General features: G+C 34.1%; 3 protein-coding genes across 4 annotated transcripts; 1 reads left to right on the top strand and 2 right to left on the bottom strand.

Moving 5' to 3' along the window:
• The first annotated feature begins 24717 nt into the window (after positions 1–24717).
• LOC142631057 (uncharacterized) lies at positions 24718–28435 on the top strand. Its single transcript, XM_075805132.1, has 7 exons — positions 24718–25176; positions 25255–25325; positions 26192–26254; positions 26365–26466; positions 26677–26742; positions 27399–27477; positions 27656–28435. Exons 1-7 carry the CDS (start codon positions 24798–24800, stop codon positions 28174–28176), a joined length of 1281 nt encoding a protein of 426 aa, XP_075661247.1. The 5' UTR covers positions 24718–24797; the 3' UTR covers positions 28177–28435.
• Positions 28436–30877: 2442 nt separating this feature from the next.
• Positions 30878–51950, bottom strand: LOC142631525 (translocon at the outer membrane of chloroplasts 64). The gene is made up of 13 exons (XM_075805690.1): positions 51527–51950; positions 47564–47716; positions 47305–47429; positions 43375–43500; positions 42281–42463; positions 41922–42063; positions 40230–40398; positions 38977–39111; positions 38623–38823; positions 37720–37847; positions 37586–37637; positions 31719–31788; positions 30878–31319 (listed from the first exon to the last, which is right to left on the bottom strand). Exons 1-13 carry the CDS (start codon positions 51727–51729, stop codon positions 31237–31239), a joined length of 1770 nt encoding a protein of 589 aa, XP_075661805.1. The 5' UTR covers positions 51730–51950; the 3' UTR covers positions 30878–31236.
• Positions 51951–61685: 9735 nt separating this feature from the next.
• LOC142631866 (uncharacterized) lies at positions 61686–68926 on the bottom strand. Of its 2 annotated transcripts, none has more exons than XM_075806190.1 (6): positions 68418–68926; positions 67630–67764; positions 67453–67540; positions 66659–66753; positions 64497–64664; positions 61686–62253 (listed from the first exon to the last, which is right to left on the bottom strand). In XM_075806190.1, the coding sequence occupies exons 1-6, from the start codon at positions 68752–68754 to the stop codon at positions 62093–62095; spliced, it is 984 nt and encodes a 327-aa protein (XP_075662305.1). In that variant the 5' UTR covers positions 68755–68926; the 3' UTR covers positions 61686–62092. The 2 variants fall into 2 exon arrangements, with proteins under 2 accessions (XP_075662305.1, XP_075662306.1); XM_075806191.1 differs by having other exon boundaries at positions 64497–64565; positions 68418–68912.
• Between the last annotated feature and the right edge of the window lie 3163 nt (positions 68927–72089).

Genomic DNA, 72089 nt, shown 5'->3' with positions numbered 1-72089 from the left:
AAAGGCATCTTCAAACTTCAATCCTCACCGTCTGAAAAAAGAAAAAAGAAAAAGAGAGAACAATCTAATATACTTTCATGTCTCTGCCTTAGTTTTTTACCTTCTCAATTCACGCCTCCAATAGTGTCACGCTCACGCCTCTACCTCAGAAACAATCTCCCCACCGGCTCACCGTGACACCGCTGTCTCCACCAGCTTGCTAAACTAGCCTTCATTGCCTCAACCTCAACTCAAGCCCTCACCTCAATTCCTCAAGGTATCTCACTCATTCATTCATTCTCATCTCAGTTCTTTAGTTGACTTTTTTCTCTTTTTCTCTACAACTAAACTAAATACTAATAGTAGAATAGAAATGTCAAATATGTGTATGTGATTTCCCTTTGCCAGCAAAGCAACTTGTACTTATTTGACTTTGTCTTTTGTTTTTTGTTTTGTTTTTTTGTTTATTGTTATTGTATTCTTTATTATTTGATCCATTGACTCCGCGACCAGCCTTTTGGCTTTTATGTTGTTTGTCCCTTAAGTGGGGGCCGGGTGGGGCTTGCATTGTGTAGTTAGGTAGTAAAGTAAGTAAATTATATATGAAAAAAATTAATCTATGGAAGGAAATTGGGGTGAGGGCCGTGAGTCTGTGTATTTGGTTTTCAGTCATTACATTATACATGGTAGTGGAGTGTTGTAAATTTATTTGGTTTATGTTGATTGTTTATACTTATGATTGATTTGTTTATTTAGTTTTTTTTTTATCCTAAAAGGTCATTACTTAACTACAAGTGTATTTATATTATAATTCATGTAAGAATGAATTTTATATGATAATTTATTATCTCTCTCTCCCAAGTTAGTTTATCATTTGTTAAATTGATTTTTTTTTTTTTTTTTGGGATTGAAATTAGGTGTCAAATGATGAGCAAACAACAAACAATTGATGCATTCTTTATGAAAAAAGATATTAGTCATTCAGAACTTAGAACTTCTGTAGAAACAAATGTTGTTACTTCAATGCCTAATGAGCGTTCCTCTAAATGTTCAAAAATTGAATATAAATGGATAGACTGTGATCCAGGATCACGTAAACAAATATATGAATTCTCTATCAGTGAACAAGATGAAATTTGACGTGCTTATCTCATAGTCGGTCCATATCAACCTAGAGACATAAAGTATCCATAAAAAGGACCAAAAAATCATCTCCATAGTTTTCAATCTTCGTGGTTTGAATCACATTCAAATTAGTTGGAATATTCACATTTTTTGTATGTCTACATTGAACTAGACAATTTTTCATATTTATTAATAATCAAGTATATGATGATATATGAAAGTTAATAATTTTGTATCCAATAGACTTATAAATTATATTTACTATATCTCTATTACAACCCGGCCCCCCCAAGTAATTATTCCTAGGTGCGCCCCTGGACTCTATGACTAGTGGCCCAATTCGGTCATGACAAGATATGCTAAAAAATAGTATTTTCTTTTTCTTTTTCTTATCCAAATTCAGCTATTTAATTGAATGAATAAAAAAATTACAAATTAGGTAATGTGCTTGAGACCGCTTCCATGAAGTTCAAGATTGGTAAGGTGTGAACTCTAAACTTGCATTCTACGTTAAATACAAGTCCTAGGAATTCAAATAACAAACTGATAACAATAGATAATCCTATGAATGTTCAAATACTAACAGATAATCCTAAAGGGACTCAACTTCTTAGAAACTCAAATACAAATACCAATTCAAATATAACTTTATCTAGATAACCATAATTCAAATACGAATGCAGCAGCAACTCCATAGTAATCCAAATATGAATTTCAAATGCAATAACTATCCTCCCACGGCAATAGCTATCCACGAATGTCACTCCTTTCTTCAGACATAACAGAATGGTTTTTGCTTTATTTTCTATTTGGATCTCAATGAATTCAAATCCTAAATTCTAGCCACCGGATTGTGATATTAATAGTTCTATACATGCATAAATACATCCATAAATCCATGTATGTATGTGAAGAAGGTCTGTTATTTTATTTTATTTTATTTTATCAATTCCCCCAAAGTCTTCTTGAACCAAACTTTTCATCACCTAAAATCACTATAATCATTGTCCTTAATTCGATTTAAATTTTGTTTGTAATCAGAGGAGTGTGAAATTTAAGCTAAGCATTTGTACCAAATTAACATCTTGGGCAGTGTTTCATGAAGTTGCTGAAAATATGAGTTATCTTTGCAATCCAATTTTGTTATCTGAGAAACCAACTGAAACTCTGATAAAATATCCAGAGTTAACGACCATCCTCTAGCGTGCTTGATTGAAACTCAAGGTCTTGGATAAAACATTCAGAGGCTTTAGTATGCTAATCAAAACAGTATTTTGCCCAACAGATTCCCCAGTTTCTCACTTTCTCTCTTTTTAATTTTCTCTCTCATTTTTTGTTGGGGTAATGTTTGAAAGAACGAAAAAAATTGGTATCTTTTGTGAACATAGGCCAACCCTATTGACATTGCCTGCAAGGTCTGTCTTTCTCCATGTATATGAGTATGTATGTGTGTAAGTTTTGTCTTCTCTATGTATATGTATAAAGTTTGTGTGTTTTCAAGGCTTTTCAAAGGGTGCTATTTTCATTTTGGTTGGGATTTCTTAGGCATTTCAAGTTAGAGTGAATTTTGAAAGGATGTGCAAAAGCAACCGAGACATGGTTGAAAGACAACATGAACTTGCGGCTGAGACTTTTGGGGTAAGAAATTCTTCCAATATTTCTTATTCTTCTTCTTCTTCTTCTTTCAAGTTTTATTTGTTGAATTCAAAATTAGGGTTTTTGGGAATTTTGGGGTTTTGAAGAGGCCATTGCTGATTTCTTTTAGTTTTAATTTCGTATATATAGAACTATTAGCATTTAAATGTATTTGTGTGTGGTTGTCTTTAGAATAAATAGATTATGACTTTGGGAATTTACTTTCTGACTTAAGTGGTTTATAAATATTAGGGCCTTGAAGCTTATTTCATCATAATTTACCACAAATCAATTGATCTTGTATGACCTATTATCTATGCCTTTAACAGAAAAGGTTTGTGTAAGGATTCTTTTTTTGCCCTGTTTGAAGCTTCTCTATTCCTAGGACTTAGTAAGAAAACCACAAATATGATAAACCATATGTAAATTTACTTCAAATTTTGATTCACAATTTACACTATCGTCTCCATTACATTCCTATATTTAATTCTATAGACTCTTGCATTTATCAATTTCATTATGTTATGATGTTTAAAAACCATTTATTTTTAGGAGTGACCTTCCTGCTTCAATTTATAGTGGTAGACGATGAATTTTGATACATGTTATTTTTTAGGTAGTATACTGTTTCTGGGGTTTGAGATTCATATTTACAACTGTTTTAAGCATGCTCCATGTACTCTTCTTTTTCTTCTATTGTAGAAGATGCAGATATTGAGTTGGCAGATTTTAAAGCATGGTTTGACTATGTTTATCATAAAACTTCATACCCAAAAGTATGTTCCACCACAATTTTGATGGAATATGTTTTTGTATTTTCTATTTAATGTTGTTGAAAACTTCCAAATTTCATAGGATCTTTCACTAAGAAATGGTACTGATGAGTGAAAAGATTTTAGAACCCAATGGCAGTGGCTTATTTTGTTGTTGAGGACTTTAGAACCCAAAAATATAACCCTAATGCCATTTCCTATGAACTTATTTTTTTTATTCTTTGGTTTAATGACTGATTATTATTTTCTTTGATTTCTTAATAATTCTTTTTTTCTCAATTCCCTTCAAAGTGTTTGAAGAAATACTTGAACCGAATACGTTTGATTGAGTTTACTGATTTTTGCAACTTGATTGGTAAGTGTGTGTGTGTGTATTCGTGTGAATTTTGTCAACAAATTCTGCAGGATGGTATTACTAAGAAGAATATCCTCCTAACATGTAGTTGAATCTAAATAAAAATTGGGGCTTTCTTTTTCCTTTCATTAAAATACCCTAAAACTTTTGGTCATGCAGGGGTTTTCTAAAAAGAGAAATTGCAATTTTGCTTATATGAAAAAAGCAATCAATTTGGCTCTTTAATCTTTTTGATGCTTTGCATGTGATGATTGATGCTTAATTTAATTTTAAGTCTGTTTACAGTTTTAGGCATTGATTTTGTTTTTGTTTTGTTTGGTTATAAGTTTGAGCTTTTAGATTAAGTTTGCTGTAATTGATTATAATTTACATCATTGTGGTGCCCTCCAATTCTTTTTCACATTGCTTTGTTGAATTAAAATCTCATGGTAATGGTGGTTAATGATGTGCAATGCTATAAAATGCTGAAATCCAAAAAAGTCTAGACTCTTTCTTTCTTTCTTCTTCTTTGTATTATGCATTCTTGCTTAACTATTGGATGAAGGGTGAGTTAAGTTGTGATTTTGAGCAAATGTTTTTTTTACTCGAAAACACTTTCTGAAACTTTCTAATTTAAATTTTTAACGTGCAAATTCATAAAAAAAAGTTTAAAAAAAAAAAAGAAAGAAAAAAAAAGAAATGAGGTTCTAGAAGGAGGATGCTGAGGTCAAGACTATCAAGTGGAATGCTCTCAAAGCATTGAGCAACTTTGATAGCTCATGTGGTTGCATTTGGATTTTATGCAAATTACATGCCTAGAGAATTAGAGATAGATGTGGCAATAGTGTTTGCTTGTAATTATTGAGATAATGGATGCAATAATGTTTGAAAAGCAAGGTGAATTATTTGAATAATACATTGGAGTGGGAGTGGATTTGTGTAGTGAGGTTGATTCACAATTAAATTGAACTTGTATGTTTTTGTTCAATCACTTATTTACTTGTTGCTTTTTTTTGACGTCTAGGTTTTAAAAGAATAGATAAGATTCTAGAAAGATGTTTGGATTAGATTTTGAAAATCCTTTCATTTTGGGGTCTCTTCAACTTTTGGTCCATTTTTCTTATAGCCTTTTTATGCATTTAGATCCTCTTATACAAATGTTATCTTTCATTTATTAAATAAATTACTTTTTAGATTAATACACGGTTGATTAATTATCATTCCCTAATTGTATTTCATGCTTGACTATATATCATGAGCATTGGACCTTTAAGAAAAATAAATATGTAATTTTTATCCAACTATTCCATGCATATTGCGGGTTAGCACTAGTCTATATATATATAACCGAAACCTTTGACTTTGGGTTAACCTCTCCACAATTCCACATCAACATTTTTTATTTTTTTTTTTTTAATTTGATTTATTTCAATTTAATTCTTTCGATTTTATAACACCAAATTGCAGAAAATTTATTAAATTTCTTTTTAAAAAATTAAATTTAGTTGTTTGGTGTCATACAACCACTACACTCAAAGGATAACTAAATTATCACCTAATCAACGAATTTTTAGATAATCCTAACAAACTATATAATAACTCCATGAATATAAATTTATCCCAAAAAACGGAATATATCTCCATTAATCTGATAATTTCTTCGTTAATGACATTTTTAAAAAAATCTATCATATTTCCTTATATCAATCATGTTTTCTTTCTCTTCTTTTTTCATTTTTTTTATATTAACGTTGATTAGAAATTATAATTTCAATAGGATTTAAACTCTATAATTATATCAAATAAGACTCAACAAATACATACATATATATATATATATATATATATATCATTTTTAATTTCAATAGGATTTAAATTTTATATCAAATGGACTCTACCAACATATTCATCCTTTAAAAAAAATTATATAACCAAATTTGATTAGGAATTCATAACCCTATATTAAATTATAAATAGTTTTTTTTTAGGAATTATTTGTTACAATTTCAACTCGGCTTTTCATTCCTATATTATATTTTAAAGAGTTTTTTTTTTTTTTGGGATTATTCTTCTAACACGACTCTGCTGTATAGTTTCTTGCATTGATTTTGGTTCTTGGAGCGTCTTCAAAACAAAAGGTGTGTAAAGTTTTCTTATCAGGTTTAATGTTAACATATATGAGAGATATTTTGGTCAATTAGAAAAAATTTGATGAAACATAAAAGGAAAAAGAACTAAAGAACGCACAATTTGAATTAAAAAAAAAAAATAGTGACTGTATTAGGCAAAGGCTTTTGGAGATTGTTGTTTTTATTTTTGGAATTCTTTATGTTCATGTATATGTATGTATTGGATTTAATTGAATTGGAATTATCTTCGAAACTTTGGTTTTGATTGAATAATGAAAATGGCAGAAGACATATGTTCCAATATTTGGAGTCTTCTGTATATGCGTTGTTGTAGTTTAAACTTGGTATTTGAATTGTTAAATTGTTAATTCATAGTTTCATTGTTCATCTATTAATCATGAATAATAATATTGTTATTTGCAATCATCATGATATGGTATCAGTAATGTGATCATTCCAAATGCTTTCCTTTAGAGTTTAGATAGAATCTATTTTATGATTAAAAAAATTTACAATTAAAATAATTTTGAAATTACATTTTTTTTTTTAAACAATTTCTTGGATACTTTGAATCTTAAATGACTTTTATTAAACTCCATCCTTTATGGCATCATTAAAAAGAAAACTCATATAGATAGGTATTAGGATATTTCGAACTATTATAATGGACTAACGTATTACACATGGTACAGATTAAACTGTAATATCTATGCTACAAAATAAAATTTGGGCCTGTGGTAATCTTTTCTTTGCAAAAAATGATTAAATTCTCATTAATTGTAATATTTCACTTTTAGGTAAAATATAAACTCTATTAACTAAGTTTTAAGAAATTTAAAATTCTATTTCAAAAAATTTCCAGAACATTAGATTTTATTTTAATTGTTTTAATAATTATTTTATATTGTAAAAAAATAAAATGTATACATTACGTACAATCATTACTTCAATTACCTTCTAAATGATGGAGGATATGAGAATGTAATTTGTAGATCTACTATGAAGATAACATAGATTAAATTGATGGTGGATAGTAGATTTAATTGCAGTTGAGTATTGTGTGAAGTCATTACCATAGCATAACCTTTGTCAGGATGTGTTATGTGGAACCAATGATATGAAAGAAAAAAAAAATTCTAAGCCATTATATTGAACAAAAAATTACTTATTTTCATTCATTTTCAAGTTATACATTTTTTTAAGTTAAGTCATAAACCTTTAAGCAAAAGAAATACTTTTAATTTTTATTTAACTATCTTGTGCATCGCACGAATTAGCGACTAATATAATGTAAAACCGAAGCACCTGACTCTTACTTTTCCTCATGAAATTTTGACACCTAATATTTTGACGCCACACAATTTTACACCTTACCAATTTTTTTATTAATTAAAATTTTAGTTTGATACCCTTTTCTCTCCAGATTAGCCATTCACCTTTCTCCCTCAACTGTCTATGTATCTTACAAACCAAATTGAACCAGGTATTTGTATCAATGGTCAATAAGCACCCACCATCTCCCCCACACTCTCTCTTTATTCAGATGTTATGGTGTTTCTTTCAATCCCATGTGCTTGTAACTTCTCTCTCTCTCTCTCTCTCTCTCTCTCTCTCTCTCTCTCACACACACACACACACACACACAAACGCTAGGCCCTAAAGCTGCAAGGAAGGTCAGATGGAAAGCATAAGCTAAGTTTGGGTTGGCCACAACACCTGTCCTAGTTGGAGGATTTGGCTACATGTGATTCCTCAGAGTCTTCTACAACTAAATTAGAAAGGGTAGATAATGTGTTTGCAGGGGATACAACAATCAGACTTAAACATTATATAAATTTAATGCTCCAATTGTCAGATAGGATTGAACAAAAAGCTCAATACTGGATGATAATAAAAAAAAAAAATAGGGTTAGGAGAGTTTCTTTTTGCAACTTGGATCTGGATATTGTCTAATTTAGGGTTTGTACAGTAAAAGGATTTTTGTTTCAAAACATTATGAAAACAATTTTCAAAATATTGAAATTGAAACAAGTTTTTTAGATAATGATTTTTATACTTAAGTGTTTGGCTCCCACTTTTAAGAATAAATTTCAAAATATTGAAAAAAAAAAAAAAAAAAAAAAAGATGTTTGGGTCTATTTTTGATCATTTTTTTTAATATAACGATCCGTTTCAAACTTGAAGTGTAAGAATTTTTTTATGATAAAGATAAACTCCTTAATTTAAGAGATAGGAGAAATTTGAAAAATCTAAGGGGTCCAATGTTTTAAATTTATTTACAATTATTCAATTAAAATATTTTCTATATCTTGAAAACGTCCTCTCAGTTGTTTTCTAAATCTTGTTCTAAACAAGGAAAATATGATACACTTTCTAAAAACTGTATTTAGAGAACATCAACCAAACAATATATTCAAGTGTGGGACCCACCATTTTATGGTTTGCAAAACAAAAAATATAATTTAAATTCTCTTACCAAACAAGCTCTTAATTATTTAAAAAAGTAATTTAGGTCTAATATAAAATTTATTACAATTTAATTAGAGGCTAATGATTAAGGCTGATTTTATCATGCAACATAAAATTTACAAATATTTTGGTATATTTGGAGGATGGAAAGATGTTCTACAGGAAAAGGAAAATGTATTTTATATAAATTGGAGATGATCTAGGGACACAATTTTTTTGGCACAATTTTTATTACAACTCAGAATTTGTGGCAAGTCGTGATTAGTAAAACATAAAGTAGAATACAAAAAAGTGGGACAAGAGATTTGTATTTCAATTTGTATTCCAATTCCAAGGTGGTTGATTGTCAGTGGCGGAGAACGTGTGCCATTATACAAATTTAAATACCAAATGTGGAAGGATTAGGTCTGAGCAGGTAAGAAAACTATATGAAAGCTCGAATTTGTATTAAAAATACAAAAGCTGTTTAGACCCCAAAAAAAAATTACGGCTCAGTTGATTTTACTCTAACTTATCTAAGTGCGGAATAAGAGTAAATGAAGCGCAATCAACCGATACTACTATAGTGCATAAACATGAACAACAAGCAATAAAAATAAAGCACAAGAGTAAGAGAAGAGAGATGCAAACACAAGATAACACGAAGATGTGTTATCGAAGAGGAAACCGAAAAACTTGACGAAAACCCTCTACGCCACCTTCCAAGCAGTAAATCGATCCACTAGACAATAAGTTGAGATACACAAATAGAAAGAGATCCTCCAAGCCTAATCTACCCAATGTACCTAAGCCCTCTAAGCTCCTACGCCAAAAAGGCTTCTCGGAACCGTGTCTTGTCTAGCTTTCCAGATCCCGCAATACGCCAGATTGCATCTGCCAATCCCCACCAGCTTCTTTTAGCAAATCCCCAAAGCTTCCCAAACTCCAAAACACTCACTACACTCTGAAAATGTGTGGGTTGTGTTTGGGTACAAATCTCCTCTCAAGGTATGACAATGGGAGAGGGAATGAGAAGATGCTACAATGATTTCTCACTAAGGATGGGTAGCTTTCTCTCTAAAAGATGGGTGTTTGTGTTGTTGAAAACCTATCTAGGGTTTTTCTCTCTGAATGACCTCTCATACTTTTGTGAGGAAATGAGGGTATATATAGTATGGGTGAAGGGTAAGAAAGTCACACTTAAAAATCCTCTAGGTAGAGAGTTTCGCGGGTATCTCGCGAGAAGGCCTTACCCGTAAAATACTCGCGAAATTGACAGCCTGGCATGACTCTTCAGTTTCCAGTCATGTGCTTCTCACATGCTCTTTTCGCGAGAACCCTTTTCGCGAACTTCCCGCGAGCTAGTCTTGAAATGCACTAAACTTCAATTAAGCTTGAGTTTCCACCAACTTAATAATAAACCCAATACAATAAAATCCCACAAAAATACAAGGAAACAAATTTATGCAATTACAACACTTTTTGTCATGGAATAAAGCCAACATAAAACATAATTGTAAATCACAACTTTACAATCTCCCCCTTTAGCTATTCCGTAACAAAACATCCTATAATAGACTCTAGACTTAAACGTGAGTTTGGAAACAATGGCAAGACTCACTCACACCTAAATCTAGTAGCTGTGAAGCACTTGGAACATATGTACTTGTAACCTGAAACACTTGCACAAAACACATTAGACCCTCAAGATAAAGCAAGTAATAAAAGAACAAGTATAATGTAACAAGTAAAATACAATAAAGTAAACATGATGTGAAACATATGAGCAACTTGATCATACACATGACAGTCATATGGAAATGACTACAATGATCATATAGCAAAGTAAATGATCATCCTAGCATGCAATCATTAAAGCACAAAGACATAAGGATATATGCATGTCCAACACAAAACCAATGCAAAACACAAAAGGTATTTGCATCAAGAATACAAGATCTAACAAGGGCACAAGTGTGTTCTAATACATAAACATGATGCAATGAGAGCAACAAAGCATAAATACTAAAACTAAAAGTAACTCAAAGCACCATAAAACAACGAGAAAACAAGCATAATGTAAAACAAAGTAAAACAAGGTTTTCTCATAAAAGTTGTCTTCTCCCCCTTAGCATATGCATCTCCCCTATGGCTTTCTCCCCCTACGAATGTGCACGAGGTAGACTTTCTCCCCCTAAGAATGTGCACATGAGTCATATAGAAATGATGAAACACATCGGTATACTCTTTAGTATACTCTCCCCCTTTTTGTCACGAATAGACAAGTGAAGCAAGAGGAAGGAGGGAAAGAAAAGAAGATATGAACAAGGGTATGATGCATGAAGGGTGCAAGATGAATGAGAAAATGAAGTTCAAACAAAAGATAAAAATATCAAAAAAATGCTACAAAGTATAAAGTAAACATGACATGCTAAGGATGATGAAACATGATATAAACCTAGGCATGACATAGACACAAGAACATGTTATATGTGCTAAAAGGTCTAAAAAGATTTAACTAGCATGAGTGAATGCAAAACATGTCAAGTGTTAAAGTATGTGCAGCAAAGGTGCGTCTGATATGCATCTAATGTGCATGTGAGATGCATGACCAATGCATGAATAAGCACTCACGGGGCAAAGTGTATAAAAATCACCACCAATGATAAAAACATGATAAACATGAATAATTATGGTGATCCCCAAAAATTGGTACTCATCGGAGTCCAAAACAGTGAGAAAATGGCATTTGGGTATTTTATCAAACACTTAGAGTGCACACACTACACATGTATGTTAAACAATGCAAGAACATATGAAAATCTTGCCTAAATACATGTTATTTTTGCCACAAGGGGCCAACATCCAAAGCAAAACATCATTTAAAACAAAGCCCAATCAAAAAGATTAACAAAAATTAAGTTTTCCTACTCTCATTTGAAAAAATCTCAACTATAAACATAAAACCCCTAAAAACATAATCTAAGGATCAAAAGAACAAAGTTTCTCTCCAAACTAGTTTGAAGAGAAACCCTTCAAACTTATCATATATCTTTTTTTTAAGTGTGAATTTTGAAAATCTAACCGTTGAATCTCATGTTCCTTATGTTCTTAATATGCATATCAAATTTCGTTTAAATCGGATTTTATTTACTATTTGATCAATGAACTTATTTTTTATACACAATTTTATATTACAAAAACTTGAAATTTTAATATTTGTTTGATGACATAGCAATTGATTTTTTATTTTCTTGAAATTTTGCAAGCATGAATAATATAATAAGAACATGTAATCCAACGGTTAGATTTTCAAATTTCACACTCAATATAAAAATATTTCATAAGTTTGAAGGGTTTCTCTCCAAACTAGTTTGGAGAGAAACTTTTTCCTTTTAATCAATGAAAATAGTTAAAGATTGCCTTAAAGATATTAATGGAATGAAAAACAATTGAATTTAGTTAGGTTTTGATGTAGAAACATTAAAATAGGGGTTTGGGAAAAGATGGGTGACGTTTAAAACAAATGACCCACGAAATGCCCTTTAAAAGCTGATCTGGAAATTTTTGTGGGAAGTTTCGCTGGTATTTCGCTAGTAAGCCTTACTCACGAAATAGTCGCGAAACTCTCTGTCCAAAGCTGAAAAACTTGAGAATTGGACATTTTAACTCATGACTGAGCTTACATCACGAAAACACCTAGAAAACATGTTTTTCACAAAAAATAACTTGAAAAACTTTGAAAAACATAAGTGATACAAATCACTTCCAAAAGTTAACAAAAAGAGCAAAAATCTTTTTGGTTTGTTCCACATATAGTTGAGCACACACACATCACATTTGAACATGTACAAACACACAAATGAAATAGGCATTCATTGAACATTAAACGTTTGTGTTGTGTGTGTGAAATAAGTGTGGAATAGTCATTAGTCTAGAGTGAAGCTTCAATGATCAATTCAATCAAATCATACACAACTACTAAGTTAAGTGAACTATCTCAATTATAAAAATGAACATATATGATCTCCCACAAGAAAATGATTACAAATCTTTGAAGCTTTTCACTTGGCTTCTTTGCAAATCATAACATTTGATCATTTTTGAACAATTACATCTCATTTTGAGATTGATACCTGAAATTTTTGATATTTCAACTTTGTGAGTGAGCCTTTGGCTTTTTAAGGCACCATACATTTCAATACAAGTTGCTTTCCATTTTTCCTAGTCAAATACTAATATGTGCGATAGCTTTTGCAATTCAATATCTCTTTTCGAGATTTGACATTTGTTGAGCTCTTTAAACAAAAACATACAAATGTGAGAAAAGATATAGGCACAAGTCTATGCATGTATCAAAACCAACAAGACTATTGACTAATCATTCATGACAAGCTTGAAGATCGATTTACAACAATCACATATAGATTTCAAGATTTTTCCCACAAAGATAGATATGCATACAAAACAAGCTAAGCTCGTAAATGCACTACGCCATTAGTACGAAGGTACTAGGCCAAACTCACATATGATATGTGCTCAAACATATACGATCAAACTTTTTGAATTTTTCATTTTTTATGTGATTTTGAAATTTTTACTCACACAAAAATAAAACATAAAAGTAAGATCAAAACAAAAACAACAAAAACAATGCATATAAAGAGATACATGATGCACAAATGCATAACAATGATGCATCTAATGCATGAAAGGTCCTACAAAGATCGAAAGAGTTAGAACAAGGACCAAATGAGCAAAAGCTCAACCATAGGAACCCTTCCTCATCCAAATGGAACGATTGTATGGAATGAATGCCTCATAAGAAGTGAGACGAGAGTTGGAAGAATGAGAACTAGAGATGCATATAGACAAGGAGGTAAGAATATCAAAAACTTTCTTCAACAACTTACCATTTTCTCCCAAAACTAGTTTAGTTTTCATAGCACAACTTCCAAAAAGCTCAAGTTTATCTTTTCTTTTGATTCTTTTAGAGCTTGAAACTTAGAGCAATAAGGTCTAAGATGATCAAAGGCACCACAATGGTGTCAAACACTGGGTTTAGGTCCACTAGGCTTTTTAGGGAGCGATATAATAACATGATTTTGTTCTTTCTTCAACATGGAACATTGAGATCTTATGTGATCAATCCCACCGCAATAGTGGCAAGTAGGAACAAACTTAGCTCCAATTAAAACCTTAGATTGAGACTTAAATGGAAGCTTTGGCTTAAGAGCCTTTCTCTCCATCTTTTGATTTCTTTTGTGTGAAGGAATGTACACCGATTTGTCTTTTGAGATAAAACACACAATAGGCACAAAATCAGGTACCACAACATGATCGCAACAAATATTTTCATCCTTTTTAGCAATAGGTTCGGCAATCAAACACTTGGCATGCATCTTAAGAGATTCATTTTCACATTTTAGCTCATCAACAAGTTTGTTAGACAAAACAAGTTTAGCATCCAAGTCTATATTCAAACGTTCAAACTCTTTCAGCTTTTCAAGAAAACTTTCAGCAAGCTTCGTATACTTTTCAACCAATTTATTGGATTCATTGAGCTTAGCAATCAAATCATCATTTTCACAATGAAACTTGCTCAAATTCTTATGAAATTTCTTAGCTTCTTTCTTCAAGAGTTTGATGTTTGGAATATCAACAACATCCAAAGATTCATGTAACATGGCATCACAATCATGTGGATAAACACTTATAGAGGCATTTTCACAAACACATGACATGTTACAATCAACGACATCCATAGAAGCATACAAAACACTATCCATGGCAAAACACACAAGGGGTCAAGGATCACACCTAGGTAATGAAATCAAAACAAGTGTACCCGCTCTGATACCAATTGAAAGTTTGGATTTGTGTTAAAAACACAAGAGCTGTTTAGACCCCAAAAAAAAATAAATTACAGCTCGATTGATTTTACTCTAACTTATCGAAGTGCGGAACAAGAGTAAATGAAGCGCAATCAACTGATACTACTCTAGTGCATAAACATGAACAACAAAAAATAAAAATAAAGCACAAGAGTAAGGGAAGAGAAATGCAAACACAAGATAATACGGCGTTGTGTTATCAACGAGGAAACCGAAGAACTCGGCGAAAAATCTCTCTGTTGCCCTCCAAGCGGTAAATCGATCCACTAGACAATAAGTTGGGATACACGAATAGTAAGAGACCCTCCAAGCCTAATCTACCCAATGTACCTAAGCCCTCCAAGCTCCTACTCCTACAAGGCTTCTCGAAACCGTGTCTTGTCTAGCTTTTCGGATCCCGCAATATGCCCTATTGCATCCGCCAAGCCTCACCGGCTTCTTTTGGCAAATCCCCAAAGCTTCCCAAGCTCCAAAACACTCACTACACTCTAAAAAGGTATGGATTGTGTTTGGGTACAAATCTTCTCTCAATGTATGACAATGAGAGAGGGAATGAGAAGAGGCTACAATGATTTCTCACTAAAGATGGGTAGCTCTCTTTCTAAAAGATGGGTGTGTGTGTGTGTTGTTGAAAACCTATCTAGGGTTTTTCTCTCTGAATGGCCTCTCGTACTTTTGTGGGTAATGAGGATATATATAGTATGTGTGAAGGGTAAGACAGTCATACTTAAAAATCTTCCAAGCAAAAAGTTTCTCAGGTATCTCGTGGGAAGGTCTTACTCGCAAAATACTCACGAAATTCACAGCCTGGCATGACTCTTCAGCTTCCAGTCATGTGTTTCTCACATGCTCTTTTCACAGAACCCTTCTCGCGAACTTCCCGCGAGCTAGCCGCGAAATGCACTGATCTTCAATTAAGCTTGAGTCTTCACCAACTTAATACTAAACCCAATACAATAAAATCCCACAAAAATACAAGGAAACAAATTTATGCAATTACAACACTTTTTGTCATGAATAAAGCCAATATAAAATATAGTTGTAAATCACAACTTTACACTATAGGTGTTATAAAATTATTGCAAATTTTTGTTATGACATACAATCACATAAATTGCCATGTATCAAGTACAAATATCAAACTCAGATTTAATAAATAAACAAATCAAAATATAGATTAAAACCTAATAAGATATGATTAAACATGGATTAACCCAAAAACAACAAGTTGAAGGGAGATTAAAAAAAAGGAAATGATTCTCAAAAAATTAAAAAAGAAAAACTATATCCCAAAAAAATGGCAAAAACTAAATAATAATATTTTATAAAAAAAAGAATGAATTTTAATATTAATTGAAGTACAATCCTTTGGACCTCAAATCTCTCTCTATATCATAACAAAGAGTGATTTTATATCCCAACTATACTCACTCTTTATAAATCAATCAACTCAACATAAACCACGATGTTTCTCATTTAAACAATCAAGTCTAGTCGCATAGAAGCACTAATATCAAAACGGCGTCACATTTAAATATAAGGGTGTTGAGGACTCTTTTTTCGCCCCACATGGCACTACTTCATTGGCAACCCACGCTACATGAACATATTATTGATCTTTTTGTGTAAATCTCTTTAAAGCCCAAAATAAGCTCATATCTTATTCAATTACATGGATTGGGCTCACATGGCTCACAAAATCCTTACTTCAAGAGGCGGATTCATGGTCCACATTTCCTCTTCATCAACTAGGACCATAACCCCACAACATCATCAACATCAATATATGGATCAGGCTCAAGCAATGAATCAAAGCTCACGGCCCATATTACCTCTCTTATATTCATGGAAAGCAGCTTCTCCAACAAAAACCCATATATACACAGAATGACAACAAAACCCAAGGTATGTCATCTCATATTTGACTTATGATCCAAGCTCATGAGTCTCTTTGGGGAAACATTGGGAGTCGTGGTTTGGAGGGCTAAGAGGTACGTCCAATAAGCTCCAGCGGTTTAAAGTTGATAAAAGAAACATATTACTTGGCATGTCTTCTCCAACTCCCTGAACCTTGATGAGTCCATGTGTAGTGGGTAACATATGGTAAGCATCTCTTATCACATTGCACTTAAAATGATAAAATTCCTTATTGCTCTTTTCCTAAAACTTAATATTCATCATATAACAAACACTCAAAAACTTCAGCTATCTAAATGTTGATAAAATAACTATTCATTCAATCCCCAGCTGTTCCTATACCAAATTTAGAAACTTAATTATATTATTCTACATAAACTATATTATTACTTTCAGCTAAAATCCAACTCAAACACATGGCCTAATCTGATTGTCTATCTTTAATCTCCAAATATATAGAATATTCATGATATCTCTAATATCCAGTTGCTATCTGCCACAATCAGACCAAATATTCCTCTACCAGCTGCTAGAGCAAAGCATTAAATGCTCTTCTTGCTTACCAAGATTAAGTCACAACACAATGAGATCTTGACTAGACCTCTAAAGCTTCATTAACTATCAATCAATCATTCTATTACTTGCTAAAAATGTGTTGTAATAAAATCTTGGACCAAAAATACAAACACCCAAAAAAGGAAATATTCCCAGCAGAACACCAGCAATGAGTTCAACACTTGACACCTGGCTGAAAGTGATATCACCAGCCATTTAATGCTAAAATCCCAGCAGCCAGCTGCTATTCCCAAAATAGCAAGATACCCTTAAAAGAGATCTTACCATTTTCAACCAAACCCATGAAATAAATGTTGAATATTCTCTCCAGTAACCTGACATCATCCAGCTGACCTCATCTGCTTCTTCCGCAAGGAACAGTTGTCTTATGACAGCTAGGATAGCGTTTGACAGCTAGGTTAGGTTTTTCTGAACAGTTGTAACAACAGACCCAGCAGCCTTGAAATTAAAAATTTTCCTTATTTGGCTAAAAATCAATACCAACTAAAGAAACTATCTTTTTCTTGCTGAAATACTTTCATTTTCTGCTACTCTTTCCTCTAGCAGCTATTACCTAAAACAGCAAGAACATCTTAAAGCTAAACATACTATTTTAGACCAAATCCTACGATGGATTTTCAGAAGATTTATTACTAATTGGGATAGATTTTGGCTGAGATTCTTTGCTAAATACCCCCTTAAACTCAACTATAAATAAAGCCCTTTATCAACACCTCAAGACACACCAACAGAGAAGAACAACTCTCTCATAAACTTTTCTATTTTCTCTCCCTCTAAATATCTTCTTAAGTTCTTAATGAAGTTCTGAGCTTCTTAGTTTTTAGTTTCTAAATTAGGAGTTAAACTCTTCAACCCTTAACTCATGACTACCCTTTATAAGCCCTTATCTATCCTCTAGCAGAAAATCCTAGTAGCATTTCTAAACACACTACAACACCATTACTCTCTTATGCCCATTCTCTCACTCTCTATATTCAGAAAATACATTTGTCTTGCTGCCTATATCTCTAAACATATCTTTCTCCATTTCTCTCACACAATCCTATACACGCTTACTACACCATTACGTATAATACACCACATCTCTTCTAAGCTCCACTCTCATACTTTCTCACTCTGAAATCCAACTGTTTTGCTGCCCATAAACACATCTCAATACTCTTCTCCACCTTTCTTATAAAATTCCTTCTCATGGAAGGCATAAGCTTCTAATATTAAAACCTTTCTCCTAAAAGGCACCAAGATCTCATATCAGAGCCCTTCTCATGGAAGACACAAATCCATCTTACGCAAAGCCCTTCTCTTAGAAAGCACAAATACTCCATACAAAAGCCCTTCTCATGAAAGGCAACACTATTCATAACTTCACAATAACTAAAAGAGCATTGTCAAGGAGGAAACTCATTTAAGTGCATAATAAGAGGAACAAGCTTAACCAACCTCTACAAATAGCTAGACATACTCTCTCTCCCTCAAGTTGCACCTTTATTTCCCTTTCAATATTGAAGTTATCATGGCAAACTGCCTCTCTACCGCTGGAGTCATTCTGCTGGAATGCTGTCAACTCATTGATGCTATACAACTGGAGCTACAAACCATCAAAGATAAGTGACTCTGCTTCCATATCTTTAAATTTACATCATTGAATACATGATTACTTCATCTTTAAATACATATTACTTTATTTCAAATACTATTATGACTATTAATCAAAACTATTATATCAAACACATATTATATATTTATTCAACCATTATCATGATTTTTAGATTTTGGCTTTAATGGTTTTGTAAGCTTAAAAGAACGCCAGTAGCCATTGGACCACGTAGCCCAATGTTGAGTTCTGGATGCAACTCCCCAAACATAACTCGGGCCTAGCAAAGTCACCCCTCCAGCAAAGAACACGTGGCCGAGCAACCGAAAAAAGGCTCCCGAACAAAGGGTAAAGCGTGGGTCAAGTGTCCAGCTGCATTAGACCCTTTGAGATGGTGACATATGCCTACTTTTAGTTACATGTCATCATCTCAACAAGTCCAGTGTACTAGACCTAACCCAAATCCCAAATTATAAACCCTATAGGAACACCACTAATTTGATGATGATGTAATTATCATCCTTATTTGACAATTGTTTTGTTTAATTAACCCATGTGTTAATTCTCTATTTGGAATCATACTGTTTTATAAACGGTTCTTAAGTAGGGATGGCAAAAAAACCCCGACCCGCGAGTACTCGACCTGGTCCGACCCTAATGGGTCGAGTTTTACCCAACCCACAAAGTAAATGGGGCGGATTTGATTTTATAAACTTAACTCGTAGTGGGTTCGGGTCGAGTTAGGGCATTATGCATACCCGGCCCAAACCCGACCCGTATATATAATATTATTAAAAAAATTAAAAACCTAGGTATAAATACTATTTTATCACTTCAAAAAACACCTAACCCTAATTTTTCTCACCTCTCAGCCACCTCTCTCTCCTTCACTCTCAGCCACCCCTCCCTCTCCTTCACTCTCTCTCTCACTTGCTGCTACCAGTCCCTCTTCCACCTCACCGATCTCGTCGGTCCTTGCCTCCCTCACCAAGTTGCTCACTCATCCACCTAGCCACTCACTCATCCCTCACCTTGCCGCAGAGATTGCTAGCTCCTCCTTCACCACGCCGCTCACTCCTCCATCTCGCTGCAAATGCCACTCACTCCTCCACCTCGCTGCAGACACCACTCCTTTCTCCCTTCCTCTCTCACCTCGCCTTGATTGGAAAAAGGAGGGATTTTTTTTTTTTTTTTTTGGTTCTGTTTTTAAAGTTTTGGAGGAGTTGAAATAGTGGTAGGCTTAGACTGATCTGATCTTTTTTTTTTTTTTTTTAATGAAAGTTCTGATCTATATTTAAGGTCTTAAACTTTGATCTGTTGGGGGGTTTTTCATGGTTCTATTTTTGGAGTTTTGGAGGGGTTGAAATAGAGGTAGGCATAGACTCTGATTTGATTTGTATTTTTTGTTTTTTTTTTTTATGAAGAATCTGATCTGTATTTATGGTCTTAGACTCTGATCAGTAGTATTGAGCAGAATTTTTGTGCTTTTACTTTGTTTTGCATTGTTCTTGTGATGGTTTATGTTTCAAACAATTTTTTTTTTTTTGATTGGGCTTGAGGTGGCGTGGCCCATGGGACCCGTGGAGCCCGACGGGGCTAGTTTGGAGTTAGAAAAAAAAAACCCGTTTAATAAACAGGGCGGGTTCAGGTTTCGGAGTCAATCCCGCGGGTCGGGTTCGAGCATAAAGAAACCTGCCCCGAACCCGACCCGTTGTCATTCCTATTCTTAAGAGCCAAAAGCGATAACGAAAATGTCAACGTTTCTCACTCAAACAATCATTGAACTAATTGTTTTCCTTTTTTTTTCAGTAACACACAAGAAAATTTCTTCTCATTTTTTCTCTCTCAAAGAATTTTCCGCAGCTAGCTAAAGGAGGAGGAAACAAAAGCTAGGCCATGGAGCACATTTCAAACAATTGGACTGTAGAAGAGAAAAATATTCTTGATGGGTCACTAGCTGAGTAAGTAAATAACTAAAGATAACTTCTTCTTCTTCTTCTTCTTCTTTTATTTTTTAATATGATTAGATACTGTATGTGCAGTCACTATTGCCCTTTTGAGGTTTTTGCTCTTATTAAACACTTATTTGATAGTGTCACTTGTCATTACAAGGTTCAATGTTAAAACAATTATTTAGTTATTATTTTTCATTTACTCTTTTGGATATTGGTCTATATTGTAAATATCATTATGTGCTTAATAATATATAATAAAAAACATAAATAAAATATATTTAATAAGTAATTAAATGCATATAAGTTTTTCAAGAAATGTTGTATCATACCCATATCCATACCGGCATCTTAGGAAGCACAGGTGCAGCCTTGACACAGCTGCAGGTGCATCCCATATGAAATTTTTTTTATAATTAAATGCAGCCTGTAAAAAAATCAGATTTTAACCGGAAAGTGAAAATCGGGTGAAATAAAGAATATACAAAAAAAAAAAAAAACTAAGTAAACCGTAAAAGATGTAGCATGTGTTACCATCGCCACTATCCTGACAATTTTTGTTTGTGGCAGTGTGCCCTGACAAGTCAACCCGTGAATTTAATTATGACAATTCAAATTTCAAACTTTTTGATAAGTATGAAAAGAGAAATATATTTATTTGTAAAACTGTCATGTTTACCCTTTAAAAAATTTATTATAATTTTTTAAGTACATTAATTATAATACTAAATTATTAGATTAATTACTAAATAATAATAGTATAATACTAATATGTATTCACTTTATTTTACTCTTAAATTGATATATATATATATATATAACATTAAATGAAAAAAAATGCTTAACAATATTTAGAAAATTTAAATAAAAATATTTTTAATAATTAATTAATAAACGTATTCCCAGATTAGGCTATATAGTTTGTTTCTCAGCTCTCAAAGCTAATACTCTTAGAATTGTGCAACTTTTATTTTCCACTAAATTTGGGTTATGTTGTTTGTAGCTATTGGGGGACTTCAGAAATGATTTTTGAGCAAATTATCCATATACATAACCTGTAAAATTTACAAAACCTGCAGGATTGTAAGTACAATCATCTTTAAGAATTGTACCCAAATTCTTTTTAATTGATATATATTTTGATATGTTTCCGTGTGGAGGTATACTTGTGGATTCCAAATGCTTTAGATCTCCATTCTAAGAATAAAGCAGGAAATTCGAGGCTGTTGTGGATTGGATTTGGTTGAAATTTAATTTTGTAGAATGTGGTTTTTAAGTCATCTTGTATGTAATTTTATAACATTTTTTTTTCCTATGTACAACTATACTTTACCTATACTTAAAAAAAAACTAATAAAAGAATATGTTTTAATGCCTATTTGATACATCTTAAATATTATAGTCTTTTTAGGTAAATTTATATGGTTTATTTGAGAGATAAACCTGCAAGATTGTAAGTACAATCATTTTTAAGAGTTGAATCCAAATTCCTTTTAATGGGTTTTTTTTTTTTAATGTTTCCGTGGAGAATGACACAACAAATTACAAGTTTAAAAAATTGATAGTTGAGATATCGCAAAAAATTACTATCTCACTATTTATATATCACTCAACATAAACTACGATATCTGTCATTTAAACAATCAAGTCAAGATGTATAGAAACACTAATCAAACGGTGTCACATCCAAATATAAAGGTAAAGTTTAGGTCCAGCGTCCAATTCTATGTAATGTGGCACCTTACATTAGCATAATGGCATCATTTAAATTTGAATATTGATTTGTGGGAACTTAGAGCATCCACAGCAGTGGAGCTAAAAATTTAGCAATTTAGCTCCATCAAAAGTTACTTTATCTATTTTACCTACACACATGCTGCAGCAGTGGATCTATTTTAGCTTTCAATACAATAAAATAATATAAACATCACAATAAAATAATATATCTACCACAATAAAATAATATATCTCACTACAATAAAAACACCACAATAAAAAAGTAATGTGAACACAAAATAAAAAATTAAATTTTTTTTTAGCTCTCATGAACAGTGCACATCTATCTATAGATGTGCACTGTAGCAATAAGCTAAAAAAATATAGATTTAGCTCCACTGTTGCATGCTTCTTTTTGGTGTTTTGATGGAGCTAAAATAGCTATATAGCTATTTAGCTCCACTGCTGCAAGTGCTCTTAGAGTATGCATTTTTTAGGTATTTAGGTTGAAGAACCGCATCCTGGAGTAGATGTTGCTTCTACCACTACAGTATATGGAAGCAACACAGATGATAAAAGACACGCACTAATATATTTTACCATCTAGATTAATTGTTATTGTCATTCAACTAATATATTTGAAAGACTCATCTTGTTGATATTGTTTAACTTCCGTCTAAGCTAAGTGGCTTGACCACCAACCAGTACCATGACCATGCAAAATGTGTTTCGTTTCTAAGTTCTAACCCAAAAAATTGTTTTTATTTAGTCAAAATAATGCATGCATTTTGAGAAAGTATTACAATTTGGTATTATGAATACTTGCGCGAATGTTCATGTTGAGATGTTTCCCATTCTGAGAAAGAATTTTTTGTTATAAATTATACATGATAATTTAGAAGTAATTTGATATTTGTTCACCTTTAACTAGCAATATCAAGGTATTGAAAGTATGTGTTGTGGAATAATTTTATTGAATATAGGAAAATGATTAGCTTTGAAACATATGATGATATAAGCACCTTGACTTAGTACTGTAGCTAAGTCCTAAAAAGGGAGTGCACTTTTGGTGGCTCCAACCAAAAAAAAAAAAAAAATACAAACAAACAAATAAACAAAGATTTTATTAGTCTTAGGTTGTGTTTGTTTCCGGTGTTAAAGAAATACGAAAAATATTTTACACTATCAATTGTATATGGGTTGGCTGCAAAAAACTCAGTCAAATCGAAAATGAATTTCAGTTGACTTTAAAATTTCAAGTGTAAAAATCATTTACACTTGTATTTCACCTTCAAGTGAATTACATTCATGCCCAACTCCACTGCCATCTGTGGGTGATCCTCTCACCGTGGATCAAGATAAACTTTTCCTCCCTCATCCTCTCTCTTCCTCCCTCTGCCACCAATTTTTCTCCCTCTACCACCATGTTAAGATTTGACCTCTCTCTCTCTCTCTCTCCCTCCCTCAAGATTGGTGTCTGATATGAGAAAGATTGGATTTTTTTATCAATTTGGAATTTTCTATTTTAATATTTGTTTGGAAGCTGTGAAAATATGAGAAATTAATAGACAATGTGATTTTTGGAGGATTTTCAAGAGCAGACCCAAATACCTAAAAAATATTTTACACTCTGAAAATATTTTATATTAAGTCAAACACAGCCTTAGTTTCAAAGATGGACTTGGCTAGCTTTAGCTCCAAAAAAGGAGCTACCTTACAAAGGTAGCCAAAATTGCCATATAACACTATTTTTCAAATATATTCGTTAGTTAGCATCATTTCCAAACTATTTAATAAACTAACATCTAGAGGATGTTAGACTCGAGTTCACTGTAGAAACTCGAGTCTAAGAAACTCGTTTTTTGTATTTCGCAAAGCATGGAACTCGAGTCTGTGAAGCTCGAGTTCCTTAAAGTGAAATCGAGCCTTACAGGCTCAATATAGTTCCTCACCGAAACTATTTCCACACTACGAGGTCTAAGCTTCTTCTTCGTCACTAAAACCTCAACCCACCCAAACCGACACTACTAGCTCCAGCAAAGAGGACAAGGATGTCAACCTGAACACAATACTGCCAAGGCCCGCCGAGTCCGACTCTAAGTTCCGAGTCAACATCCAAGCTGTAATCACGACATTGATCAAGTGGGTTTGTTGATTCATTGTGGGTCTCTAGGTTTGCTTGGATTTGATGACTGTGTTGTTTCTCTGTGGTCTTTGTGTTTGATTGTTGGAGAAGAAGAGTTGTTCTTGTTGAGTGAGTACTGAAATTAAGTCTGTAACGCTCGATTTCAATTTAAAGGAAATCGATTACTACGGACTCGATTTCAATGGTAGAAAACGAGTCTAACAGACTCGATTTAAGGTTCCAAAATCGAGTTTATTGCACTCGAGATGTTAGTTTTCTAAATAGTTTTAAAAACGTGTTAATTAACGAAATTGTTTGAAAATTAGTGTTATTTTGAAACAAACAAACCAAAAAAAAAAAACCCTTACAAAGGTTCTCGGTCATTTAAAAATAGTCACATCATTATTCAACTAGGGATGTAAGTTGAAAATTTTAAAACATGAGTGACCAAAAAATGACAGTAATAATCATTAACAAATCAAAAAAGAGGGAGTAAAATGCAATTTGGCCAAACTTAAAAAGTGTGCATATGTGGGAACATTCATTCAACATTGTTTCATTTCCCGCGCTTGCCAAGCCAAACTGATACCAAAACCCAAAATGGAAGAAGAAGAAGAAGAACACAACCCCAACCCCTGCCCCTGGGAAGCACTAGATATAGACTTAGACGATGAAGAAGAGAACCACTCATCACATTCACTACTACCGATTCTCCAACGCTGCTCTCAAACCCTAACCACTCAGTCCCAATCCCAATCCCAATCCCAATCCTCGAAGTCAAAGTCTTCCTCGCCTCCGCTCATTCCAGGCCCCGCCGGAGAGCTTCAATCTGCAATGCACCACCGCAGAAGGACCCAAGAGGAATTGGTCCCTACTCAGGAGTTCATAAGGAGAGTTGTCGAAAATCCTCATCGCCACGATGATCATGATTTCTCTACCAATCCCTGGCTTCGCGCTCTCGATTTTCTCAGCCATCAAGGTTTTATATTTTTATTAATAGATTTTGAGTGTGTTAATTGCCTAATTAATGGTTTCTGACTTCTTCTTTTTTTTCAAGGTAACGGTGTGGCGACAAGGACGACTCTGAGCTCAATCAAGAATGGGCTTAATTCGGAGAGAGTGGCTCAGGTATTGATTAATTATTGTGAATTTTATGATATTTGGATTTGTTTGTTTCCTGAGAAAACAAGAGGACAAGATGAAAAAGGAAAGTGGGTTTAGTTATTAGAAAACGATTTAGGAACTGATATATGAAATAATTTTATACTTTAGATAGTTCAATTAGGTCTTTGAAGTTGGCCTCTTCTATATGCATCAAGATTATAGATATGATTTTAGCAACAATTAGAAGCTTCTTATTTGAAACACATTATTTAAATTTTGGTTAAAATATTATTTTTGTCCTTAAAAGTGTACATGAATTTCATTTTATGTCCCTAAACTTTAAAAGGTTTGTTTTTTGTCCTTAAACTATTGAAAATGTTTCACTCTTTGTCCTTAATTTTTTATTTTTTTTAAAAAAAATTCTTTTTTTAACCTTGAACTATTGAAAAAAGTTTTTAATTTTTTTTCATCCCTATTTTCACCCCTAAACTATTTGACAAAAGGTCTTTACAAAATTTAGTGATGAAAAACGAACTACATGCAAACTTTAGGGACGAAAATAATATTGTAGCCTTTAATTTATTGTCTTAAATACATGGTTGGTATTTAAAGTTTAGCGCACGAGTGATTTTAGTTCCTAAAGCTTAAAGTAATCATTTTTAGTGTCTCAAATGACATGGACAAACAAAAAGCAGGATGTCATCACTCCATAGAGACTAAAAGTGGTTACTTTGAGTTTGTTAGAAACTAAAAGCGATCATTTTAAACTTCAAAGACTAAAAACACGAATGAGCTAAAGATTAGGGACAGATGGTGTATTTTACTCTAATTTTTTTAGAACTTGATGATTATATGTTGTATTCTGATTTTATATAGTTGCTTGCATTTAGGTTGTTGCCATTATCAAATCGTGCACACCAAATGGTCTTGGTGACATGATGGTGACTCTGAAGGTAAAATTAATAAAATGTGGCGATAAATGCAATGTGTATTTCTTGTTCACCTTTACATTAGTTGTGTGGGTATTGAGTATTTCTCATCTGACTTAAATGTTTGATTTCAGGATCCTACAGGTATGATCAATGCTAGCATACACCACAAAGTTCTTAGTGAGGGAGAGTTCGCAAAGGACATATCTGTTGGTGCGGTTTTAGTCCTCCAGAAGGTATGATTTCATTCTTTCAATTGAAAGTATTTTGGTTTGTAATGAACGTGTTTAAATCGGTATTTCTATCTTACTCGAGTAAAAGCAGTATTTTTGTTTTTCAAAATAATGAAAACTTGAAGTCTTGAACTTGAGGCTGTGTACACGTTGTCCACATTTGGGATTGGTCAAGAGATGTTTCTCATTATTTATTTATTCATTCATTTTCAGGTTGCTCTATTCTCCCCTTCGCGCTCTGCACACTACCTGAATATAACACTAAATAACTTGGTCAAGGTACATGTTCTTCTGGTGTTTGCAATTAGCCAACTTATTACTAGGGGCTTAGTGCTTCTTATAATATTAATAAATGAACAAAAAGACCTTTTGGGGTGAGTGATTGTGGTTTGGCCACATTGATGTCTTTTTTTAGTTTCTTTGACATATTAGAGGTTAGAGGACATTGGTACTTGGCATTTTGTGTTTTCTGAACAATGAATGTGCTTGGGATATATGTTGGGCCAGTATCAGTGCCCAGTTTGTTGGTATCCACTTGTCCATCGGCTATGGATCATTTTCCTCAGTATGGATTTCTGTGGTCACTGGTATAGCTTGGAGTGAATCTCTCTAGGATACTGCATGGTGGGTATATTGTCTAATATTGCATGGTGTTATGCCAACTTGGGGCATAGATGTCAACAAAACTGAAGCTTAGAACCTTAGTTATATGTATGAGATTGAGATCGTACAAAGATGTCTTACCGTAACAACTTCTACTCTGCTATACCATATAATTTTCTTTTCTTTTTTACTTAAGCATATAGTAGTGTTTATTCCATGTCCAAGATCTTAGTGAGATCTAAGTAAAATCCTCTTGAGTCTACTTCACATTGTAAAACATGCCCCAAGCAATTCCCTTTTCTGTACCCTGATATAAAATGTTAAGATTACAGGTCATTTCAAAGGATAGTGCGCCTCCAATAAAACAAAAACTTTCTGCATTACCAATCAAACACACTGCTCCTGAACCTGGTAGGTGGTGTGATTCTCGTTCTGGTTTCTAATTTTACAATGTAGTTGAAGTTTTGTTGAGCCAGGTGCTGGCTTTAGTACTAGCTAATGAGATTTTCTTGATTTCTCATTGTTAGAGGCAGAGCAGAATTGTATTGTGTATCTCACTGTCCATTAATACCCCTTCTTCATGTACCAGAATGCAGTAAAAAGTCCTGGATACCACAGAGAACGTTTTCTCTGTCACAGAATGGAACTGAAGGAATCATGAATAGCCTCAGACAAACTTCTAATTCGTTTGTATCTGCACATAATGATAAGGAGATGGAGAGAGGAAATGCAGCAGCACAACATGACTGCTTTGGCAATGGAAACAAAAGAAACCAAATTGATGTTGTAGAGAAAGAACCCTTATCAGCAAGACTTCGTACGGTCAATGGAATCACTGCAGTGGCTTCTAGAAAGGAAATCTTTTGTAGTGATGAAGAAATTGTGATGAGTGACAAACCCAACCCATCTAAACAGACTGAAGGAGGCAATCCATTACGCAACAACCAAGCCAGTAGTAATGCAGGAAACTTCATTGATGTTCCTGATGATCAAGAAAGTGGTCAGATAACTGGAGTTAACAAGAAGGGTCAGCCATTAATTTCAAGAACATCACTCCCACAGTGGACAGATGAACAGTTGGATGCGCTTATGGAAATGGAATTTGACTGAGGTAATGATGGGTCTTTTCTACAGCTTTTCATTTTGTCACAATCGTAATCAGAGAAGGTGACATTGATCCTGAAAGTGTACAGATTACATGTTGTACTGTTTTCCATCTATTGTATATGTTTTCAAATGATGAAAGCTTAGAAATCACCATCTCGGTTCAGTTCATTGGAGTTTTTTGCAGAAATGTTAGAAAATTTTGTATTTGTATAATTGCATTTAATGATTTTTGCCATGCTTGTGTATATGGTGGGATAATAATAGTTTGCTATTGGTCAACATTTCTTCAAATATATATCAGATTCTGCTACTGAAATTCGTTTATATGTTGTTAATAATCCTACTGAATTTAAACTTAATAAGAAAATTATAAATCAGTAGTGTCAATTAAAGTTCTAATGCATTAGTATCCATTTTTTATATTTGTCGAACATAATGATGAAAGACAGGTTTCTCTAGGACTTGGGGCCTAGGGGATCAAAGCCAGTTTCTACTATGCTGTTTGTGATTCCTGTCCCACGAAAGTAGACATAATATCTAATCATGTTTGAATTTAGTATATGCCATTTCGAGTTCTAACCCATGGCATTGGAAATAAACATCTAATTATGTAGATAGACGTATTTTTGCCTTAATTTTGCTGGTATAGTTACTTGAATGCAAGCATTTGTCAACTTCGAGAGCATAGTGATCCCCTAACCAAAATAATATATGTGCTCAACTATCAAACTCGTTATCAAGTTCAGTGCCCACTTCGACTCTGCCGATGACTTTAATGAAACTACTAGGATTGAATTTCTTCTCATCATGAGATACAACAGAAACGGTAATGAGAATGAGATTGTGTATTTTAAGCTGCCAGTTTAAGAGCCTACCTTCACGGTGTTCTGCAGCTCTACTGCAAGCAAATATTGTCTGTCCCCATCTCATTAATTTTTTTCTTTTTTTAATGAGATAAACTCAATGCACTTCCCTCAAAGAAATAATCCCCATCTTAACTTATTAAAATGGCTTTCATCAGTAAGCCCTTTCTCGCATTACGACCCAAGGACAACCTGGGGTAATTATGTATCCAGAAAGATATCCCACCCTATTTCTTTCTTCCTTTTTTGTGGGTAATTTGATATTTACAATAATAGGGGGAGAAGTAATTTGAATTTTAGACATCTCCGTTTTAGAAAGTACTAGTTGAGCTGCACGACTTTTGACCACCACCTTGTTTCTTGAATTGTCCAATAAGCTAGAAGTCCACGGGGATGTGAAACATTCTCAATCTCCACTAAGAATTAAGGGTGGCAAAATCTGATACGACCAATGAACTCGACACAACTAACTTGTTTATAAATAGGTCATGGGTTGAAAATAAATGAATTCGGGTCATATTCAGGTTGACACGGTTGATCCGTTTAATAAACAGATCGTGTTCATATTCAACATGCAAACCCATCTAACCCGTTTAGCTTATAAAAGTATTAGCTTTTGTTATTATTATTGTCATTATTTCTTAATTTTTTTGTTGTAATTATATGTTTATTACTATATTTGTTGTTATAATTGTATTTTAATTTTAGATATATAAGAATGGATAAGGTGATATTCAAATCAAGTATGACGTATTAATCAAACAAGTTAATAAATGGGTAATTTATATTGACCTTTACATTACTTGTTAATTAAACGTGTTAAACATGTCATGTTGGGTTAACTTGTTTAATAAACAGGTTATGTTAAGGTTGAATTCTTGAAACGTTTACTAAATATATCAAGTTCAATTCAATCATATAATCAAATACTCATAGTTCATGTCAATACTCATGGCTCTACGTGACATGAACCCAACTCGTTAACATAAATTGCCACCCCTACTAGGAATAAGTAAGGCAATTTGTGGCTTTTGTGTGGATTGGCTTTGGTTGTTAATTATGATGAAATTTTGTGGAGTACGGGTCTTATATGAACCTATTAATTTTATCTGAACCTATTAATTATTTTTTCATCATTTGTAACCGTTCTGTCCTTGGACGGTTGGAATATCTCTCTATTCCATTCATATTCATTGCTAAAGTACATGAGGCCTTTGGAACAACAATTAATGTTTTTCTTTTATGTAGATTTCTATACTACTCAATAGAAATTTTTTTCAAATTTCTGTGTTTGGATGGCAAGATTTGGTCACATGAATTTGAAATTAAGTGGTTAAAATCCAAATACCTTGTTTGATAGTTTACAAAAAGTCAAGGATTTGACAAATTTGCCAAAGATTTTAAACCTTAAAATCTTTGAACTTGAAATAAATTCTTAACCTATAGAATTTCAAAAATCCATGTGACCTACTTAAATATTTATGGATTTAAAATTACGGCATTTCAATTCATCATTTCAAAATTCGAATCCAAACCCAAAATCAAGTATCCAAATGCAACCGTGATATAAGGGTTCTCTCCATTGTATTTGATTTGGGATCATGGTTAGCGACTGATAAGCATAGTTTCCTCCAAAAAAAGATTAAAATAATAAATACTATATGCGAGTGGACTGAAGAATTACATTGACGCCAAGAACTTTGTGAAGAGAAATCCTCTTACTCTCCATACGGTTGTATGAAGTACAACCATATTACTGGTGAACATAATCAGTAGAACTACCATATTACTCTCCATACAATTATATACTAATGAACAACTAATTGCAAAATCCACTAAAATGAGCAAAAGCAAATTCCATAAGAAGTTATTTGATAGTTATACTCAACCATATGCATTGAACCTCACCTCAAAAATAGAACAACTTGAATGCAAAATACTTGGAAGATACAAAATTGACCTATACTTGCACATACTAGATTAAGCAACAAAACAATTATCAGACCTCTAAAAAGAAGGAAAAGATTATCGTATTTCTTTCTTTCTTTTCAGTACATAAAGTTTTTGTTTTTGCTCGTAAAGAAGACCCCAAAAAATCCATCTTCATGAGATTGTTAAGACCTGTGGCAATCATCAACCGTTTGAAAGGGTCCAGAAACAAATTCAGCCTCCCAGAAGTTCTGCCAAAACTTGAATATAACTACTGAAATAGCTTCCTTAATCTTTCAACAGATTGTCCTGCTCTTTTATTGGTGGGCTCAAGGACAAGTGCATATCTAAAATCTGCAAAAATACCATTAAACAAATGATTCAAGAAATGAAACGAAAAACAAAAACACATGACGAAGTGAAACCAAAGTAAAAAAACAAGATGTGCTCTAGAAACAATCCCAGGTTAATCAAGTGCTTGCTCATTGTTATTCCACATAGTTATTAAGCAAAACAATAAATTAACTCATGAGTTCTCATTGCAACTAGAATGAAGAAGATAGTTCTGAACTATCATTCTCCGGCTAAAGATTATTTGTGTACAAAGTATAATATGACTTTCCTACAGATGCCATTGAGGACCACTTGTTTCTTCAAGTTATTAATAGCTAACAGTACAAATGATGAGACATTAATCAACTTCAACCTATTTAATAAACACAACATACAAAAAAAAAAAAAATGTAAATTTACCATCAATTGCCTCCTTATAATAGCCCAGCATCTCTCTTGCTGTAGCTCTTCGTAAATAGGCCTTCACATTCTGAAGAAGAAAAGGCAGAATACAAATGTCAAAACACACACATAACGTGGAAAATCTCCAGTGGACATTTGAATGAAATGGTAAAGATGCTATGAAGGTGCCCCATTTTTCTGACTACACAAAGTTTGAACATACAAAATTATGCATACATCATGTCCTTCAATTAATTATACTGCCAAAATTTAAACCTAAAATATATTAGGATTTGACAACATGACAAAATGGATTGAAAACAAATTTTGGGATACTGAATCATCTTTTCAGCTTTTGTCACCGTGGGGCTGTGTTTTTCCCACAGTAATAGCCTTAAAAATATTATGACACATATACACTTATATTTCGTTCAATTCACAAGCAAGATAAATCTACACCAAGACAGACACCTATACTCAACATTCAAAGTGTCAGATTAACAGTCCTACATTTAGGTACATGCTATGACTGATTAATATATCATTCAATCAGTTATTACTGAATACGATTCCAAATACTTAACTTTGTTTAGGTTGATTCCAAATACACCATGATCTCTTCATGATATGGTCCACAAAAGATACATTCACAACTGGGATATCTACACGATCCAATAACAGCTACAATTGCAATAGGAAAAGTTGCAACTGTTGCTGGTCTGTTCCCCTATGTTGAAAACTCTAGGAAAATTACTAATCTGAATCATTTCCTGTCCTACATGTGTTTTTTTTTTTTTAAATGACATAAAACCTCACCAAGGCAGGCCTTTTAAGTGACCCACCCTTGAGGAGTAAACAACGGACGCCACTCGCCAGAACCATCTATCAGGCAATCTAGGGGAACTCCTAATAGGGATCAAATCTAAGATGTCTAGGTGTACAGCTTAACCCAAGGCCCCAACCACTAGGTTACACCCTAGCAGGTTAATCCTAAATGTGTTATTAAAAAAGAGAGGATATTATTTTATATATAAGTAAGACGTTTATTGATATCAAAAAAGGAAACACCCTAGTACACAGAGAGTGTACAAGGGTTAAACAATCAAGAACAAAAATTACAAGAATCTAAAAAATCAAGAAAAGATAGAAATGATTGGTTCCTCAAAGCAACCAACCAATCTATTAAGGTTCTAAAGAAAAATAGCTTCAAGTCTAAGATTGATCTCTCCTTATCTTCAAAGCATTTGCTATTTCTCTCTCTCCAAAGACACCACAATAAACAATGTGGAACAGTCATCCATATATACCCATTTCGATGACGACCAAATCTGTCTTGCCAACATGCTAATAGTCCCACTACAAATTGCGGCATCACCCAGCTAACTCCAAACAATCCAAACACCATTGCCCACATATCCATTGCAACCAGACAATGGAAAAAAAAGATAATCAACCGATTCACCATTGCACTTGCACATGTAGCACCAATCCAATATCTAAACCTTCCTTTTTCGTAAATTGTCAATCGTTAAGCACTTCTCCAAAGCAATAGTTCAAACAAAGAAAGCAACTCAAGAAGGAATTTTCTGTTTCCAAATACTTTTCCAAGAAAAGCAACAGTCATTAGAGCTCACTAAGAGACTATAATAATCCTTAACCAGGAAACCCTTCTCTCTATCAAGTTTCCAGCATATCTTATCCTCGCCAAACCCTTTCATCGAAGCACCATAAATGGTATCCATGAAACCAGCCAATGCCTCTGATTCCCAAGCATGCACACCCCTAAAGAAACTTACATCCCAAAAAAGGACTCCATTATCAAGCTTTATAAGCTCAGCCACACTAGCCTCCTTGTCTCGGCAAAAGCTATACAATTCTGGATAGCTGACTGCAAGAGAAGTCTCACCACATCAATGGTCTTGCCAGAATTTCACCCTTGACCCATCCCCAATATCATATAGAATGTGACGGGAAAAAGAAGGCCATCCCCGACTAATATTTTTCCACAAGCCCACACCATATGGACCATTTACAGGCCTAGTACACCAGCCACCCCATTCACAGCCATATTTCACCTCTATCACTTGCCTCCAAAGGGCAGTCCTCTCCATCCCAAATCTCCATAGCCACTTTCCAAGCAAAGCTTCATTAAAAAGTCTTATCTTCCTTATCCCCAGGCCACCCGAAGTAATGGGACTGCAGACAGTAGTCCATTTAACTAAATGAAATTTTGGTTCATCTCCAATGCCACCCCATAAGAAATTTCTCTGTAGTTTCTCAATTCGGTTAGCCACAGCAGCAAGAATGGGGAATAGAGATAGAAAATAAGTTGGTAAATTAGATAGAGTGCTTTTAATTAAAGTGACTACCTCCCTTGGATAAGTATAGACGTTTCCATCCTGCTAATCTCCGTTCTATCTTCTCCAGAATTGGGTTCCATATTGCCTTATCCTTGCATTTAGCTCCTAAAAGAAGACCCAAATACTTCATTGGAAGAGTACCTTGTTTACAGCCAAGAACAGTCAACAATAAGTCCAAATTATGCACCATACCAACAAGAACCAACTCTGACTTGCCCAAATTTATTTTTAGACCAAAAACCACCTCAAACCAAATGAGGATCATACGGAGAAACAAAACCTGATCCAAATCAGCACCACAAAAAATCAAAGTGTCGTCCGCAAAAAGAAGATGAGACACCGCCAATGATCTTCCCTCTACACAACCCACACTAAAGCCTAACATGTGACCATCATGGACAGCCCTTTCCAACATCTTCCCAAGGGCTTCCATAACCAGTACAAACAACAAAGGGGATAATGGGTCACCTTGCCTCAACCCCTTGGAACTCTCAAAAAACCCACAAGGAGAGCCATTTATCAAAATAGAGAAACGAACTGTAGATATACAAAAGAAAATCCACTGTCACCATTTAGCAGAGAACCCACCCTTTTCTAATAACTGCATAAGAAATCCTCATTTTACATAATCAAAGGCCTTCTCAACGTCTAATTTGCAAAGTAGCCCTGGCAAATCAGATTTCAATCTACTATCAGGGCACTCATTAGCAATAAGTACAGGGTCAAGAATCTGCATGTTTCTCACAAAAGCATTCTGTGAAGCTGAAATTATATCTTCCATTATTTAAAAAAAGAGTATCAATATACTCATGGTAATGCCATGCTTCATGCCGAGCTTGGGGAAGCCTGAGAACTGAAACTCTATCATGGAGCTACATCCTGAACCAGAATTCATTTCAGCCAAACAAGGATTGACCCAAAATATTTTAGGCTTTATGAAAAAAAATCCATGCCAGCATGAGTTACTTTACAACTATAAAGGCATAAAATAACTGCATTCTACATATCTGATCCATAATCAGACTTTATCACCTCCAACAATTCATGCTCGACAGGGCTCAGGTAAAAGAAAGAGGGTGACAGTGGGGGGAGAAGTGCCAAGAGGAGGTAAAATTTGTAGCATAAGTTGGATCACAAAGGACCAACTCTGTAACATTAAAATTGTAGTCTAAATTACAATGGAATTTATGTTGAATCCTTCCTGAATTGTAAGCTTCATAGAAATTTTTGACCATAGATTATACATATTTCTCTCCGTGTTTATATACAGAATTAATTATAAATACTGCACGAGCCTCACATCTGATACAAATTGTGGGATATTATCAAAAGTAGAGAGCAACAAGAAGAACCAAGTTTTACGCTTACAAAAAACACATGATGCATTCTTATTATTACAACATGAAATCGGACACACAAATATGCTATAAAATTTTGGAGGAACATTTGATGTACCCCATGATACAAATACTGCATAAACCAATAGAAATATTTTAAAACAACTTTAAACTAGAACATGGCTTGTAAAGAACACCACAAAATAGGCCTGTTCAAGAGCCAACGGGAACCAATGGAACTAGCTGAACTGAGACAAACTAGCCAGCTCAGCTGGTTTCCTACCTGTTCTCCTCCCTCCCTCTCTTCTTTTGATTTCCATCTCTCTCACTTCAATCTAATATTTTTTTCCACCTCTTTCTGAGGGTTTGTTATTGGTAAGCTAACTACCTCAGCCCTTCCCTTCTTTGTGTATTTCACGGTTTCCTTTTGTTTTATATTCTCAATCTTTTTTAAAAATTTGTTGCCAGAAAAGCAATCTGAGTTGAAAAATCCTCAAATTTTCTCCTAGATCTCCTCAAATCTTTAATTTGTGTGCATGGATGGGCACATGAATTTGGATTTGGGTGATTGAAATCCGAATAATTTGTTTAGATAGCTTACAAAGGGTTAAGGATTTGGATTTGACAAATCCACCAAGGATTTTAAACCTTAAATCTTGAATTTGAAATAACTTCTAAATCCATATAAATTTACAAATGCATATGGCATACTTAGATATTTGAGAATTTGAATTAAGGCATTTCAAATCCATCACTTTAAAATTCAAATCCAAATCCAAATCCAAGCATCCAAACACAACCTGAGGTTGCGTTTGGAATATTGAATTTGGATTTAGATTTGGATTCTAAATCAATATATTTGAAATACCATGATTTCAAATCTATCAATTTTAGACATCATTTCAAATCCAAGACTTTTAAAAGTTTAAAATCTTTGGTGAATTTGTCAAAATTCAAATCCCTGACTTTTTTAAAGCATCCAAACAAAGTATTTGGATTTTAATTACTCCAATCCAAATCCACATGCCCAAATCCTGCCATCCAACTCAGGTTTTTGTTTTCTATTGATTGTATATTTGTATTTGATTGTATTTTAATTTGTTATATTTGATTGTATATTTGTATTTCTGTTCTTTTTTTCTTTTCTTTTTTTGGGCATATAATTTGCTATTCCCCTGTACAGCATCTAAGTGTATACAGGTCTAGTCATAACAGACACGTAATGACATAACACTTAACCAACTCCTTATTATGCAATAATATAGTAGCAAGTTTTCCTACTATGATTCTTAGAAGGGCTTGAAAGGCATGCTCTTCTAAATTAATTAAAATGTGGAAAATTTGATACCAAGAGGTTCAAAAATATATATTCAATAGAAAAGATCCTAGAATGGTTTTTTTTAAAAAATTAAAACTACTCATGCAGCTGGTGAGCCAAGAAGTTATAAGTTATAACCTCACCCTCCACCTTACCCTTAAAAAGGAAGGAGGAGCCATTTGAATTAGAGCTCATTGTCAAAGTTCCTAGAATGATGAGATTTTAGTATATAATTATAACTTTACGCATATTGCACCCAGACAAAATCTCAACTCCATTGAGTGTTGAGACGTCTACATAATTGGTTACAAATTATTCAAGACTAGAACAGACTGGATGCTTAAACCACCCAGTCTGGCACTAATTATAGTACAATACAACACCATTCATTGTGCTTTTACAACCTCAAACAGGCAGCCTAAGAAAGAAAATAGTAAGGAGTATGCATGACTAAAAGAGGATCATCTAAAGAACTTTGCATGCCCTAAAGTAGCAATTTACTCTATATATATATTGATAAGTTAGAGTAGCAATTTACTCAATATTCATTCCAATCAATCAAAAAGCTTATTGTTTGATTGAAGAGAACTTTATCAATACAGAGTTCTCATGTTTTTTTGTATGCCACATTCCATTGAACAAATAATTTGATAGTATACAATAATGAGATTTTTTATTCAAGTAATATCAATTCTGATATACCAGTCACTGACATACAAACAGACTACAACAATTAGCAGTAAAGTAAAAACAACACTAGGGACAAACCATTGTTGGATAGCTAACAGAAGCAAATTCACTAATACTCATTAAACCCCAACACAAAACTAAACAATTGCACCAACGAGTATTTTGGGGAAAAAAAGTCACCTTTTTATCAAGATTAATAGCTTGAGTACAATCTGCCTCGGCTTGTAAGTAACTGTATGGGCAAAACAAACTGGTCAAGAATATCTAACAAGACATTAATCAAGGAAGTTAAACTACCAAGATGATGGTAATACCTCCCCAGTTCAAGATATGCTAAAGCCCTGTTACTGTAATATGTTGCATTTTTGCTGCTAAGTTTGATAGCTTCAGTGTAAAAGCCAATAGCCTTCTGCCACTGTTTATCTTTGAATGCTTGGTTGCCCTAATTCATAAAATCCAGTGACACATATGATTTAAAAGAAAAGCACCAAAGTACATAAAATCGAGCATAACTAACGAATTCTTCCTCCATCCCCTTTTGTTGATCCTCTAGTCCACTTTCATGTCTCAAAATGTTGTTCTCTTTGGGAAGTCATTGGACACAATATCTATAGCTTTCCCAAGACCAATACCCTTTTTTCATTAGCTTTTTTTAGCATAAATTAAAGATGATAGTTTTGAAATTTTTATTTTTATTTTCATTTGAAAGACAATCTATTAAATGTCATTTTCTTAAAACGGCAGATTTCCTAAATCAGACCAACAAAAGGGGATAGAGAGAGTATTTAAAAAGAAAAAAAAAATAAGAATACAGAAACCCTAAGAAGAACAAGTATCCATCAACACAAACTAGCACATCTAATACTGGTCAAACAGTACAAGTATTTTTCTTACTTTGCTTGGTAAATTAAACACACCCAATGGGTTTTGAACCCACGACCACACCCTCCACTCACACTTGTGAGAGGAGGGAATGACATTTGAGCCAGGATTCATTAGGCAGATGATACAAGTACAATAAACTGAACTCAAAACAGCTGGAAGTTTCTGTATATCCGGTGAAAAAATAAATAGAAATTAATTATTCTTTACTAGTGAGGTGAACGGAGACATGGCCCATATAGAGACAAGTGGCGTAAAACGGTAAAAGGATACATATAACTAACCCTAATTAGTTTCAATTAAGGCTTAGTTGAGTTAAGTTATTCATCACATACCTTTTCTTTAGCAATCTCAGCAGATTCTTCCTTGCTGACAACATTTCTTGATACTTTGGATTTGGCAGCAATATCAGCCTGCTCCTGGAGAGTTGCATACATGGCCTGCGTTGTATCTAGTAAAAAGCGATCACCCCCATTCCTGGCTATGAAGGACACTGAAACAGGACACTTGTTGTGAAATCCTAGTGGTATTGTGACCTGAAAGGAGACATCAACAGGACATAGATGACATTTAAGCAGTACACAGAAGTGTAGAAGAAAAACCCCACAAACAGCACGATTTTTCAATATTAAAGATTCATGAGAAAGGAAAATAATGTTTATGAAACCTTATATGAGAAAGAGAATCACCTGACAGCAACCTGATATGCTAGCAATACTCAACAAACTACATGCACGGTGCTTGTAGTCCTCTGATAGGATCTCCTTTCCACCAAGTTTTGGAGGAGGATCAGCAATGGTAGGGATCACCAGAATCCCATCATCCTAAAGAAAACATCAAATATCAAAACAAGTATAATTAAAATAGAGCCTAGAAAAAAAAATTACAAAAACTGTACCAACAAAAGTAATATATCAATTATTTTTTATTTATTTACAGAAAGAAAATGGGGAAAAATCTATATAATAAAAACTGGAAAAACAAAATTTTGTTAACATGCACAGTAAGATATAGTAAATGTCATGTACTTATCAGTTATCACCAAGATTTATTTTCTTTTTTGGGTAAAGTATTTTGAAGATAATAGACATAAATTTTTAAATTAAAAAAAAAAAATGAAAGAGCATACTTAATGCATTCCAGGATGTGGGACAAAGTTAAACATACAACATTGCTATTGGATGAAATGGCAGCAACCAGTGGTAAAATCAAGGTAGTTTATTAGATATAAAGGAAAGGTCATGGCAATAATACTGACATCATTAATAAGGAGCAAAGAGGGAGATGACCAAGTGAGACATGTCAGTCAATGCATGCATGATGGCAAGGACTACTGCAACATGCTCTCTGCTAGAGGCAATGGATATATTAGAGTGTTGGTTGGACAAGGGTAACCATATTAAAAGAAAAATGCATCATCTCCTACATAGTGTAATCCATTACTCATTTATCCAGATTCCCAATCCTTTCTTTTTATGTCCTTTCTTCATTTTTCATATTTTCATTCTTCTTTTTTCTCCTTTTCAAAACTTCCAAGAAGAAAAAGGATTGACATCTAGCAAGAACAAAAAAAAAGACTTCTTATTTTGTTTTAGAACAGATCAACTAAGTTGAAACTGCATTATGCATGCATCTTCCACTCGCAGAACTATGAGGTTAAAACAAAAAATCAGCTTTATTCTTCTTAAGCAGTATTAAAAGCAACATACATTGAAACTTAATAAATAGAAAGTAGAGAGTTGCTACATATTTTAAATTCTCTGTGGCATGTACAACTTGAATCAATTTGAATCCAAGACCAACACAAATGCAACATAAACTTCTCTAGAATCATTACATTATTTTTGAGAAGTAATATATACCCAAAATAATTTTTTTTTTTTTTTAAAGTAAAAAAGGAGGTGCAACCTTGTACATGGGAGGTACACAAGAGAGCCATTACCTTCAAAAGAGAGTAGATAGCTGAACGCATTTCATCCCGGATTGATTTGTAGTGTTCAATATCTGTATCCGCTGTCTCCACTGTTTCATATATTTCTGCTGAGATAGCGGGATCTAAAACAGGCTTTACCGAACTAATCCATTCCCCATGATTATGTTTGAACTCATGTCTGCATGAAAAAAGGGTCAAGATGAACCTCATTTAACAACTTGTAGGCTTGTCCGTATAAAAGTTGCCATCATTCCTTTATTAATCACACCAAACTTAGTTCCAACAAGGGTGAAAAGGAAACAGCAAACAATCAACATAAGCAAGTGCCTCCCGTTCAACTTCCATACTGGACAACTTAATGGAAAACACAGCCAGTTGGTTGCAAAGACCTACAGTTTTTCCTAGTTTTGTACGTTGCAGATTTATTTTATGTCAGTTTTCTTAAGCATATTTTTGTAATTAAAAAACATGTGCTGTTTCCCTCAAAAAAAAAATACGTGCTGTCATAATGATGTATTAGTCTTATTATGGATCACCTCTTTTTTTTTTTTTTTTCACACGTAATAAATCATGTTCTAAGGTTAATATTTGTGGTTTTGAGTAATTCTATTTTGGGATTAGTAGTAAATGTCTATTGAGTCCAAATTCTCTATGTACACAGATCTTAATGAGTCTTGAACACGTGACATCACCCTCCACCCTATTCTTACAAGAGGAAAAAGGTTCATTTAAGCTAGGGAAGATAACACACCCAGGGTTTGAATACATCACATAATTTTTTAAGACCTTAATTGTATTAAAAAAGGGAAGAAAGAGACAAGCCTTCCCACCTTCTTACCTACAACCTGCAAGGGTTCCTCAGTATAATGCAAAGCTGAAACTTAAGAATATACCAAAATCATGCTGCAAAAGCACAAGTGTAAACTAAATGACATGAGCTTGTTCACAGACGTAGCAGTACAGCACTATTACTTAACACTAGCCTTAGGAGCCAATGCAATATAGCTTCATCCACATTGATTTCCAAGAATCAAGTCTTTAAGGCTCAAAGGGTCTGCCTTCCTTTTTTTGGGAACTGGGTTGGGATTTTAGAGTTTCAACAAAGAATATATAATATAACCATTAAAGTTATTTTGGTAACTCAATTCTATATTTAAAATTCAAATTTATGATGGATACGAATGAAATTTATTTATGCAGGTTAAATGGGTTCAGGTCAAAAGGGGTCAACCCAACTTGACACGAATAATGAACAAAGTCTTTTTGGGTTGATCTTGGCTCAAGCAGATCAATATGGAATTGACCATTTATTAATCATGTCAAAGCAGGTTGACCCACTTTGACACAAACCCATTCAAACTAAATACTAACCCACAAAAAAACATGTGTTTGCAGTCATGTCAATTATTTACCCCGCAGACATAGCACCTCTAATTACATCTGACAACATAAGAGCAATATTTACTCAACACTAACTGCATATTTCTCCAACATCAATTCTCCGTTTGATGCTAATCATTTTCTACTTGTTCCCATACTTTGTCACATTAAATCAGAAAACTGTGGCACATGCATTCACACACACATACCCCCCCCCCCCAAAAAAAAAAAAAAGAGAACGAGAAGATCTTCAAGAACAAGAGGACAAAGGACGAAAAATGATCTATAATAGCATTTTAAATCATAAAGAAGCAACCTCACCTTTGAATAAACTGCATAACATTTGCAAGCAATCGTGTTGAAGTTTTAAATTCACCATTAGATTTCTTGCTGTGAAACTCTTTCAAGCTTGGAACCTTTGACTTGAGATAGTCCTCAACATTTTCATGCTTCAATGCTTGTCCTGAAGAAGTTCAATGAGACATAGTTTAAAGAAAATACAGAATAGATATTTGTATTAATTATTTAAATTTAAAAAAAAAATTAAGAAAAAGGACAGTTATAGTAGCAACAATATTAATGATAACAAAAATGGCAGCAGAAACAAAAATAACAATGGTTAGAATAAAAATAGTATAAATAGAACTTTTTGCTTAGAGGCATACAGTAAACTGACATACTTCCAAAAAGCTTCTCAGTGGATTTGATCACCACCTGAGCAACTCTGTCAACAGGAATCTTTAAGAGTTGAAAGCAATCATCAGCAATTATAATTTGCCTGGGACTGCGTTGAACTGTGTATGGAAGTTGCAGCAGAACATGGCCAACACGATGTAGAATATTAGGATCCTTAGCAAACCATCCTAAGAAAGTGATTGCACAGAAGAATTACAAGGGAGTTAGATGAAAACACTAGACAGCATTTTACTGTACAAATCAATTTTCTAACAAATGACCAATTCAAAAGAAAAAGAAAGAAAAAAGGACACAGTGCATAACACAATCATGACATACAGTCAAGACACGGCAATCACAAACCATAATCACATGTAATGACTTAATAATCTAAGACTATCTAACAATTTAATGTTATAAAATTCTCACAAAAATTTTAAGCTGATATATTAAGGAGAATAACTTAAAGGGATGTAGTATCATCTGCATTTCAGTGAAGTTATTCTCCTTAATGCAGTGAAGTTAGTCACACATGCACAAAGCACAAAGACATTCACATATAAATGGTGCAAAAATGACACTGCAAATCTTTAGCATCCAACTCCAATCAAAGGTTACTTCCTACAGAAATAGAATTAATTAATTCATGGCACTTTGTGAAGGGAGGTAATATGGAAACTTCTATGTGAAATAACTCCTTCTTAATTGGTCCCAACTTATAATGACTTGAGCAAAAATGTTCAAAACAAAAGGCAACCCAGAAGAGAACTATACCTTTTAGTCCATAGCTAAAAAATAACATATGCCAAACAGTAAAGTTCTCTCATATGTTCCACTCCTTTAATAAACAAAAGTAAAAATAAAATAAAAAAAAGTTTGAAACATTAATCAATGACGTTAACCACCAGCAATCAAGGGTAGAAAAAATGTAAAAGTTATATAAGTGCAGTTAATTCTCTTTCTCTCCTACAGAGAAGCTCAAAAGAAATCAGAGAAGAGCAACATGTATGCATATCCTAAAGATTGACTGGGGCATGGGCAACATGTAGGTTACAGTTATCTGAAATAAGATAGCATACAGAATTGTAGTCATACGTACCAATTGTGTCAAGGCTTGTTGAAATAGGTATAATTCCAAGGTGAGAAACAGCCCCAAGTGAGGGACGGAATCCTAAAATGCCACAAAATCCAGCAGGTATTCTCACCCCACCAACAGTATCAATACCTGCCATATACTGTTAGTACGAAAGGCATGACCATAAGTCAAAAAAACTAGCATGCTCCAGAAGTTAAAATATGATCAATCAGCAGTTCTATCAACAAATTTTAATCAGCCTTTTATCAATAAAAAAATTAAATAGATAGACTAAAGTACATTTTTAGCCTTCAAAGTTTGATGTTTTCATAAAGGCCCATTACGTTTCAAAATTTTCATTTTAGCCCTTATTGTTTCAAAATTTTCATTTTAATGAAGGGTCAAAATAAACGTAAAGGGCCAAACAGAAAATTATATTAAACATGAAGGATCAAAAAGAAAAGTTTGAAATGTAAAGAACCAATATGAAAATGGAGTTAAACATAAAAGGCCAAGAGAAAATTCTGAGACATTAAGTGCCAAAATGAAAACAACCCCAATCTTTAAAGGCCAACAGTGTACTTTAGTCTAATAAACAACGCCAACGGAGGTGATCGTTAGTGCATGAAGTATATGATAGAAACACCTAAAAGAAAAACAAAAAGAAGACAAAACCAAATACACAAATCCAATGCATTGATGTCCAAAAACGGAACCGCAATAAAAGCAACTTGAAGTTGTCAAAAACCATGAAATATAAACCATTCCAAAATTGAACTTGATCTTGCAGAAAGATATCCAGCCCTCAACACAATGTTGATCAAAAGATAGAAGACATTTCTGAGGCTTTATATCAATTTATCCTCACTTTAGAAGCATGATAAACAAAGTGTGAATTCTCACTTATGCACAATAATTATAACACATCATAGAGTTAAATACTTAAATAATGTCAAAAAAAGTTGGGGAAATTACACTTTTCTCCCCTAAACTATGACATCTTTTATGTCCTTACCTAAAATCTCCAGTGTGCGAAGCAAGTGAAAGCACGCATCTATCTATTCCACACTAAACCTAAACATCTTCCCAAGTAGAGAATCAATAGCACAACATTTGACACAAAGGAGTCTAAATATTTTATTCAAAGGAGAATCCTTCATGTACAAATTTTGACACAAAGGAGTCTAAAGATTTGCAAATAAGATAACCACTTACAAAAGGGCAATGGCTCAATAAAATCCGGTATGGAGTTACTATAAGGACCAGTGGGAAAAGCAATCCTAGAGTCCCACATTGCATGGGGAATCACATGGAGATGTGCTTATAAGGAGGGATCTCCTTTCAATGTGTAGAGGTCTTTTCTCCCATTTTTGTGTGCTTTGGGGAGAACAAAACCATAAGGGGTATGGGCCCCAAAGCGGATAGTTGGGGTCAGGTCGTTACAGATGGTATCAAAGAAATGCACCAGCTGGAAGTCTGGGCCCACACGCAAGGATAAATGTGGCCATAAGGGGGGTGGATTGTGAAGGACTAGTGGGAGAAGCAATTCTGGAGTCTCACATAGCTTGGGGAATCACATGGAGATGTGCTTATAAGGAGCGATCTCCCTTCAATGTGTAGAGGTCTTTTCTCCCACTACTGTGTGCTTTATGGGAGAACAAAACTGAGGGGTTTGGGCCCCAAAGCGAACAATATCTACACCGTTGGGGTGGGGTCATTACAATTACTATTGGAAAACCCCATGCATGGGACCACTCAAACAAAGATATAGAAAACAATGCTATCAATTGAGGCACTGAATTTTCCATATCCTCAACCGCACATACAGTATCATTTCCTTCACAAATGACACATCAAAATTTTTTTGAAAAATTCCAAATATCCGAGGAAAGTTACCAACCCAATTCCTCCAACCACACAAGAGATCAAGGACTTTTTCTAGTAGCTCCCATTTGCATCCCGAAATATCTAAACAAGAAATTCCACAAATCAAATGCAACTATGCAGTGAAACAATAAATGATCCATTGTCTCCTTGTTACATCAACACATACAACACCAACCTACTAACATATAGCCTCACTTAACAAAGGAGTCACATGTGAGGATCTTCCCCAAGCTGCAGTTCATTCCAAGAAGGGGAACCTTCTCATAGCGTTAACACATCAAATACTCTTCCATGGAGAAGACACTACACATGGGCCGCTCTTAAGGCATTTTAAAAAGAAAGTACATCAAAATCCCCACTCCCTTTCAATTGGTTCAACTAGTAAAGTCTCTTGTCATTGAACAAGAGATCTGAGGTTCGAACCCTGCCTACAGCTAAAACCAATTGATGTCTTGATCGGATGATAAATAGCAATCATTATGAAGTGAATGTTATAGGCTGATATTTTATCGAATCTACCACTTCGAACTCCCAATCATTAAAGTTGAGAAGAGAACTTACATCCCAACTCCTCATTTCCCCTACTGTTTGTCAAACCAGCATAGAAGCAACAGATGTCTCTCTAGCTATGGAGCATTCAAACAAAATGCGAAAGACCTCCTTCAAACAATGATCTCCACACCATCTGTCATGCCATAAATGAACATGAGTACCATCCCCTACATCAAAAGTGTATATACTATAAAAATTTGTCCCAATCCATCAATACATTTCGATAAGCCACAACCACATGTCCCTAGAACAGGTACTACACAGCTACTACATACCTCCACAAATGTGTTCTTCCATCCCAAATCGCCATGGCCATTTTCCCAGTAGGGCTAGGTCAAAGGTTCCTATCTTCCTAATCCCCAAGCCACTGATCACCCATATCACCCCACAAAAGATTCCACTATAATCTCCTCTCAATCCTGTTTGCCACGCTAATGGGAATGGTGAATAAGGTGAGATAAAATGAAGGTAAGTCAAGAGTGTAATCTTCAATGACGTTCTATGCCCCCCTTTGACAAGTATAGTTTCTCTTCCAACTAAATAGTCTACAGTCCAACTTCTCTAAAACGGGAGTTCATACCAATTTCAATTTAAAAGAATTCCGCAATGGTATACTAAGATAAGTCATCATCAAACACCTAATCTTAAAATAAAAGACGTTTGCAAACTCTATCATGTTACTAATGCTCCATTACCTATCTAATTAATCTTCTTTACTACTTCACTACTTCTACCATGTTATTTTAGGCCACCCTTTACCTCTTTTAACTTTGGGTGCATTAATTGGTCTTCTTTGAACATGACTAAACCATTAAGCAATTCTTCCCCATCTTTGGCTTAATAGGAGCCACCCCTACCTTTAAATCTTTCTTCAATAGGAGTCACCCATACCTTCAAATGGATGACTTTAATTCTTATCTTATATGTCCTAGTATTCCCACCCATCCATCTTAACATTTTCACTTAGACTATGCTTATTTAATGAGCATGTTACTTCTTAATATTGTATAGCATTCTTCTTCTAGTTACAACCAAACCTCAAAATGTTGACATTTTAGTAAATAGGAACAATCTCATTGTTAACATTTGATATTTCACCTAGTTTTAATATGAACATAGATTAGTCATTGTTGGATTTCTTATATATATATATATATATATATTAAAAGCCAAATGGGAAATGAATTTTTTTTTTACATCATGAATTGTAGGTATTTCTAATTGCTTTAACATAACTAAAAGTTATAGACTGCATAGATTGAAATTTCAGCCTATTTAACCAGCTAAATACTTAGGCCACCACAACCAGAAATTAAAAAATAAATACCATACGTCTACCTCTGCCTATAACTACTTCAAAACAACATCTACACTTTTCTTTGTATTATTTACAGAAGACAAGACAGGAAAAAGAACATCAAAACAATAAAACTTTTTCAGCATAGTTAATGTATGTGTCAAGACTAATTATTCAAGGGAACGAGGATAAGCTGTTGGATCTAATAAGAAGCTCACCCAATGAGAAGTCAACAAGATTAGCAGCCACTGCCACAGCAGCTCCACAAGAGGATCCACCTGGTACTTTAGCAGGTGTTGTGGGATTGGTGGGCGTACCATAATGCTTATTTTCTCCACTGATACTGAAAATAAACATGCCAAAAACAATAGTCATTATTCCAATCCGTACAAATGCTAGAGTGGGACACACTGCAAAGGTGTTTGTGTTTGTGCAGCCCAAGCCAATGTTGCAATACAATGAGTACAAGACAGATACCCATATGCAAGTTCATCCACAACAGTTTTTCCAATGCAAGTGGCACCTCCTTCAACAAGGGCAGTAACCACAGGAGATGTCCAAGAAGCTTTGCCATGTGTCTTCACCCATTCTGGATGACCAAATCCAGTCACATAACCATCAATGTCGAATCTGGTGATTATAATAAAAGATTAATTCAGTTTAAAAGCCAAGAAAAAAAAACTTCAGAAATCAAGAATGCAAATGCATGGGTTTGATTTTTTTTTTTTTTTTAATAATTCAATAGTTATAACTGGGGGGAGAGGGGGGATTTGAACGCTAGATGTCTACATTGGAAATACCAAGAGGTGAAGTGCATAGGTACGATCTGCTAAAACCAACCTAGAGGAAAATGACTAAACAATGAAGAACTTCTCTTTTTACTCTTCTCAAAAACAAAGAATAAAAACGAAATAGAAGAGTGATAAACCCAATCAATATGACCTTGACCAGGACTGATAATAACTTGCTTAACAAATCCAAAATAAAATTTCCCCCTTCCTTTATAAGATCCTCACTAATCTTTCTACTCATTCCTTCTAAAAAAAGGGAAGGCCCCTTCAGGCTTTTATCAAAGTAATACACTATAAAAAAGTTGAATTTGAGGATATGAGTGTACCTAATAATGATTAATTTCTATCAATAACCTTTTACACTCACCCTGCTTGTTTTTGCTAATTAATGGAAGCCATAGTTTCTTTTGGATATATGATATTTTTGCTAATTAATGAAAGCCTTAGTTTCTTTTTGCTGCCAACTTTTTCAAATTCTGTTATAGATGTCATAATGTTTTAATCATGAAACGAATGTGGATCCTTTGCTCATAGCCTTTTCATTTTCTTTTTTTCTTTTTCTTTCACTATTTGTGATTAGATATGTGATCATGGCTTAATTTACTCAATTATTTTGTAGTGAACAAACTTAAAAGAAAATTAGGATTTATAAGATGTGCATAATATCATATATGTTCTAGATGTGAAATATTCAACTTCATGGAACCAAATTCCAATATTTGAAGAATGTTTACCCATACAGTTCCTCCAACCAAACATAAGATCAATCACCTTCTTTGGTACAACCCGCAGATCGCAAAGGATCAAAAAACAAAGCTCCACAACTGATAAGCCTCCTTGAAATGAAGCAAAAGGTGATCCAACACCTCCCCACTGTATCGGCACATGTAGAACCAATCTACTATAGTGTAGCCTCTCTCCCTAAGATTATCACAAGTGAGTATCTTCCCCCACACCACTGTCCAAACAAAAATGGAAACCCTCCGTGGGGCCTTCACACCCCGAATGCCTTTACTAAGGAAATTGACAGAATTGGAACCCCTCAAAGCATTATAGAAAAACTAAATATCAAACTCCCCATTATTCTTCAACCTCCACCTCGCTCAATCTCCATCCTCTTTAAGAGGAATATGAAAATCCAGAAGATGACGAAAAGCAGCCACCAAATCCAACTCACAATCATTAGCAGTCCCCGATGAATCTAACATCCCAACTCCACCTCTCCCCCTCAAACTGCCTCAACAACAAATACTCCACTGAAGCATTCTGGTGGAAGTGGAACCATCATAAAAGACAAGAAAAGCAACTCTCAAGGGTTGGTCACCACAACAACAATCATGCCAAAATCAGATTTAGTTGCCAACTCCAACCTTAAACTGAATACGCTAAAGTAACCTCTCCCAACCCATCCTAATACTCTTCAAAAGACCATGACCATAGTTACCCCAGCCTAACAGCCACTTCCTTAAGAGAGCCTGATTAAAGAAGATAAGCTTCCTAATCCCCAATCTTCCATTAACAATAGGAGTGCAAACCTTATCCCATCCTACCAAATGGTGTTTAAACTCATCCCCCATTCCGTCGCATTAATAAAACCCCTCTCCTCTGTTTTCTTCAATATCCTACTCAAGACCCACATGACCAATAATAGAGAAAAGGGGGTAGCTGGTCACCCTGTCTTAATCCCCATTAACTATGAAGCTAACAGGAGATCCATTGATCAAAACTGAGAACCAAAAAGTACAAATACTGGCATGAACGCAACCCTTCCATTTCTTCCCTAAACCTATCCTCTCCAAAAGATAAAAACCCAAATCCCAATTAACATGATTGTAAGCCTTTTCTAACATGATTGGAAGCCTTTTCAATATTCAACTTAAAAATTACCCTAGGAATAGTTTTCTTAATTCTATGATCCATGCATTCAATTTCAATTAGGACTAAATCAAGAATTTTCCTACCACAAACAAAGACATTTTGGTACTCAAAAATGAGCTTGTCTAACACCATTTTCATCCTATTAGCTAGCACCTTTGCCAACAATTTATACACACTTCCCACTAAGCTAATAGGATTGAAATCGCTAATATTGATGACATTACTCTTCTTAATAATTAAAGCAATAAAAGAAAAATTACAGGATTTTTAAAACTCACACTACCTATGAAACTCCACAAAAACAGCCATCACATCAGTTTCACCCACCCTCAAACAATGTTGATAGAATGCCATAGTAAATCCGTTTGAGCCTGGAAAGCTTATCACCTTGCAAGTCCTTCAAAACATGTAGGACCTCATCCTTTTTTAAATTCCAGCTCTAACATTGTTTATCATGCTCATCAATACTTGCAAACTCTGCCCATCTACAGGTGGTTTCCAATCCCTTGTTTCTGTGTATAACTGTATAACGACGTGTAGAATTGCACCACTTGATCTTGAACCTCCAACTCCTCATAAAACCTACTTTCCACCTCCATTCCACTCACATAATTGCTTTTCTATGCGGATTAGCCAACCTATGGAAAAAAACTAGTGTTGTTACCCCCCTCCTTCAACCATAAAGCTCTTGATTTTTTACACCAAGTCTCCTCATGTGTAGCTAGCCGTTCTATCGCAAATTTGGACTCGTCCCTTTAAGCACGTTCCTCCCGTGCTAAGCCTTGATCACCTTCTTTCACATCTAAACTCAAAAGCTCGCACATCAAGCTTTTCTTCTTAAAAGCTACAAACTCGAACTCGTGCTTATTCAATTGATTCAAGTCTTCCTTTGGAGCATTCATTTTAGGGCTAAAATAAAGCTAGAGGAACAAATAAAAGAATACCCATTCCACCAAGCTATAGGGTGGATTAGATTGAAACTACCCTTAAACAATAGGGTTTAATTACTTTCAAATCATGTTCATGCAGAGGGTTGAACTTGAATTTCACTTTTTTGAATATGGAAGCATGTTGAACTATTTTAAATGGTTTGATATATGTTTTTTTTACATATATAAGTAGTTTTATATATGTTGTTTAATTTCCTGATACCATAGTTTTTTGTTTGGAAGCATATATAGCTTACATTTTTTCTTCTATGTTAAAAATGGTATGTCCTTTGATTTTTTTAGTTGCTCGACATAATTTTCATATTCAAATGAAAGTTAGCAGTTACACATTCACCAACGGTTTTTGAACCCACAGCCTCACCCTCGTTGTTGCTTTTAAAAGGAGAGGGCACCATTTGAAAGCTAGAGAGCTAGAGCTCATACAATACATAATTCTATAAGGAATTTACGAAATATCAACACTTTTTCATGGGAGCCAAAGAAACAAACAAAGGAAAATGTTTTCCGGCTCATTTTCAGCATCACAATCAAACACAGCAAAACAATTTACTTTCTTTTTTTTTTTTTTACAAGCTGCAAACAATTTATTGGAACTCCAAAACCAAAATCCTGGACTCAATCAATCAAGTAAACCATTCCAACTCTTTCCATTTGAATTCAAACAACGGCAACACAAAAGACTAACAAATAGCCACTCAAGTTAGCCCATCTAAACTGTAATCAACACAAAAACACCGCATATTCACATATTTACTCGACCGAACATTTCTCGGGAAACAAACAGAATTTAAGAGAAAGGAAACTGAGGGGCGAGGGCTTACACGTCGGAAACGGCGAAAGTGAGGCCGGTGAGAGGATGAGGAGCTTTGGGAGGAGGCGGCGGAGGAGGAGGAAGCAACTGAAACTTCTCGATAAACGCACCGAAGTCTTCTCTTATAACCTTCTTCAGCTTCCTCGTCATAATCAGAATTCCGGCCAAGCCTAAGCCCAGCAAAACCCACAGATTCGCCGATTGAGACCCCATCTCTTTCTTTCTCAGAACCAAACCCTAGGTTTTTTTATTTGAACTGAGAATTGCGAGAGAGAGAGAGAGAGAGAGAGAGAAAGAGAAAGAGGGTTTTAAGGCTTTATAGGTTGCGACTTGGAAGAGAAGGAGGGAATGAGGAGAAGATAATACAGTGAAAATGAGACACTTGAGTCTCACCCAGATTTTTGTTGTTGCTGCTGCTGTTGTTGTTGTAAACTGGTACACCATTTTATCTATCCACTATAAAACTACAATGTACGGTAAAATATGACGAAGCCCGAGCTCCCAGGCCCGTGGGCTGTGGTCCTGTGTGCGCAGACCCCGCCGGGAGTGAGTTGGACTTCGAGCTTGTTAAAGTTTTAAGAATTATGCTTTTTATTTTTTTCCCCCTTCTTCAATTCATTTCCATATAGTTGGACTTCTAAGGACCCCTTTCATGAAATATTTCTAGTAATATTATTTAAATTTTATAAAAATACGTATAAATAAAAAAAAGTGTATAAAAATTAAACAATAGTTTTAATATAGAGATTTATAGGTTAAATTATTTATCCTCATTGTAACTATTAAATTATTTAAAATTTAAAATTTAAATAAAAAAACTCAATTTTATACGTAAACTTTCAATTATTAGCTTTAAATTAAAATAAAATTGTTAAGGTTTCATCTAGAATTTTTTTTTTCTTTTTGGTGTATGGTATGTAACCTTCTAATTTCATTTTAATTTAATTCTAAGATGTGAAATTGAAATAATTGAAAGTTTCGTAAACAAACTGAAAAGTGTCAAAATAAGTTTTGTCAAATCGGAGAAATTTCATTTTAATTTAAATTTATGGTTCGTTTGAATTGAGGAGGAGTATAACAGAGTTGGCTTGAAATTGGCTTATTTTCAACCAACTCTACTCTACTCTCCTTCACTTCCTCTTCCCTCAATCCAAACAGTCTTAATCTGGTCTACTTTCTCATTCCCTATGACGGTGAATGTAATATAATCCAAAAATCATTGTCTATTTGACATCAACTTATTTTTGTTTATTGCTTTTGCTAAATATAAGTTAAAGTATACTTGTACTTAAAAAAATGTGAGATTTTTAAAAATTGCACATAAATAAAATAAGATAAAAGTTTTTTTTTTTTAATTCGATAGTTGAATGTCTCCATTAGAGACACTAAAAAGCGTCAACCAATAAAGTTACAAGATTCTTAACAAAATAAGTTAAAAGTTAAATGGAACAGTTGTGACAAATGGACAATTATCATTTCCTTGTCATATGAAACTAATTTCTAATACGTCTATAATAAAGCAGACCTTTTAATATCAATTATATTTCATAAAAGACATTTGGCATTCCAAATGTGATTTTCGAAAGCATTTGAAAAACTAAGGATATAATAACAATAATATGATGATTGTAAATTATAGTTAACTCAATCATAAATTAATTTGAATTTATCTTAGCTTGATGATAAAGAATAATTATTATAGAATGAATGAATATTATAGTTTGAAATTCTATCGTATTTATTAAAAAAAAAAATTTGATAATTAAAGTAAGAAAATAAATATTTAATTTTCAATAACCATTTCTCTTAATATACCTTCTTCCACATGTACCATAAATCTCTACAATAAACATCGGACTTTCTCTCTCTTCTCCAAGTTAGTTCACTACGTAATCTTTATTTTATTTTATGATTGAAATTTTTATTTGAGCTATTCGTTTGGTTCAAGAGCTCTTGATCTTTAAACTTTATTTAAAAGGCCTAATAGTGATATATGTTGTCCTACTCCCAAGCCCTAACAGCGGTGTTAACAACTAACTAGAAAGCCATGGTGATGGTTGTGTGCGTGAGTGTTCCTTTGTTTTAAACATTTGTTACAGAGACAAGCCAAAATATGCAAACGCAAAACCAAATCTCTGATCTGTGACTGCAAAATATAAAAGATTTGTTCATAATTTAGTTAAACCTACGAAAAAAAATTAAATGCAACAACAATAATAATTGGCATTCACTTCAAACCACATTAGAAAAAAGCATTGATCATTAAATTGCAACCATGAAATTCTCAAACATTATTAATATTCATGGACAACACACCCAGGCAATTCAGTTTTGCTTTAAGGAGTTCATCCAGCCAAAGATTACCAAAATGCACAGCCAGAGTGGAGGAAATTGGGGCATGTTCAATTAATTCCAATCCAAACCTAACAATCATAATGTAGAATGGTAAATGTTTTACAAATTGGATATCATCAGAATAACTGCAACTCTGCCAGAGTATCACAATCCAAACCCGACATTCTATTATTCTATATTATTGCCTAACATTACCTATGGTTGTTGTATATATAGGTATATACAAAGATAGGTTGTAATAATGATGATGTTTGAGTTTGGAAAATATTGTTTCATAAAGTTACTAAAGTGAAAATTCAAGTTTAAGCATTTTGGATTGGTCGAAGTTTTGGCTCGATCGATCAAAAAGGTAAAGAAAAAATCCTGGAGTTTCTAGATGACTCGATTGGTGCTCGATTCCTATTCGAATGATCGAAAAGAGCACTCGATCGATCCTCTCGATCGATTGAAAGTCAAAAATTAGAATTTTTCTACAAAATTTTCTAGTGCCTGTTCAGTGTATTTAAAGAGGTTTTAAGCCTTGTGAACGGTTTTATGAAACACTTTAAGTCTCCATACGTGCCTTTTGATGAAATATAACCCTATGGGTATATATAGAGGCTTATGTTCACTTAGAAAATAATTAACTCCACAAAAATAGTAAGTTAGATAGAAACATAAGAAATTTTGTGGTCATTCTTTAGAATTGTTATCTGTAGAACCCAACATCTTGGTTGTATCTTAGGGACAAATTTACGATAACTTTTTTAGCAACAATAGTGTGAGGGGCGCAAATATTGTCTAAGAAAAATGATATTGTGTCTCCAAGTTATCTATTTTCTGTTTGTCTTTTGTATTAACTTTGTTTTTCTATTATTACTTTGTATAATATCCCCAACAATGATAACATATATCATTTCAGTTTCCATATAATCAATTGTAATAGCAAAATTTAGCTTACAAGAAATCTTTCCCACAAAACAGAAAAATCTTCTAATTGAAAGGATGAAGACTATTTCTTGTAATAAATTCTTTAAGTTGTTTTCTTGTATCAAATATACTCAAGTGGTAAGCGAACCTACAAACCCTAGGTACAGAAGAAAGTATGCATGATAAAGACACATGATCATAAAGAAAGCCAATAACAAAAGCCGGGTACAGAAGAAAGATGCATGTGAGCATCGAATATAGCCAATTCTTAGAATTGACAACGTGAGTAGATAAGAGTTAAGTTGTCTGAAAATTGGTAAAACCCAATTAGTCATGTATAGCTAGTCTTAAATCAGTCAACCAGAGCCATTTGATTGTATCAGCTGGTCGGAATTAATCATGAAAAATTTCCCTTAGAAGTTATGTTTTTACTGATTTAATTCAACAGATGAATTTGGAAAAAAAAAAAATACAATTTTTTTAGCATACCTTGTCATATTCAAATTGGGACACTAGCCAGACCACCACCTCAATGCCACTCTACAACTAGCAAATCACAATTACGTACCATAGTCAAAAATAGAGTCCAATCCGGTCTTTACTTCCTATATGATTAAAAGAACTAGGCAAAGACCAACCATATATCTACATAAGAACTAAGAAGTAACAAATCTTATGGAAAAATTAAACAACGTTGTTGTTCAACTTTCAAGCCATGGGAAACTTGTCGCAGAAAGATCAGCTACACTTAGAAAAAGAAACCCACCATGACCAAGTACAGGAAGATCATTTAATCTTCACAAGCAAAATATGCAAGGATCTCATACAATCAAACCAAAAATTCAAACAACAGTAACATGTGTGTGTAGTGTGCACCCTATTTGCATGGCATGGACTGCATATCCAAATACATCAAAGTCAAGATTAAGGATAAGGTGGCCAACATTAGATGCCCTAGCAAGAACTACAAGCAATTTTTGGACCCTCTCTTTGTAGGCAAATCATATCAAAATCACTGTTTGATGAGTTGTGTGATATTCTCTGCAAGTCAACCATTCTACAGGTTCAAAAAAGGTGCTACTGCCCAAACCGTGAATGATCTGTGATGATACTTAATTAACGAGTGCCAAACTGTGACACAATCAAAGTGTCCTACGTGCAAGAAGGACTTTTGTTTTCAATGCAAGACTCCATGGCATGCAGGGTACCGATGCAACGAAAGTGGGCAATCAAGAGATCTCAGATCAGAATGATGTTGTATTTGGAAAGCTTATTGAAGAGAAGAAGTGAGTGATGTAGATATTATAATTGCAGTCAAGTTATTGAACGTGTTGATGGCTCCTGCTCCCTCCATCATAAAGGGCAGGTATTTGCTCTAAACAACTAAAATATTGTTGTTGGATTCTCTGCTCAACCATGTTATGCATATTGCACTATACATCATACTCAAAAATATTTTTTCATTAACACTATTAAATGGTTTAACAATACTTGAAAAATCTAGAAGCATTAATGGTAACCTTTTAACGTATAATGAATCCATAAGTTCAATTTTGTATAATTGTTAAGTTAATAGTAGAAATGCTTGTGGGGTGTGGGGTGTGGGGGGCAAGGGTTGAGGCTCAAATCTCCAGGAAGGAGCTTCACACACGTATACACTTAGATTAAGTTAGAGTATAAATTATATCTTGCATAAAAAATAAAAAAAAGTAATCATCATTGTAAAGTGTTTGATTTTATATAATTGTTAAGTAATAATCATCATTTTAAAGTGTGTAAACCTAATGCTTTTTATAAAAGCATATCAAATTTTAGGCTTAAATACCATTTTTGGCCAATTTCCATTTTGGTCCCCAATTTTTTTTTTTTTATTCCCCAAAAATGAAAAAGCGTTCTCATTTTTAATCCTTACTATCGTTTCACTAACAGAAATTACTTACGTAACACACGAAGTACACAGCTGGCACGTTAGACGATGATGTGGAAAATAATATAATAATTTAAAATTTTGTTTGGTATTTAATAAGAACAAAGTTTCTCTCCAAACTAGTTTGGAGAGAAACCCTTCAAACTTATCATATATCTTTTTTTAAGGTATGAATTTTGAAAATCTAACCATTGAATTTCATGTTCCTTATGTTCTTAATATGCATATCAAATTTCATTCAAATCGGATTTTATTTACTATTTGATCAATGAACTTATTTTTTATACACAATTTTAGATTACAAAAACTTGAAATTTTAACATTTGTTTGATGACATAGCAATTGATTTTTGATTTTCTTGAAATTTTGCAAGCATGAATAATATAATAAGAACATGCAATCCAACGATTAGATTTTCAAATTTCACACTCAATATAAAAATATTTGATAAGTTTGAAGGGTTTCTCTCCAAACTAGTTTGAAGAGAAACTTTTTCCATTTAATAAATGTCATGTCAGTATCCACATCAACATCTTAATTTTTTTAATTAATTTTTCAATTTAACCTCCCCCCCCAAAAAAAATTTGAAAACCAAATAACAGTGGTAGGTTCAAATTTGAACCAATAACAATTAACCACCTATGATTTATTAGAGCAAAAAAGTAATCTTAGTGGTAAGTTCAAATTTGAACTAAGAATAATTAATCACCTATGATTTGTTATAAAAATGTTATGGATGTAGCACTTCTCTCATTTTAATGTTCACGTCAACATCTAACATGCCAATTTAGCATTCCATGTGCTACGTAGGTAATTTCCATTAGTAAGATGAAAGTAGGGAGTTGGGACTAAAATGAGAATGATTTTTCATTTAGGGACCAAAAATAAAGGTCACCAAAATGGAAATTGGCCAAAAATGTAGGGATAAAAACAGTATTTACGCATAAATTTTATAATGATGTGATCTAAATATCCAGGTCACATTCTCCTTTAATATATTCCAAAATTTAATAAAAACAAACAAAAAAAAAAATCTATCACCACAGTTGAAGATGAAAATTTTTAGTTTAATGGGAATTTGTCATAGATAGTAGCGATCATATCATCGCCAATTCAAGTCGACTCTCCAACTATGTCACCCCAACTATGTAGATATTGTCCTCTTTAGGTCTTAGAACCTCACGATTTTGTTTTTCTCCCAAAACACACAGCAATGGTAGAAAAAATGTCTTTATAGGAACATCACCCCTTATAAGCACATTCACATGTGCATTCCTAGCTAGGCAATGTGGGACTTCAGGATTGCATCTCTCTTTGGTCCTTCACAATCCACCCTACTTACGAGCACACGCGTTCTACCGTGTAGGGCCCACACTTAATGGCTATGATACTATAACTATCATGAGTACCCAAACCCATAATTAGGATTTAGATACACAACCTGTCAAAAGTACTAAAATTCAAATAATGAAATATGGCTTAACTAAATACACATAAGAAATCAAACGATCAAGTCTCTCAAATAAAATCCATCAAATTAAAATTTATAAATTCTCCAAATACAATCTCAAATAGTCTCACGAATACTAAGTTCATTATCATAAGAAAACATAATAACATAACTCCCAACAAAGTCTTCAATCTATGGCTTCAACGGCTTCAACGGTTATCCACCAAAGTCAAATGGTCATTCTAACTACCTCTGAAGTTCAAGACACAAGCTCTTAACATGTGCTCTAAAGTCTAGATAGTCCTTTCAAATTGTCCATTTGTTTGAGGGTGGCAACCAATGCTAAAGTTCAACTTAGAACCCAAGGCTTTCTGCAAGCTATCCAGAACCTCAAAGTGAATCTTGAATCTCTATCAAATACAATTGGAACTAGCACCCCATGCAACCTCACAATCTCATTAATATAATTGTCAGCTTGTCAATTCAGTAATTAATTCAAATCAAAATGAAATGGACGGATTTTGTTAACCTATCCACCACCACCCAAATATCATCATGATTCCTAGGTGACCTCGGTAACCCAAATACAAAATCCTCAAATTTTTTTTTTTTTTTATGAATACAAAATCCATGGAGATATGTTCCCACTTCCTCTCAGGAATGGATAGAGGTTGCAACAACCCTGACAACCTTTGATGTTCCACTTTGATTTATTGGTAAATCAAACATTTTTTTTTCACAAATTGAGCTATTTCTCTTTGCATGTTGTTCCACCAATAAATCTCTCAAAAATTAGGGTATATCTTGATTCTACTCGGATGCACTGTTTAAGGCAAACGAATGTGCTTCCTGCAATATCTGCCTTTTAATCAATGAATCATTAGGCACACAGAGCCTATTACCGAACCTCAAATCACCATCAGTGGAGATATTAAATTCAAGCCTACTTCCACTACGCAGTTTTCCATGATCTTCAACAAATGAGAGTCACCAACTTGGGTAATATTATTTTTTATCAATTAGAGATGGTTGAACACTCAAACTTACCAAGTAAGATTAGGAGTCTCTAGTCACTATCTCTACTCCAAGTATCACAAGATCAGCAATGATATGCTTCTAAGTAATTAAAAATGCAATTGAGAAACCAGACGACTTTTGACTAAGTACATATGCCACAACATTAGCCTTACTAGGATGATAATTTATGGAGTACTTATAATACTTAATTAGTTCTAGACATCACCTTTGCCTCAAATTTAATTCCTTTTGGGTGTAAATGTATTTTAAACTTTTATGATCTTTGTATATTTCACATCTCTCATCATACAAATAATGCCTTCAAATCTTTAATGCAAAGACATATTAGTTTGTTTCCTTGATTAGCATACGACTTCAGTTTAGCATTTAACTTCTTGTCTCTTAAGATTTGCAACACAATTCTCAAGTGCTCGTCATGCTCTTCTTGGCTTTTATAGTAAATACAATAACAAGCCTATCAAGGTAATCAAGGTAACAAACCAATATGTCTTTGCATTGAAGATTTTGAGGCATTATTTGTATGTGAGAGATGTGAAATATACACATATCATAAAAGTTTTTTTTTTTTTTTTAAGAAACAAATCATAAAAGTTTGAAATACATTTTCACTCAAAATGATTTTTTTTTTTTATACAAGATAGAATTATACTCTAGTCTAATCTAAGTGTATATGTATGTGAAGCTCCTTCTTGGAGACTTGAACCCCGGCCCTTACCCCCCACACTCCATAAGCACTTATGGAGTGTGGGGGGCAAGGGAGATAGCTAGAACTAATTAAGGATCATCAATACTCCACAAATAATCATCTTGGCAATGCCAATGTTGTGGCATATGCACTTAGTCGAAAGTCATCTGATTTTTTCAGCTGCATTTTTTTAATTACTCGAAAGCATATCATTGCTGATTTTGTGAGACTGGGAGTAGAGATAGTGACTAGAGACTCCTAACCTCACTTGGCAAATTTAAGCATGCAACCAACTCTAATTGATAAAATTAAGGCTACGCAAGGTAGTGACCCTTAGTTGCTAAAGATCATGGAAGAAGTGCATAGTAGGAGTAGACTTGAATTTAATATCTCCAATGATGGTATTTTGAGGTTTGGTATGTGCCTAATTATTCATTGATTAAAAGGGAGTTACTGGAGGAAACACATCATTGGCCTTACATGGTGCATCTAGGTAGTACCAAGATGTTTCATGATCTTCAAGAGATTAATTTATTGGTGGAAAAACATGAAAAGGGAAATAGCTCAATTTGTGGAGAAATGTTTTATTTGACAACAATCAAAGTGGAACATAGGAGGTCGTTAAGGTTATTGCAACCTCTATCCATACTTGAGAGGAAGTGGGAGCATATCTCCATGGATTTTGTATTTGGGTTACCAAGGTCACCTAAGAATCATAATGCTATTTGGATGGTGGTGGATAAGTTGACAAAATCTTCCCACTTCATTCTAATTCAAATGAACTACTCTCTTGACAAGCTGGCAAAACTTTATATTAATTAGATTGTGAGGTTGCTTGGGGTGCTTGTTTCAATTGTATCTAACAGAAATCTAAGGTTCACTTCGAGGTTCTGGGATAGCTTGCAAAAAAGCCTTGGGTTCTAAGTTGAACTTCAGCACTGCATGCCACCCCCAAACATATGGACAATCTAAGAGGACTATCAAAACTTTCGAGGACTTGTTGAGAACTTGTGACTTTGGACTTCAAAGGTAGCTAGAATGACCATTAGACTTTGATGGATGATCGTTGAAGCCATAGATTGAAGGCTTCATTGGGAGCTATGTTATTATGTTTTCTTAAGATAGTGAACTTAGTAATCGTGAGACTGTATTTGGAAACTTAATAAACTTTAGTTTGATGGATTTTGTTTGAGAGACTTTTTTTTTTTTTTTAGAAAAACAAACACACACACAAAAGAGAGGAAAATGTGTTCTAACACAAAGACACCACAGACTCCACTCAAAAGCCATGGTTTATTTGAGAGACTTGATAGTTAATTATTTCCTTGACAATTTGACTTATTATGAATGGATTCAATTATGCTCTTGTTACATTATTTGAATGTTAGTACTTTTGACAAGTCGAGTATCTAAAGTCCTAGTTATGGGTTTAGGTTGTGGCAGTTATGGAATCAAAGTGTGCCCCAACTAGAAGTGCGGGCCCCAAACTTGAGGACTCGTGCGCTCGTAAGTGGGGTGGATAGTGAAGAACCAAAGGGAGAAACAATCTTGAAGTCTCACATCACCTGGGAAAGCACATAAGGATGTGCTTATAAAGGGTGGTCTCCCTTCATTGTGTATAGGCTTTTTCTCCCACTGTCGTGTGCTTTGGGAGGAGAACAAAACAGTAAGAATTTGGGACTAAAACAGAAAATATCTCCACTGCCAGGGTGGGGTCATTCATGGACACCAGACACACCCATGCAATTCAGTTCTGCTTTAAGGAGTTCATCCAACCAAAAATTACCAAGAAACAGCCAGAAGTGGAGGAAACTGGGGCATGTCCAAATAATTCCAATCCAAACCTAACAATCATAATCTGGATAGTAAATGTTTTACAAATTTGATATAACCAGAATAACTGCAATTCTGCCGGAGTATCACAATCTACACCCAACTTTCTGTTATTCCGTATTATTGCTTAACATTACCTGTGGTAACAAATACATTTCAGTTTCCATACAATCAATTGTAATAGCAAAATTTAGCTTACAAGAAATCTTTTAACCACAAAACAGCAGAATCTTCTAATTGAAAGGAAGAAGAACGTTTCTTGTAAAATCTCTGAGTGTATCAAATATACTCAAGAGGTGAGTAACCCTACAAACTCTAGGATGGCAGATAAAAGCAATTAAACAACAGTTCAAGCTTTTATACGCAATTAACCAAAAATTTAGGCTTTAATCCTTGAAGACTCTCCCACAGCATTCTCCATTCTTGTGTACCAGTCACCAATGCGAGTGTGCTCCACCATATCTTTACCAGACCTCAAGTAACGGATAGGTCTTAACACCCCATAAACAGCAAGGTCGGCTAAATTAGGCTTAGAGCCCCCTGACCCAATAAGAAATAAACACAATTGAACAATATGGTTATAACGGGAAGAAAAAAACAGGTAACAAATTTTACATATTAGCAGCATGGCCATGTACCAACATAAACAATATTAGCATTTTTATTATTGACATAAATAATACTGAATTTCTTTTTTAAAACAATATTACCAAACATAAAGAAACGATTTAAAACAGAGACACACAGTCATCAATGGTGAAGTAGATTTTACTCCTTTAAATTACGAAATACAAGAATAACAAGAATGCAAATTGTTGTGACAAAAAGGCCTCAAGTTCAAGGAGTTGTCAAAAAAAAAGGGTGGGAAGCAAATCCTGCTGGTTTTTTGTTTATCAAGAACACAACATTTTGAACAATGCTATTGCTAGAAAGCTTTGGTTGTTTTGTTTTTTGTTTGACGGGACAGTGGCAATGCCTAGAACTGTGGCAAAATTGGTGGCAAACTGGATGGGCACACTAGAAGTAGCAACATTTGGAAGACCATTCCTTTGTCTTAGAGGATTCACACTGGAGCTGCTAAAATAGTTTTTAGTAATTTAGCAGCTCCAACACCAAAAATCACCCTGCATCCAAGCTGCTAAAGCTAAAATTTTTAAGCAACTTACTATAGCAAGTTGTTACTTACTTTTTATTATTTTTTATTCCCCACTCTCTCTCTCTCTCTCTCTTGGCCCTCTCCCTCTCCTCTCAGAACTCTCTCCAGCGCCGGCAACAGCTCTTGTGGATGGGTTGCCTCAGTGGGTTCGTGGGTCATGGGTGACAGCTCTATCACGGTGACAGTGGGTCATAGTTGATCTGATTTTTGGGTTCGTGGGTTGCAGTGTTGATATGGTTTGGGTTTTTGGTCACGGTGATTGATTGAGTTTGGTTTGGGTTTTTGGTTGGGTTGATCACAATGGACCGGCGGTGGTTGTCTGAGTTTGACCTGGGTTTTTGGTTGGGTTGATCACTTTGGTTTTTGTCGACTGTGGATGATCTAGTGGCCTTCTGGTCGGGTTGATCATAGTGGGTTTTTTATTTTTGATTGGTTGTCGGTGGTGGATCATGGTGGTTCTAGGTTTTGATGGTGCTGTGGGTGATGTGAACTAGTGGGTGATCATGGTGGTTCTGAAGGTTGCTATGGATTGTGGATGATCATCGTTGTGCTGAGTTATAGGGAAATTAATTTGTATTGGGTTTGATATATTATTTTATTGGGTTTTATGTTAAAATAGGAGATGGGATGTTGAGTGTATTTTTAAGTGATGAGTTAAAATAGAAAGTAACATTTTGAGGTGCTAAAAGCTAAAATTTTCAGCACATCTGCTGTGAATGCTCTTTTACATTGTGCATTTGGATGAAAAGAAATGCACAAACTTTGAGGCTTGTGAATGATCAGTTTTGGAATTTAAGCTTCTGTTTTAAGGGTAATTTAAGTGGTTTTTTTTTTTTTTTCATTAATGAATTTTATTTACCTATCAAGAAAATATTTCTACTCTTTTGGATTATAAATTCTATGATACAAAGGGTCATCACCCAGTGTTGGTTCCATTTTAGGGTTTTGAGAGAGACTTGGATATGGTTATATCCTTTATGTATATCTTCCCCCCCCCCCCCCCTTTTTTTCTTTTTTTTTTTTTTACAAATATGTATATCTTCCTTGATATACATGTTTTTTAGAGATATTTTATAGCATTCCTGACTTTATAAGCTTAGAAGAACATTTGACATTGCAATAAGTTTGGTTGTTCACCTAGTTCTGCACTAGATTGATGATGCAAGACCATGAGTCATGTAGAATTTTGTAGTTCTTTTGGCTTCTTCATTCTTTTTATTTTACAAACGAGAGTATCTAGACCTCTTCAAGTATCTGACTATTCCCTCAAGATGTGTTTTTGTGCATGAAGTAGTCTATTTTCAATAAAATTATTATTAACTATAAAATAAATAAATAAAGTCAATGTAGAATTTTGGACAGGCCATATCATGAACTGATATGGAGCCAACACTTAACTATCAATTCAAATGATAATGCGAAAACCATTTGATGGAAAAACTCCAACTTGCACGGGTTTGTATCTATATCATTGATTGCAAGCCAATGAATTTTAGCTCAAGGGGCAGCCCCTCCCCACTTAAGATCGGGGTGGGGGTGAAGTCATGATCATCAATTGATTAGATAACGTGATGCATGCTAATCTTTTTTTGACATAATGCTGAGAAAATTAAACTCGAATTCATACCAAGGAAATCCCTGCCATTTAGACCATCAACCCATGTTTCTGCAGCCTCATACAGTGCAGCACGTTCATCTGTAATGTTATATTTCTTCTTCAATTTCTTGGACACAAAATACATAGCAGCAGCTCCAGCATATTTCACAGTAATTTTTTCAGTAAAGCTAAAATTACCTACAAGCATAGGAGACATGCATATGATTATTAGGATTATCAACCAAAATCTAAAGCTCAAGTTCAAAATAAACTGGAGGATCTAAGGGCGGGAGAAGAAAAAATTATATAAAAGGAACTTAGAATGATTAGTTGGTAGCATACCCCCCCTTCCCCCCTTTCTATAGAAAACACACACAAACAAATCCTTCAGCGACTTTATCTTAATCCTAGAATGAGTAAAGATCCAACGAACCAAACATAGAGGCAACATCAACCATGAGTCTAGAAAGACATAACAAACCAAAGCTTTGACACATGTTTAAGCAAAAACAGATACAGAAGTGAAGGACCTTCAACCTAAGCTTAAATGCCATAAATGCAACTCCTTTTTTTTGGTAAAACATAAATGCAACTCTTTCAACAAATCAAACATAACATCTCAGTGAATTAACATTAGTTCGCAATTTCTGTTTTATGACACATGGAAGAAGAATGCACTACCACTACCACAAATGAGAAGCCAGAAAAATTTACTAACAAATTCTAATCTTCAATTGATCAGAAAGTAAAATTAGGAAAGATTAGTTGATACACATTCAAGGCCTAGACAAAGCCTCAAAAAGGGAATCTCATCACAATAGGCACGCTATTACACATTTCCATTGATAAGACACTGACCTTGGAAACAAGCACGCACAACAGAAACCCTACTAGAAGCCAGGTAAGTTATGACACAGGTGCTACAACCCTAAGAGGTTAATTTTTGGGGATTATACACCAACAGAGTATACTACTTATAATTCTGCCTTTAGTGGTAGAACCCAAAAGCATCGCTTCCTTTCTGTCTTTTCCATAAGAGGAAACTGAACTTTTTGGGGTTAATGACAAACCAACTACCAGTAATCAGAAGGCCAAATTGACAATGTTTTCAAAGTATGAGAACAAAATTGAGAAAATTGAAACTTTAGGGACCAACACTAAATAAGACTACCATGTGAAAGAAAAAACTGCTTAGATTTTTTTTCACCCCAGATAAATAAGAATAGATTTTTTTATTTTTTATTTTTAACATAGGGAGTAGGGAAACTTTCTAAAGAAGAGTCATTTGAACTCCTCTCTATCAATAGTAAAGTACATGGGTATGTAAAAGAAATCCCTAAATGAGGTGTTTGGTATGGAGTAATATTTTAGGCTTCATGGGAATGTTTTAGGATTCCCTAACAATCCCATTTTGGTTGCAAATCACACAAGCGAATCAAATGCCCATGGATATCTAGATTCCCACTCAATCCCATTTTTGTAGGAATGTGGATTCTCTTTTTAAAAAGTGGGTATACACATTCCCATGATTGAAACAAGTGGGTATACATTTTTTTTTTAAATTAACAATTTTGTCCATTCCTCCCTACCCTTTAACCAATAAAAATATTTAAAAAATTATGGATTTAACTTTATTTTTAAAAATTATGGTTAAGAATTGGTCTCTTTTTCTTTTCCTTTTTATATTTCCTATTAGAGATTGAGTTAGATGCTAAAATAAAATAAATTACTTTTATTAAAAAGACATGATACCGTGATTGCCATGAGCAGAAGAACAAGAATTTAAATAATTATTTTTGTATTATACATGTCATTCAAAACGTCCAATTATAGTTTTAGTGAATTTTGCCATGATTTATACTCATTATTTATTTGTAGGGAAAAAAAAAAGACTTAATATTGTGTTAAAAAAGGCATCACATTCCCAGGAATCTAGATGCTAGGGGTAATGTGGATTTCCCAAACCAGACACCCCCCAAGAAATTACAATCTGAAGTTCACACAATCAAGAAAAAAAAACACAAAAACAAAAAACAAAACAAAACAAAACAAAGACAAGAGAGGAGATTTAAGCATCACAATTATTGATAGAAGATGTATCAAGTACCTACTTTTTTCCATATTAAGAAATGAAAATTCAATAAAGTAAAACCTAAATTAAATAATAATATGCAAATCTGCATAAGTCTCACCATTGCTTGTGATATAGTCAAAGGACTCAAGTGCCTCAGAAGTGTTTCGGTATATGTTTGGTGATAAGATATGCACCAAGTGATTGTCGACCCACCTATATCATGCAGCCTCAAATTAGTAAATTGGATGTGTCAAAACCATGGTTGTAACCTTAGTTCCTAATTAAACATTAACTATAAATATTATTAATAGAATGCCAAATAAAGCAAAAGTATGCAACTCAACTCAAGTAGAATCTATTAAACAATAACAAGTTGTAATAGAGAGGGAGAGCATTATTTAAAAATGTTTTCACATCAAAGGTGGTTTTTTTTTTTTAATATTGTTTTTGATAATTTTTTATTATATAATATATACATAATGTAGCATGTATATGTCTAAGAATGATATACATATGCAAACATTCATACAAAGGCATAATAGAATTTTCATAAATAACATATGCAAACATATTTTCATAAAGAAAATAGAGCATTTTCCTATCAACTTGTAATACTCATACAAAATGTACCGATATTTCCCATAAATGAATGAAAAATCAAGTCCCAACAGCCTGGCTCTAAAAATCAAAGGTCAAAGTACACTATGAAGATGGGAATAAAAGATGTGTGACCATTCTTCATGCCTCTAAGAGATTACTAACAGGTGAAGTATTATTATAATAATCTCAAACTTCTCAAAGTATAGTGTTAACCAGAATTATTTCATGCAAAATACAAAAGTCTTCGGATCATGAACAAATGCTTAGCCAAGAAAAAGAAAATGAACATAAGCTATCGCATAAAAACTGTACCCTCGCCACTTTTTCTCTTCATCATTATCCGATTTTGAATCGGCCCTTTTGTCTGAATGAATCTTGCCTCCCAGCTTGTCAATAATAACTGCAAACACGCCACATATGAGTTTGATGGACACTTGAATTGGAACTAGAAAAGTTAAAATACTTCCACAATCAGCCAATGACAGGTACCAGATGAGTCGATCAGTTGTTCCCCATCAACCATTAATATCGGCACCTTCTGATAGTCAGACCACTTGATTTCTTTCTTACTAATTGGGTTGACCTCTACTACTTTGTATGGTATATCATAATAGTCGAGAAAGGCTGAGATGGCAAAAAATATCACCTTGTAAAAAAACTGAACACAAAACACCACAACACAGTAAGATAGTAACTAGCTCAATAATGACATTATCATGCAGCTCCTTTACTTAAACAGAATTTTTGCCCCCCCTCTTTTAGATAAGTAAGAGATTAAACAGAAAATCAAACAAAAAAAGAAGTTGCTTGAAAAAATTCCCCTATTCACCCAAATTATTATAAATGGATTCAACAAAATCCGCTAAATTATTCAAAACTCAATGTTGCCTACCAATCACCTCTCCTAGACCCCGAAAAGTTGGAGCTTTGTGCATTGGGTACGACCCCATTAACCCAACGAAGTATTTGACAGCAGAGAAAATGCAGGAAAATGAAATTTCCAGCATTTCCATTATCCGAATCAAACTGGCACAATTGATTTGGATTCTTCAATTTTTGTTTTTTTTATTTTTATTTTCACCCAAAAAAAATCCTAAATTTTTTTTCCTTTCCTTTCCTCTCCTCCAATCTCCATCATTCATTTCTTAAAAAATACAAACAATTCAAAGCAAAACAAATCACCAATTCAGCCAATAAGAATAGGAAGTTAAATTTGGAAGCAATAAACTTTATACAAAAATTTATTTCAAAGAATTAAAGAAGAAAGAGATCCATACCTTTAACTTTATTGCAGAAGGGGCAAGCTTCGTACTGGTAAAGAACCACGTCCTTGGGAACGAGTTCCGGCGGCGGTGGCTCCTTCGCGTGGACCTCTTGGGCGGCGGCGACGGAGATCAAAGCCCCGGCGACACCGAGAGACAAAACTCGCGCCGGTGATTTACTCCACCAGCGGGTGTACGAACCCCCCGAGCTACTGCTACTTCCGTAGAGCGCCACCTGGAGAAGCCTCTGCTTGTGGTGGACGGCTGTGGAAGTGGCGACGCCAACGCCGCCGTGGGCGGTGGCGAGGGTTCGGGAGAGGACGGAGGAGGCCAGAGTGGAAGCTCTTCTCATTGCGTTGAGTTGAGATGAGATCTTTCTCGTGGCCACGTGGTTACTATAAAGATTTTCGACAAAGGGTTTTGATGGGGTTTTTGGGGAGTGGTTACTGGGTCACGTCTAGCTGGGATATTGACTTCCTGCTCCTAGAGATTTCTGGTATTTGTTTAAGAAGAATCTATAGCCAAAAACAGTATTTTTATAAAATGTTAATATGGCCTATTTTTTATCGGTTTTATTTTTTTATTTACTAATAATTACTCCCCACATCAACTGTACGTAAAATAGTTTGTATCTGTAGTATTATTTTTTTGTTTAAGTGTCGTGAAAATATGAATGGGTTAAAGTGTGTTAGGGGAATACTTGTAGGATGTCTAAGCATTACTGTTATTAAAAACACCTTTATCAAATACCCCCTAATATATTTGTATTGAAAACTCTTCATTGAATTATACTTATATTTTCAAAATATGAGAAAAAGACAAAAGTAAAAAAAAAAAAAAGTAAAATTTAAAAAATTTAGTTACATAAAAATTAAAAACAAAAAATGTGGCTTATAATTTGTTCCCAAACACATACCTTGTGTGGATTATTGCGGTGGGCTTGGGTTGAAAAAATTTATAATCGCAACTTTTTTTTGTCAAAGTTGTGATGTGAAAAATCGTAAGTGATGGAAAACAAATGATGGATTAATATGAAAGTGATAAACAATCTAATATAACGTCAAGAGTTTTGAAACTCAACTAAAACTTCCTAAAGTATCTAACAAAGACGACCACGCTATATATATATATATAAAACAAGTATCATTTTCACATATAGAAGATAACAAAAAGAACTTTGAGGATTTGTTTTTTTCCCTTTCACAGTTTCAATGCATATAAGGGAAATGGGCTAGTTACCATTTTGATCTCTAATGTTTGTTCTATATGTTAAAATGGTTTTTAATATTTCAAATGTGTCAATTTAATCATAATTTTTTTGGTATTGTGTCAAAATAGTCTTTTTCATTAAGTGGTGGATGCAAAAAGTTGACAATGATATTAAAATAGTATCATTTATATGTCACCTTGATTAACACATGTCCTTAATTAAAATAATAATAATAAATTATTTTAAAAAAAAACATTTAGGCACAAGACAGTTCAAAGAACAGCAAAAATATTAGAAAAGGAATTAGGGGTTTTGACAAAAGGAAGCAGATAATCTAAGTGCAAATATTTGTACTTGAGTTGGTGGTCACTCATTGGTCTCCGTCTTGATTGCTAAAGCAATTAGGGGTTAACACCAGCAAGAATAGTAGACCATTAGTTGGTTGAGTTAACACCATTATTTTACCTTAAACAAACAACACAAATAGCATACCAATTCAAATATGATTTCGATTTTGGGTTCAATAACGCACTTTTTAGGTTCAAAAGGCCAAACCAAACGAGCACTTAAGGGGTAAACCTGTCGAGGAAACAGGTACTTGACCCGACTAGATAAGTGTAGATTTTACTCGACCTAATAGGAAATTTGGGTTTTGGGTGGTTTTTTTTTCCATGCCCGAATCTAGCAAATCAGGTATTGTATCACTCGGCTCAACTTGCCATTTAATACAAAAATGAAAAAGTAAATTTTTTTTTTTTTGTGCATTAGCCCTCCTATTCTTAGAGCATTCACAGTCCAGCTTGCAAATGCCATATGTAAGTATATTTTAGCATTAAGGCCCGATTTCCCCCAACAAACTATCTTGCAAATGCTGACTATTGTAAAAAAAATTTGCAATTGTGCTACAATACGATTTTAAATGTAGAATCGCACTGTAGCTCAATTGTAGAAATTATAATATATTTTAATCCCAAAAGTCACTGTTGCACTGTACCGTCTCACACTCTATCCCCCACTCCCTTTGATTTCACTTCCTCTTCTCTGATTCTCTCTCTCCTTTCAGTCCTCACTCACTCACTCTCTCTCTCTCTCTCTTTCTCTCTCACGGTGCTGGGTTTTTTCTGGTGTGGCTAGGTTTTTTTCTCTGTCTCACGGTGTGGTTGGTTGAGATCGGCGTGGGTGTGCTTGGTTCAACGTGGGTAGTGGGTGTTCTTGGTCCGGCATGTGGCTTGATGAGTGTGTTTGCTTGGTCCAACGCGGGTGTGCTTAGTCCGACCTCCACTGATCTGCTATGTTTCAGTGGTGGATGGCTACAGCGGCGGTGGGTTTGATGAGTGTGGGGTTGGGTTTGTGACTGATGTGGTGGTAGTGATGGGGGGTTGCAATGGTGGTGGGTGTTGATGATGGTGGAGGTGGGAGTTGTCGTGGTGGTGGTGAAAGGGTGGGTAGTGGGTGATTGATGATGGTGGAGGTGGGGGTTGTTGTGGGTGGTGAAGGGGTGGGTAGTGGGTGATTGATGATGGTGGAGGTGGGGGGTTGTCGTGGTAGTGGTTTGCTGATGTGTGTTCGTGGTGATGGCAGTGGTGATGGTAGGCAGATGGCAGTGGGCATGATGGTGGCTTGGTGGCTCCTGGTTTGTTTGGTTATTATTTAATGGGTTTGTGGTTGGTTTGTAGCTGGATATTTGCTGGGTTTGTGGTGGGTTTGGTGTCATGGTGGTTGCTGTGTGGTGATGACTGAGTTGCTATATGGAGGTGGTGTGGTTGAAAGGGTCGTTGCTATGTAGATGGGTGTATTGGGTTTTCTCTGTGGTACTTGACCACTGGTTGAGAGAGAGAAGGGAGACATAAATTAGAGAGAGAATGAAATATATTTTATTGTATAATTTATATTATTTTAATATGTTGCATTGTAAAATAAAAGCTGGGATGCTGGGAGTATTGTAAAATGGCATAGTATAATTAATAAAATAGTTTTTTTAGATGATAAATTATGATAGGATATGATTTTGGGATGGGGATGCTCTTATGATGGTTCAAGATTTTCCATCAATTATTTGAGAGCCCTAGAAAGTGTGTGACACATAAAGAATATTCCATGGAAGTCGACAATGCACCAAGTTTGATTCCCTTGTCTGAAGGAATAGAAAAAATCACAGCCTGGTAGTGACAACCCATGCACTAGTTTCTTCATGGTTAGTAAGATTAATTACTAAAACCCACAAATAAGTAAGTAATTAAACCCTCTTTTTATAGCCTATTTGAGATTCGTTTATTTTGCTGAAACTAAAAACTTTTTGTTGAATGTACAGTAGATAAAGATAAAAGTTAGCTGAAATAGTATAGTAGGACCCATAAATAGTGCCAAAAAGTGCAGTGAAGTCCATAAATAGTAGGAAAAATAAGCTGAATAGTAAAATAAGCTGGCTTTTTAATTTGGAGCCAAACATATACTTAAACTAAATTGCTAATATAATA

This window comes from Castanea sativa, chromosome 4 (assembly GCF_040712315.1).
Source record: "Castanea sativa cultivar Marrone di Chiusa Pesio chromosome 4, ASM4071231v1".
NCBI lineage: Eukaryota > Viridiplantae > Streptophyta > Magnoliopsida > Fagales > Fagaceae > Castanea > Castanea sativa.
The sequence above is the reverse complement of the archived record's forward strand: the minus strand, read 5'-3'. Positions and strand labels throughout refer to the sequence as shown.

Coding starts and splice junctions, on each gene's coding strand:
- LOC142631057 (XM_075805132.1), top strand. CDS start 24,798: ATGGAAGAAGAAGAAGAAGAACACAACCCCAACCCCTGCCCCTGGGAA. Junction 26,255..26,364: donor ACATGATGGTGACTCTGAAG/GTAAAATTAATA, acceptor GTTTGATTTCAG/GATCCTACAGGTATGATCAA. Junction 26,743..27,398: donor CACTAAATAACTTGGTCAAG/GTACATGTTCTT, acceptor TTAAGATTACAG/GTCATTTCAAAGGATAGTGC.
- LOC142631525 (XM_075805690.1), bottom strand. CDS start 51,729: ATGGGGTCTCAATCGGCGAATCTGTGGGTTTTGCTGGGCTTAGGCTTG. Junction 47,430..47,563: donor GTGGATGAACTTGCATATGG/GTATCTGTCTTG, acceptor GTTTATTTTCAG/TATCAGTGGAGAAAATAAGC. Junction 43,501..47,304: donor TCTTGTTGACTTCTCATTGG/GTGAGCTTCTTA, acceptor AGTATATGGCAG/GTATTGATACTGTTGGTGGG.
- LOC142631866 (XM_075806190.1), bottom strand. CDS start 68,754: ATGAGAAGAGCTTCCACTCTGGCCTCCTCCGTCCTCTCCCGAACCCTC. Junction 67,765..68,417: donor CTTCTGCAATAAAGTTAAAG/GTATGGATCTCT, acceptor TTGCCATCTCAG/CCTTTCTCGACTATTATGAT. Junction 66,754..67,452: donor GAAGAGAAAAAGTGGCGAGG/GTACAGTTTTTA, acceptor TGCATGATATAG/GTGGGTCGACAATCACTTGG.